At 45.7% G+C, this 72,089-nt stretch overlaps 1 protein-coding gene across 1 annotated transcript; it reads left to right on the top strand.

The window, feature by feature from the left end:
- The first annotated feature begins 18,276 nt into the window (after positions 1-18,276).
- LOC119392790 (probable cytochrome P450 49a1) lies at positions 18,277-67,414 on the top strand. The gene is made up of 5 exons (XM_037659774.1): positions 18,277-18,283; positions 21,330-21,422; positions 32,883-33,120; positions 35,691-35,881; positions 67,209-67,414. Exons 1-5 carry the CDS (start codon positions 18,277-18,279, stop codon positions 67,412-67,414), a joined length of 735 nt encoding a protein of 244 aa, XP_037515702.1.
- Positions 67,415-72,089: the final 4,675 nt, after the last annotated feature.

Raw genomic sequence — 72,089 nt, 5'->3', positions numbered from 1 at the left:
TTTACTTTACGGATTATGTGGCGTTTGGTTCAATAGCTGACTGCCTCATTTTTTGGTCGGTCATCAGAAATGGGGGGCGTCTGAGGGCAGTCTTCTAATGTGGGCTTGTGCTTAGTTAGGCTAGAGCGTTGAACAAGAGAACGAGCTTCGAAAAGTGAAGACAAAGCAGCGTCAAGCCGGTTTTGGTGCTGCGATCGGTGGCCTGGAATGTGTGATCATTTAGGAGCTGCGCGCAGCTCCACCGAAGTGGTGCAGACGTTGAATATCCGCTTGCCACTCAAACGACCCGAGTTCCAGTTGCAGCTAGATATGCTGTTTTGCATCGGAGCTGTTAAGCTTTTCATTGTGCCGTTAGTCGTCGACAGAAAACTCATCATGAACCATCCCGCGCTGTCTTCGTACACTTCATCGTCGTCTTGATGTTCTGCTTCGCTCCCAGGCGCATGCGCCGATTTGTCCGGCGTGGGAGGCAATTACTCTGATGGACGAGTGAACGAGTACAGAGAGAGGGAGAGAAAGAATTTTTTTGCAAAAAAAAAAACCTAGTGAGCGAGTTGGTAGGTAATCATGTTAAAAATACAGGGCTTGCAAACACGGACACAAGAGAGACGTCAAGACGCCACAAACGCCGACTAATAACTGAAAAGGGGCAGATCGGCCGAGAAGAAGGTAAAGAAAAATTTACGTGCGCATGACGAGAAAATAGGCGATACTTATCAATCCAGCACTCGTGGTGTTTCTACGTGAGAGATAACTGTTCAGGTACTTGATTTCTTCTTTATGCAAGTTAATCGACGGTCGGCTCACGCATGCGACATCACTATCATTGGTATGCCAAGCCTCAATCATTACATGCGTCCCTTCATCCCTGCACCTGTAAAAAACTGCGCATTCATCGAATTTCGGCGCGCACTTACACATCTTCACAATTTAAAGGTGGAATAGATGGTGAGCCTCCAGTTAGCGATCTCTTCTGTTCCAATAATATCTGGTTAACTCAGCGACTCAAGTGGCCGCAGCTAAATGAAAACATACACCACACTCGTACGGCAATCAGTAAATTTGTTAGTATGTTTTACTAAACAAATGTCAGCCCACTTCTTGTCTATTACTTGTTCATCCTTTCTCTGTACGGCGGCGCTCACTTTAGCTCATTGGCAGTCGTAAAAACAACATTAACGCCGTATCTACCCCCCACTTTCTTGAACATGTGAGATACGCAATAAATCAAAACCTTTCTATTCTTGTTACACCTTGTCAGGTTCACAATTTAACCGCGGTGAGCATTTTAAACACCTTGGTGTCTACTTGTCTGCCGATTTATCTTCGAATAAGCGTATTGGTTGTGTAACTGGTAAAGCCAGTGATGTATCAAATTTCATTGGACGAAACTTCGTCAGCTCCAAAAAGTGTCAAAGAAGCTTTGTATGTCACAAATGTACGACCTATCCTTGAATATGCACGTATAGTATGTGATCATCACGGTCAAACTCTAATCTATAAATATGAACGCATACAGAACCGCGCTGCGCTGTCATTGGCATTTACAACTTTAATTCTAGTATTAACCGCATTAATTAAGAGCGACTTAGGTTGGGAACTTCTTCAGCAGCAAAGAAAATTCTTGCGATTAAAGTTTTTTTATTCCATTTCTTGTGATAAAACTCGTATTAACAAATGTTTATACATTATGAGCCCATACAACGTATCACATAGAATTATCGTTCGAAAATATTCGTGAAATGAGCTGCCGCACGGTCGTTTTGCTCATTCCTTTTTCCTTTTACTATTTGTGAATGGAATAATTTAGATGCTTGTGTTGGTAAGATTGACAAGATGAAGAGAGGTAAGATGAACTTTTTTTGTTCTTTGCAACATGTGTGCTTTGGGTACATGTGCAGGCACAGCTGCGCGAACGTACAGCCGTCACTTTTATGAAAGGGAACACGCGAGCGCGAGGCATATAGCCTCGTACCCCACATGTGGCGCGGCGCAGTGGCGTAATGTGAAAATAAAAGGAGAGAGTGGTGTCGTTCCTTCTACTGTGTATACTCCCGTCATGAATGTGTTTTATTTTATGCCTTCTTCTTAATATCTATATATGTTATGTTGGGACGTTTCACACTTGCTCGGACATATCAACATGTTGGGCTATCACAGCTTGGGAACATTTGGAAGAACATAAAAGCTTAACAAATTTTTTGCACAGATCAGACTTGCTTTTACTATTCCACGTGTTTTGATACAAGCACAAGTCACATAATACGAGCGAGCCTTATCCGACGCGAAGCTAACTTTGCTTAGTAGATAAGCATGGCGGCGAGGGGCGTGGCATCCCCGCAACAGGGAGGCATATAAAAAGAATGTTGCGCTGTTTTCTTCCGTATTTTCCTTCGCTGACATTTAGTCTGACGCTCCGCTTCTCGATCTTTCGTCTGCGTTGAACTACACCACCTCTTGCCAGATTAACAGTGAAACATAATGGCCAGAGTTCCTTATGATGAGAGGATGAAAATAGTTAAACTTTCATTGAAGGGTTACAGCCAGAGAAGAATTGCAGTTGAAGTGCGACGTCCACTCAAGACTGTCAATAGGATCATTCAAGCCTATCGAGATGAAGGCCGCATCAAAGATACTGCTCACAGAAGGCGACCCCGGGCAACATCGGCAAGTGAGGATTTATTGATCGTAGCGGTTGCTAACATCGAACCCTCCATGAGTGCAAAGAGAGTGCGAGGTACCATTGGTTTGAATGTAAGCGATTCTACGGTCCGAGCAAGGCTTCACGATGCTGGTCTGCACAGTCGAGTCGCCGCTAAAAAGCTGCTCCTGTCAGGACAAAACAAGATAGCTCGCCTGCGGTTTGCGAATGACCATCGAAGCTGGAGTGTCTGCGACTGGAAGTCGGTAGTCTTTTCCGACGAGTCAACATTTTCAACTAGATGGGACCAGCAGCAGAAGGTGTGGCGACTTCAGGGCACACGGTTCACCCAGGAGAATTTGAAGCACGTGGCAGGAAGCGGTCGCACCGCTGTGAATGTGTGGGGCGCAATTTCATTTCAAGGCCTCGGGCCTCTCGTAAGGATAGAGGGGAAGTTTAACAGCGCTGCATATTGTGACATCCTCGAATACGTATTAATTCCGTACGTATTAGATGGACCGTGGCCCGATGGCTTCTATCATTATCAGCACGACCTCTCTCCTATCCACACAGCCAGGCGAGTGCGACAACTTCTGGATGCTCGAGGAGTCAGCTGCCTTGAATGGCCGCCAAAGGGAGCTGATATTAACATAATAGAGAATGTTTGGGGACTCATGAAGTTTAATCTGTCAAAGCGGTTGCTCAATACCGTGAATGCCGATGAACTCTGGGAAGCAATCCAGGAAGAATGGATGCGTCTACAGCAAGACAATGCATTCGTTGAAGCTTTGTATAGTTCTCTGCCTTCCAGGATGGAGTGCATCATACAGTCCAGGGGAGGCATGACGCGTTACTAGGACAAAACTACAACAAGTAGTTGACGTCGGGTGATCTTTTGTTAGGTATATTGGTGCTTGCGAAGAACTATGATAGTGGTGACCATTAAGCGCTCTCTTTTTGAGTAGCAAAGAAATGCTGAAGTTATTTTATTATTTGACCCGTGGTTGTTCATTTTCAAGAGCATGAGAACCTGTCTTTTTTTTTCAGGAGTAATCTGTGGTCAAATTGCACAATAAATTGATCCTTTTATATTTATTCATAAGATTGTCATCGCACTCATTTCTATAAAGCACAAAACTTTGATTATTCGATGAGCTGCTATCCCATCAAGTGACTGGGTGTCGGTGAGTTCGTGACTTTATTTGAGGTCTTAGAAGCTTAATTTTTGCAATGAAACAGTGGAAAAATACCTTTTTATTCGGCCATAGGGGCAGCTTTAAGCCGCAACAAGATAGTAAGCTATATTGGTATTTTTTGTCATATAACAATTCAGCCTTCTTTAAATCTCAAGCGCTGCTTTATTGAAGAACTATGACCATTATCTGATTCTGCAATCCATCTTTACATATCGCTCACGCGATGTTGCTTTACATCCGCACAAAACCCAGCATACAGTTGACTAATCTACGCAGGTTCAGCTATCATCACAGTTTTCATAGATCATTCCGGAAGATGCGATGACATGATCATCCTATCAGTTATGAACAAAACGCTCTTATCCGGTCGTCTGCCACAAGAACATACAGTGATAAAAAAAGAAGGAAAAATGCAAGAAGGGGTGCAGGCAATAAACGGAAGGGCACCACTCTCTCCCTTTATTTTCAGATTTCGCCACTGCGCCGCGCCACGTGTGCACAACGAGGCTATTTTCCACGCGCTTGCGTGTTCCCTTTCATAAAAATGACGGCTGTACGTCATTGTTTCGGTTGTACAACTGTTTGATTTTTTTCAACCGCGCTACAATATTATCCACTTGGGCGATGCAGGCCACATAAATAAATAAATAAATAAATAAATAAATAAATAAATAAATAAATAAATAAATAAATAAATAAATAAATAAATAAATGTAAGGTATACCTACGACACGCTTGTTACTACTGCTTTCTGTAACCGTGCTCGGACTTATCGAAATGGACTTCTTCAAACATTCAGCTGCAGTAGCCACTGCCACGCGAGCATAACCTACATCTAAAAGACACGTAGCCCCGCCACGGTGGTCTAGCGGTTATGGCGCTCGACTGCTGACCCGAAGGTCGCGGGATGGAATCCCGGCAACAGCGGCTGCATTTTCGATGGAGGCGAAATAGTTTGAGGCCCGTGTACTTAGATTTAGGTGCACGTTAAAGAATCCCAGGTGGTCGAAATTTCTGGAGCCCTCCACTACGGCGTCTCTCATATCATATCGTGGTTTTCGGACGTTAAACCCCAGATATTAATTATTTAAATGAAAAGACGCGTAACTTGTGCGTTAAAGCAGGCATTAATTAAACAGCGGGGAGGCCTCTGCCTAATATTGCTAATATCGCGAGCTCGCAGCTCATCACCACGGCGAATCATCGGTGTGCGAACATCCGGGCAGGCGACGACAATGGCGGCCAATATCCAGGCGGTCACAAAGCACAGGCGAGCTCACGCCCAAGCCGGCCCTCGCGGTACATTTCGTGCGCGCGATATACAACACGATCGAGTCCGTTACCGATAATCGCGATCAGTTTCGCGCACGCGATAGGTACGGCAGAATAAAGAGCGATCACTTACTTGTGAAAGAATCCAGCGCCGATTTGTGCCCCGAGTCAGATTGAAGTCATGGATCTGATAGGCCTACTGTCTTCTCGGTCGCCATTCCTAGACGGTGGCGACGCAGTGCCGTGACTACGCCGCTAATACAACGCGAAAGGCAAAGCACGTAACTGAATCGTCACCGAGTTAAATCAGCGCGTATAGGCTTCCCAAGCAACGCTTAGCGGCGCTGCTGCTCTTGACAGGCAGCGCCATCTCTGGCAGAAAAAGAAAAACTGGGGTGTAAGCAGCGCGCGTTTTCCCTTCTCTCCACCGCGTTGCCACACACTGTAAAAAATAGTTGTAAATTTACAGATAAAATACATGAAATTTCTGTACCGCGAAAGAAACTTTCTGTGAATGTGCCATGAAGGAAATCTGTTAAAAAGAGAAACCGAAATTTCCTGTTATTCGTGACCTTCAGCAAAACAAACGACTCAAAATTGAACTTCTACAGTTTTAAATACTTCAAAGGTTACAAATGTCCATGAAATAACATTTCATGTTTTTCTGGTTATTCCCACAATGCTATTTTGATTTATTAATAATCAGAGCCTTTTCTGCGGTTCTGCGTTCATGCCTCGCGGGCCCCTACATTTACAAGATGGCTACCGCTCACGTCGAAGCGCGGCTATGCATGGCTGCAGTGTAAAGCGCGGCTACGGCACCGTCCAGCTTCTGCTTTTCGTGCGTCTGTCATTGAAAGGTGAGTGGTTTGCTTCTAACTAGAGTTCCTTACAACAAGAACTCGTTGATATGCCTGCCCGCTTTCGAAATTCGCTCTCGCGTAGTTTCTAATTCTGCTTTGCGTCGGCAGCGCGCGCGACCACAACGTTGTGCGAGAGCCGGAATTCCTTCCATGCTTTGGTAGAAATACTGAAGAGGCCTTGTAAGTGGGTGCTTGAGGGAACGCCTGCTGTTGTACCCCGTTTATTTCTTTGCTGGTAGCGGCAGCGTACGTCAAGGTATGCGAGTTTGTACGTGGACGGTTGCAGAGCGCATACTACAGCGTTCGCAGCGCACTTCATGTGCGTTCTCTGCGGGCAGCCATTAACGAGGTTTCGCTGTACAGAATAATGAGAGGTATTTGTTCACCTTACCCGATTTTTTTTCTTTATTACATGAAACCTGTGTATTCTGTGTTTCTGCACCTATTTTTTTCTTGATGCTTGGACCGACTTCCTTTAAAAACTAATGAAGTGCGTATAACTCAACTCAGCTAACCGAGCGATGTTACAGAGCATATAATACTTTCTTTTTTTATGAAAGTGCAAACGTTTCCTTTTTTTGTGTGTGTTTATCTACGTGTAATAGGTAGCTTTCTCCTGCATAGTGAACATGGCCCTGAGCAATGATGTTGTGGCTTGGTGTACGGCGTTTAGTGTTTTGTAGTGGTCATTGCATGATAAGTTCTGCTTGGTTGTATAATGCTGTGTATCTTGAACATTGCTGGCGGGAATGTGCGAACGCTTAGCTTCTTGGCGTAGTATCATTGGATGACCTTCCTTACGAAGCTTTAATTTCCTGGCGGAAGATAGATAACCTAGGTAAACCTAGTTTACCGAATGGACGTGTGGGGCACATCCACTCGGTAAACTGATACCTCGATTGACTAGTCAATGGGGCATGGGCTTGACGTGTACACGCGCTACCTTGCGTCATCGCATTCCGCCTGCGTTGCGGTGGAGCACGTCTTCTCCTCGGTAGGAGAAACTCGGCGCGTTTCGGATTGGCGTGTTCCCTGCTGAAGCTCATGTTAGATACGCGGTTGTTATCCGTGGTTTACACACAACGGCGTGAAGCCGTGAACACCTCTGGAAAGTGGGCTCAAGTGCGCTCGTAGTACAGGCGGTGAATCGTGGCACATGTCACATGTGACTCTCAGTGAGCACCAACGCCGACGCCGCTGTTCTAGCCGTGCGTGAAGGCTTATTGTGGACATCGATCGTGACTACCTTTAAAGAATCCCGGTTTTCGGAGAGGCGGACTTTGTTTTTAGTGGCGTATTGAATGGCGAATGAATCTTAGGTTGGCTCTCGCCCGTTTTGTTCACCAGTGCTTGGCGGCAGTAGTTATTAGACTTCCATCGTCGAACAAAAGTACCGACACAAATTTTGAATGACGCAACCAAGTGTGTTCGAGATGTGTGTACGAGATGTGTTCGCCGCTGAACGCAAAATTTTTTAGCTCTTTGAGGCGCACGTTCTGTCGCGCGTGAGGTTTAGGGCGTTTGAAAAAAAAAAAAAACATGCGCACGTTTTGGTCGACAGCTTTAGAAGGACATCCGTTCTATACCTCCGCCCTATCGACATGTAGGCCACAAAAAGAGCAGCTTGGCAGATGACAGCGGCTCCCGAACTGCTCAGACGACTGGCATATGACGGAATGGTCTGTGTGTTTTGCGAGCCATGCTACCGCGACAGATGGGCTTTGTTATTTGACGGTGTTGTTTCCTGCCAAATGACGCCATGCGAAACTAACTGTACTTACGCTAATATTACCACTGAAAAAATAACAACTACTTCTTTAAGCGCATCACTCCTTGAATGAAGCGAATTGCTAATTAGAAATGTTCGGCGATTTGTAAACATTCACAATATTCTATAGATTTGGAACATATATATTGTGTTGCTCTTTTGCGGAGAAGCAAATTTCATGCTATGTATAGTTTACAGCACGTAATAGGCAGGAATTGGCGTACCAGGGTGGGGGTTCAACCCCCCCCCCAAATAATTGTTATATTTAGCATGTGTAAATATGCACACACGAACATACTACATAAACAGCGGTTGAACCACTCCCCGAAGAGAATTTCTGGCTACGGCCCTGTAGGCAGTGCAACTCGTCTTCTGGCCCAATGGCTTAGCCCAACTCGAAGGAGTTTTTCAGTACAAATATAAACCAATTGACCCTCTGCTTTTCATAAAACGAAGGACAGTTTGCTCCATCTCAGGTGGCAAGTTTTCCCAGATTGATACAGATCATTGGACAAATTTCCCCACCACGTGCCCTCCATAAATGGATTCCTGGTAACGAAAAAAGTGTGACAGAAATCGCAACTTGGTGGCTCGCTAGCCCAAATAATGAAATAGTCGACGCGAAGCAACCGTCATTGCGAACGTCATTGCGCATGCATTGTTAATTCCTTGCGTAAACACTTTCTGCAATGGAGGTTCACTGAGCGCGCCCACGTGCTCTGGTGTTATTCGTCTGCATGCTTAGCCTCACGTCCGTGCAAATGCGCATGCCTTTAAAGGCTTTTTGAAAGCATTAGGAATATGTTTCAATTAGGTATAGCATTTAATGTTAAAGATTCATTCTCTCTGAATTGGCAAAAATGTCTGTTACAGTCAGGCATTAGCCTCCTTTCGTTTCTCTTTAGAGCTTTACAGAAGTGCTTACCGTTATAACAGACTTTTCTATTTCTTTCGGTAATTGCAGTTTTTTATTTATTTCAGCGATGTATGTCTGCAGTCTCTCTGGCACCACCAAGACGACTGTGCCACGTTTCATGAAGTATGCCGCACTGCACAAAAACATGAATCTATTCTGCATGAAGTGCCCATTGGAACAGCACAGAAAAGTGTTCCGAGAGTTCCTTCTCTGAGCTAGTGCTACGAGATACCAAGGACGAAAATAGGACTGTAGAGAAAACGAAGAGTCCAAAAGGATTTATATGGTTTTGTGTCATGGAAGCCCTAAGGTGTCATAGTGCCCTAAGGTGGTGCTGCATCTCGAGCTACCAGAAGGTAAGAGAATAATTTGACAGTGGCCTGCTCCTCAAATTGTTCGCTGCTTTAATTTACCTTCTATTATTGAGAGAATTTATTTATTTATTTTTATTTTATATCACATCTACAATGTCTGTAGTTCAATAAAAATATTGTCTAACTTTTTAATTGTCTTCGTATGCTTGTTTGAACTCCAGGGTACAGGAGTTTTAATGACTACTTATCGCATAATTAACTTCATAACTTTTATTATTGCAGGCAAGTACAAGTGAAGATAACGTCGGAGACGTGCCGTGCTCCCCTTTCATCATTGCCAAAGGTATTGTTATGGATATTTGCAATATATTGCTGAATATTTCTAAACAGGAAATATTTTGTTCCAGGAGAGAACTTTCTGACTGCCGGGGTATTTACCATCTGTATTGATACCCATGCTGTGGTCGAATCCACCACACGGTGCCAGGCATTCAAGTTGATGCTCTTTACACACTTCGCCTTTACTATTGAATACCGCAAGGAGGTCAGCCTAACCCTGGTGTTCACACAAAGGTAAAACTTAATATGATTTTTCTGACTTTTTCAACAAGATTCATGCAACTAACTTAGATAAAGCCACATTAGATAGTACAAAAGTAGACAAGTACTGGGGAATTTCCAATATCTGATACTACACTCCCATTTGGCTAAGTCAATGAGGGTTCTGATGGAGGGTATGACTAAATGGAAATGTTCAGCTTAAGTGTAAAACTGTCTACGGGAATCCTGAGCGGTCATGAAAGATTTAAGTAATAACGTTAGTATATGGAACGGTTGACGTGTGAAGTATTTTTAATCACTGTTTAATGAGGATTTCGAAGGGGCACCAAGTAACACGACAATTTTCATTATATTAAATAAGAGCTAGCACTTTTTTATGCAGTTCTGCTGCCGGAGCAAGGTGTGTGTCCGGGCTAGTTGGTATACCATAATTGTGAGCACAACGCAGAAAGAGAGACACAATAAACAAAGGACCGACGAGGATTGGTGCAATCAAGCGAGAATTCCCTGTAAGCAAAATGGGCACAGATTGCATCAGCAACACGTCTACAAGTTTATTTGGCATCTATAGCTACACACGACTTTTTCATATCTCTTATTGTTTGCAATGGAGAACATGTGCACGCATGCGCTTCAGGATGAGTATGTTCTTTTCCTGATTGTCTGGGGCAATGCCATAAAATCCGTGGTGAAAATTGTGCCCGTGGTGTCCCATCATCCACTTTGTCCGGGTCTATCGCGCTACAATGGTTTCAGTGCAATTTTTAGCAGATCTAAATTGTGAAACCCATAGTGCCTACCATGCAATCATGCGTGTGCACTTAAAAAATCGGATAGTTCGGCGGTGTTCTCTGGTCCCAGCAAGCACATGCATTGTTTAATAACACCTTTGTTTTGTTTAATAGCATGGTAGCTTTGTTTCGACTTTGGGCTATGCGCGCACAATGTCACAAAGCTCATACATGGTGGAAGCTTTTGAAGGTGAGGACCTTCAGCGGCACTCCGCAAGTTCACATAAAACTCGCTTGTTACATTCCGACGGACAAACGATCAGTTGCCGACCAATTTTTCGGCGACAAAATGATCATCACGTGGGCGTGGTGGTGTTGCTCGCGGAGGTACGTAATAAGGGATGGGTTGAGAAAACGTTTCGGCTTAATACACGGGGTCTTGGGCCGCGGTCTCATTGTGAACGATGAACCTAATGACAGAAATTGTGGCTTTTACTCTTGTGCAAAACAGGTACTGGATTTGCGCATTCATCAAGAAAAAGAAAATGCATTGATATAATAGTCATTTGTTTATTTTTTTCTTGATACTCTCGATAATTGGGCATTCGGTTAATTCAGACGTTTTTTCCGGACCCGTGAAATGCGAATTAATGAGCTTTTATTGTATTTGGGTGAGTGTTTAAAAGCACGTGAACCTTGCTCTGTGAGGAGCATTATTTCCTTTAAAGTCCTTACACTGCAATAAATGACATTGTATGAGCCATAATGCAATTTTATAGAAATGAATCTCCATCTGGATCATGAGGTTATTTTTTAACTGATTCCACACACACCTTAAAGTGGCAATGCGAGGGTTTCTTGAGCGCTCTACCAACATAATCAATGTTGTTCTCAGTGTGGTCCATTATGTTCAGCATAGTCATGCAACAGCCTGGTGCACCTAAAAATATCATTATTCGTTTTTAGGGCAGCCGCAGCAGTCAACCCTGACAGAGGGAGCAAGGTCGAGAAGTCAAGGAAGCAGCGCCGCCTCACACCACAAATGACCAACTTAATCAAAGCTCTGCGAGACTATGAATGCTAAGTGTTACAACGAAAAATTTGCAGTGTCATTATGAATATACCGTATTTACTCGAATCTAAGCCGATGTTTTTTTTTTCGAAAAAACGATGTGCGAAAGTGTGTGTGTGTGGGGGGGGGGGGGGGGTCGGCTTAGATTCGAGTACAATGATTAAGTTTTTTTTTTTCTGGCCTTGCGAATTTCGCGGGTCGGCTTATAATCAGGTACGGCCTAGATTCGAGTAAATACGGTATATCTACACAATTTCCAAACCAGTTTGAATCTACGGTGACAACATGTACGCAGTTTTCATTATTTTGAAGCTGTTTACATGCAGCATTTCCTGTGCTTAAATAAAGATTCGTTTCTTTTATCATGAAAGGAGAATCTACTGAAACGTGCCTGTTTTTATTGCGTTATTTACTAGAGTGCTGGAGGCAACACCTCGCGGGTGTAGCTCCAAGAAGTTCACAATGTCCGCTCGGTGCTCGGCTGCTTACCCGAAAGTCGCGGGTGCGACCCCGGCCGCGGCGGTCGCATTTCGACGGAGGCGAAATGGTAGAGGCCCATGTACTGTGCGATGTCAGTGCACGTTAGAAACACCAGATTGTCGAAATTTCCGAAGCTCTCCACTACGATGCGCCTCATAATCATATCGTGGTTTTGGCTTGTAAAACCCCAGATATTATTTTAAAAAATTGGAATATATTTGGATTATGCAAACGCAATATATTGGTATTTTTGCCATTGCATTTGGCTAAACAAAATATTTTTGCGTATCGCTTGTACAAGTGACATAACTACTTTTTAGTACTGAGGAATGCTTTTCTAAGAAAATATATATAAGTTCATCTTTATGCATAAAAATATGTTCCAGAATTAAAATGCAGTAATGAAATAGGCAGGAGGGCAAGTAACAGAAAACACAACCTTTGTGACTCGATATCCGAACTTGTACTTATAGATAACGTTTCTGTAAACGATAACAGACACTATTAGCGAAATAACAGATAAATGAGAACAGAAAACAGTTTTTTTTCAGTGTCTGAAAACTGAAACGTGTTTTTAAACATAAAATTTCTGTACTGTAAAAGTGAAAGTAACAGTGAAATAACAGAAAGAAGACAAACAGAAAACCAACTTTTTCTGTAACACAAGACTGAACATTGTGTTTATGCAGAAAAAGTCTGTAAAGTAGAACGGAAAAAATCTGTTAAAACACAGAGAACTTCAAAATAGAAAACATAGCTTTACAGAAATTTTGTGGCAAGAGAGCTGCCAGACAATTTCTGTTTTTTTCACAAAATATTTTTTACAGTGCACGCTTCTGTGCACGTGCAGAGCTCTCGCGGTGCACTTGCGGCTAGAGCACTGCACGGGCCCGGCCCGACCCGAAAGCCCGGGACCGGGCTGGGCCGTCCGAAGCGTTTTCCGGCGGGCCCGGGCTGGGCTCGGGCTTGAAAGTGCGGGCCCGGGCATGAAGCCGCGGGCCTGGGCCAGTCCCGGGTTTGAGGCTGCGGGCCGGGCCGGACTCGGACCCACTCATTAAAAGGCGTAAGTCGGGCGTTCGAGCATACGCGAATGTTATGAATTCCATGGTCTAAGGTATACTGTGCCAAGCTGAAGTGACACGTATATTATATATATATATATATATATATATATATATATATATTAACAGCACTAACAATGGGCCAGATCACGGTTGTTCCCATGGGAGGCATAAAGATTTTGGTCTTTTATTCGAGGTTGACACATACGATACATTTCATTTATATTCCTTATTGGTATTGCGTGCCAAAACCATGATATGATTACGAGGCACGCCGTAGTGGCACCGGATCAATTTCGACCACCTCGAGTTCTCTAACGTGCACCTAAAGATAAGTATATACACGGATGTTCTTGCATTCCGCCCCCACCAAATTGCGGCCGCTGTGGCAGCGAGAATCGCACCCGCGTCCTAGGACTTAACAGCGAAACAGCTTAATCGCTGAGCTACCACCGTGGGCAAAGCAACATTTCGATGCATGTACACACCGGATTTTCCGTCCGATCGCCCGCTACAAAGCGCACGGCATCATTAATAATCATCATCAACAACTACTATCCTCTAGCGGGCCCGGGTCGGGCCTGGTCATGAACAAGCGCGCCCTGGATTAGTTTAGTAATGAACGCCCGGGCCCGGGCTTGGAACCACGGGCTCGGGCTGGGTACTGTCAAGTACGCCCGGGCCGGGCTGGGTTCGGTCATGTACGCCCGGGCCCGGGCCGGGCCCGCGCTTGGAACCACGGGCCCGGGCCGGGCTCGGGCTTTGTAAAGCGGGCCCGGGCCGTAAAATCCGGCCCGTGCAGTGCTCTGCTTGCGGCGCCTCACAATGTACCGCTTGCAGTGCGGCTTCAGAAGGATTTTCAAGCTTGACTGCCACTTCCGAAAAGCTAACTTGATAAAATGAGAAAGGCTCGTCAATCACGTTAACGGTGAAGAGCAGACGATCGGCGACAACGACGCCCGACTCAAAGCGAAATGCATTTCCCAAGTCGCGATTACACCGTGTAGGACGTATACCTCGAGGTAAGTCTCATTCTGTCATGTTAAAGATGAATAATGGTCCACATGCACTCCGAAATGGAGCCGTACGCGCTATCGATGTTCTGCGGCGTGGACTACGAATCATATGATTTTTGTTTTGATATGGCATGCTTACAGTAGCAGCCGTGTACTTTCGTGAACAAACGTTTGCGGCGTGCGAAAAAAAGATTATACGGCCATGGCACTGCTTCCTGAGAAGGTTAGAGTCAAGTCCTCCGTGCCGCTGGAGAATCACCCGCCGATTAAGACGCGAGGCAGCTAGCTGAGCTTTAACCACTGTGAAGCAAGATGAACTGCTCGCCTCGTTTTTTCGGCTCTCGCGCCATGCTTGCAGTCTCTTTTTATGATATCGACTTGACAGGCGTATAAAACCTTCTGCGTGAACGCGGCTAGAAAATCGCACAAGGTCAGAAGGTGGTTAATTCAAGGTTGCAATTGCAAAGCATGTATTAAGTGCCAGTTATATTTAGCGGCTTAAATATATATCACCCTAATGAAGTGACAAAAACAAAGCAAACCTGCAGAACGATGTCAAAGCTTGCTGAAAATGCACAGACGTCCGTTCCGGCGTGATGAAGCAGCCTTCCCGACGCGTGAAATGCAGGCGCCGAACTTCTGACAATGTGCCGAGTTCAGTTGAATTCAACCAACCGCGCAACGCTAACGGTATAACGCGAATGTGAACGTTCAACAACGACGGGTAGGTCTCACGAACACGGAGAATCAAAACACAAAGTTGCTTCACCTACAACCGTAACTGGACTTTAACAACAGACAGCGAGTAATCATTACTGTAGTCGCTGCGTGCATGCGCCGCGTTACTTACCGATTCAGGTAGTCGAAACGAACGAAAGCGATGAACTCCGACGGCCAAAATAGAAGGCGAGACAGCGCTGTCAGCTATCCACGCTTGCCGCCTTTATTTCTCGTGCGACACGCCCGGGAACCGATACAGTTTAACACGTGAATCGTGTGCCTTGGTGTTGTCTGCACTGTTGTGGCTGGCCACTAAACCGCAATACTTCGGACCACGCTTGCGCTTCCGCGGGGTCGCTTCTGCCATCGCGGAAATGCGCAGCTTCGCACAGCAAGCCTCTCGGTTCAACGTAGCCAGCTGACGGCCCCGAACGCGTGCGCACGTGCGCTACCGCCGCTGCCGTTAAAGGGGCTGAGTCGGCCGCGCATAAAGTTCAGAGCTTTCCGACAGAGCCGCAGCGCGGCTGGCACGGCGCTGTCGTCGCGCCGCAAACTTGAGCTTGGGTTCCCTTGTCGCAATTGCAGCCTCCGCGATCAACTTCAGAAACATATTCCGAGCTAATTGCGGAGGCTGCGCTCCGCTGTGCTGAGTAGGGCGAAAGCCACCTAGGTGGCGTTGGTAGTGCGTCTTGATTAGAGTCACCGTGCATATATATATATACACCGTGCATGCAGCGTGCATGTGTTAGGACACCGTGCATGCGTTAGGAGCCGCCACAGTCGGCTTCATCCGTTAGGAGCCGCCACAGTCGCGCGCTGCCTCCAGCGCCAAAATGGCCACGGCAGCAGATTTGGCGGGATAAGGGAGCAGACGACGCAGGCGGCGGCAAGCCACTGCGCCGTGTTTTGTTGCTTCGCTTGAAGCGTTTTCTTGCCCGTTTGCTTCCAAAAAAACGTCAAATTGTTAGCAGGTGTCGGAGAAAGTAGCGTTATCGCGTGTGCTTCTTTTCGCCAGACCTCGTGTATCCTCAGGCGAACGCGGCAACATAAAATGCATGAGCTGGGGGAAGACAACGGAGGTGACGAGCCCGTTGAGCGAAACTGCGCACGTGTAACGCGGGCCGCCTTGCTCACTAAACAATCACAGCTTATCGCCTTCGGGCTAACGCGGCAGCGAACTCAGCGGCCGCTTGAAACTGGAGATACCAGCAATTGCAATGTCACCGCCGCTGAATGAAAAAAAAAAAAAACGCTTTCCGTCGAACGGCCATGGCACTGCATTTGCTGTGCCGACTTCTCTAAATGGAAACCGGTAAAAACACGTGCCCGGAGAATTCCTGTAGGTATTATTGCGCCCAACAACACAGCAATTATTCCTGGAGTTCAGCGTTCCTACGAACAGCGAAACTGACACAAAACGAACTACCCGCGAAAATACCTCGCGCCGTCACAGCGGGAGCGTGGAGCCAGCAGGGGTGCAATCGCGGAGCGATGCTTTATGGCTTATGCTATATTGTTCTTATCGTCCACCACCTGCGGCTGACTGATCGCGTTGATAACGCGGACGGACCGTCGCTCTGGTCACTGGCCAAGCGCGAAAAGCACGAAAGGTATAGTCATCGTAAAAGGCACAGTTCCTCGATTTCACCCTATGCGAGCGCGTCAAAGCATCCCACCAAATCTGCGCTTCTTGCCGCTAGGGACGCCTTCGCTCGGGCAGCGGAGTTACGTCTGCACGGCGCCTATACTAAAGCTCGCTTTCCGCAACGAATGTTTATGGTACGCTAACGCTATGCCCTTAACCCCCGCTATCACGCTAACGCTAAACTATAGCTGTCTATTCTCACGTAGTCGTGACATTGAAGAAGGCAGCAGTCAGGGTGTTCAAGACGAAACCCTTTATTCGGGCGAACTTGTGCCCAGGAAATGAAAAGTTAAAGTACAAGCAATGCACGCTGTACAGCCGCCCTTTTTTTTTTTTTTTTAACCTGAACGCGCGAGCGACCACCGCCGAGTCGATAAGCGCCTTATAACGGAGAGCAGCGGCGAAATGAACGAGAATACGCGCATGCGTGCATGCGCGCATACGCGCGTATTCTTGTTCGAGAATACGCATGCGCGTTATCTCGTTCATTTCGCCGCCAGTCCAGTGCAGCTTTCGTCTGCCAGGCGGTTATGCGAAACGTACCCAACCCCGCCTGTTTTTTGTCCTTGCTTTTTTGTTCTGCTTTTGGCTTGCCGTGGCAGATACCTTTCTTGCATCAGGAAAGTGCTGCGTGAACCACAAGAAAAACAAAAAAAAAACAGTGCTGATACGCACGTATAATCAGCGGGTCTATATCAGATCCCATCCATCTGAAGCACCACCACTTGACCTTTTCTTTATAACTTGATGGCGGTGTTCAGAAAAGAAAAAAGGATGACGGCAACGGTGCTCAAAAAGAGCGGGGGTGGTGTCCGGTTCTCGGAACAGCCTAGCAGAAGACAGCTGCACAGGACCGCTCATCGCGCGCCCGCGCGTATTCTCGTTCATTTCGCCGCTGCGCTCCGTTGTACGGCGCTTATCGATTCGTCGGTCAACGGTAGCACGGTCAGGTAAAATAGACGGCTGTACGCTGATAGCAGCAAGCCTGTTGTCGGTCGTCGGTAATCTGATCTGCGGTAAGGCTCGACGGCATTTATTCATGTCGAATAGAAGATACCAGCCTTACTGTTGGTGGCCGCGTGAGCTTCAGAATAAACTCTACTTTTCGCGTTGTGCGCTCAAGCTTATCAGAAGATTCTAAAATAATTAGGAGCGTTACCTGACATTCGGGCACGGTTTGCGCGAGGCAGTGATTACACGTGTAACGGACAGGTTACATAAAATTAGAAAAAGTAGCACGCCTGGCAATATGTATGAAATGTTTTTCTCAGTAAAGATAGTTGCGAGATAGCGCGTGTCCTGTGCTATGTGCGTTCTTTCATGTCCCAAACCGAATTTGCGCTCTGCAGTTTAGCTATAGAGTGTTCGAATTGTCCATCATGGTCGCCGCCTGGAACTTACTGAGAGCAGCCATGGTCGTCAGCGAGTATTGTTTTGAATAAGGCGAGCTTGAGATATCCTGGCACGTTCAATTACTCATGCGAACTATTCATCTCCCATTCGAAAATATCTGAGGCCCGTGTACTTAGATTGAGGTGCACGTTAAAGAACCCCAGGTGGTCGAACTTTCCGGAGCCCCCTACTACGGCGTCTCTCATAATCATATCGTGGTTTTGGGACGTTAAACCCTAGATATTAATTATTCATCGTCCATTGCCCAGCACGCTCTTTCATTACTGACACTATGCAATGTCGTTGTCGTAAGTCTGAAAGCAAGCTACGGGAACATATATATACAGCACAGAATGCCGAGACAACGGTTGCTTGAAAGACGCGGAAATTACCGCGTTCATAATAATAATTGATGGGGTTTAACGTCCAAAACCACGATATAATTATGAGAGACGCCGCAGTGGAGGGCTACAGAAGTTTCGACCACCTGGGGTTCTTTAACGTGCGCCTAAATCTAAGTACACGGGTCTCGAGCATTTTTGCCTCCACCGAAAATGCGGCCGCCGCGGCCGGTACTCGATCCCGCGACCTGCGGATCAGCAGTCGAGCACCATACCACTAGACCACCATGGCAGGTGCGCACCGCGTTCACCCTCGGAATTCTTGAAAAGTGCGTCAGGAACAAGGCAAGTTAAATACAGGTCTCCATTTGTGCATTTGTTTTATTTATTTCAAAAAAACCCAAGGGCCCTCATGACGAGGGCATTACATGGGGGGGGGGGGGGGGGGGACAGGCATCGGCTACAGGTTATTCAAGCCAAAAGTTGAAAAAAATGAAAGTATAAAATAAATCGAGTGATGCATAGTGGACAAAATTCGCCTTCAAAGAGATAACAAAAGAACAGCATCAGAAATCAACCGAAAAAAAAAAATGCGAAGGACAAGAAAAAGAAAATTAAAATACTTCATTTGGAGGCAAGTTGTGCGTGTCAACAGCATCTTGAAATTTAGTAATGTTGTGTTCTGTGGCAATGTCTGATGGCAATACGTTCCATTCGGTTATTGTGCGCGGCAAAAAGTCAATGTGCATAATGGGAAGACTGTAGTTTATGAGCGCCGGCGAAGCAGTTGTTACACCTTCGCCTGGTCACGTGGTAGCGCAGTTGCGACACCTCTCCGCAGCGGATCACGTGGCGTGGCGTCACGCCTGCCACCTTCGCGCTTCCGCGGATCCCGCTTCGACGGCTCAAGGTTTTGCGATGCGATGAATGACCTTGGGAGACAGCCTAATACAGTGAAACTTCGGTGATACGATCACAGCTCATACGAATTTCGGGGTGATAAGAATTTTTCGTTGGTCCCGGCCAAGGCCCATTGGCCTGCAATGTAATGGAGTACGGATGTTGCGAACCTATTTTCACCCAGCAACGTTTGATACGAACGTTCGCTACCACACATGTACGAAGAGGTGCTGTCCGCGCTGTCACGGAAGACTCGCCAAGCACGTGCGAGCGCGGGAACGCAAGCGTGGGCATGCGCGCCGCACCGCCAGATCGTCAGAATCACGGTGTCAGAAAAACACTTTCCTTACGGTTTTTTCTTACCTACAGAGACGCGTCGCGGCCTGTGAGTGTCGCGGGTCACAACGCACCTGGTCCATTAATTAAATACGCGCGTACAGGCCGTATATTTACGAGTGCTGGTATGATTGCCGACATCTAAAAACTTAGCTGGCAATCATTCAGGGTTCTTCCTGACGCTGCCGCAGCCCTGACAAACAAGAAATGAAAATGTACGCCAGCTTTCTTTTTTCGCATGCTAATTTTCCATGCTTTCTGGTGATACGAATTTCGGGTAATACGAATATTTTTGGTGGTCCCGTGAGATTCGTATCACCGAGGTTTCACTGTAGTGCTTTCCCTCTAAGAAAATATTTGTGCAAGGCGTTGGCTAAGCAACGCCGTTGGTTACATCATCGTGTCGCTTGGTCTTTGTTTGCAAATTACGTTGTCCTGTATTAGCTGGAACACGCTCTCTGTATATCTATTTTATTTTTATTTTTCGTTCTTGAAGGTAGGCTCAACTTACCAAAGTGTTATAATGTATACGGCGAAATAGTAATTGATTTCAGTGGCACGAAAATCAGGAATATTTTACTCCTCGAGGTTCTCCTCGAGGAGTAAAAGGAGTTTACTCATCGACGCAAATTCCAGCAATGTAGCTGTAGAGAGCAGGCGGCGGGTGGACTGACTGCGACACTGGATGTCCGTGCGGTGTACTTCTTTATCCTCCGTCTGCTGAGCTGCGGCGGCCACGAAGCGCGGGCAGCCGCTGTGAGAGTGGAGAGGAAGAAAGAGCAGAAGGAAAGCGCACACGGGAGATTGTTTTACGCATACACAGTAGTACAGTGCAAAAATAATACACAAAAACAAAATTCACGGCGTAGAGTTCGGTAACGTGCTGATGCGGAGGCGTGAGAATCTAAACAGACTTGGGCTTGCGAATTCCGACGCTCGTCACATAGCAAATACTATCTTCTTGAGCATCAGAATCTCTAACTTACTTGCACTGATTTATTAGGTGTATTTCATAAAGTCTCTTGTTTGTTATAAAGCATTACTTGTACTAGAATAGTGTGCTGTTGAATTCTGCTGTCTAATTTTTAACACTGGACCGCAAGTATAGCCTTCCCTCGCTATCGGTTCAGATGTCGTGTATCCATGATTATAAAGAGAAAAAAGACTTTCATTCATTCATTCATTCATTCATTCATTCATTCATTCATTCATTCATTCATTCATTCATTACCTGACATATGCCAGCGTTCGTCCGTAGAAACAGTGTGTACATGCCGCTGAGGAGGAGTATCTCGCTACAATGCAGTCGTACCTGATGACTTGCGCGCATTGCTGCATAGTGACCCAGGCGTGTCACTGTTTCCGTAATGATTCTCAAATAGGTTTGCATGATATCGCTAGAACAGATCTGCAGTGAACTGAGAGACAACGCTTTCATCACAATTTGGAAACTTTCAAAACGCTTATGAATTACCAGGTACAGCAAGAAAAGGCTCAACTCAGGCAAAAGTACGAACAGTGTAGAAGAAGTCGCAATGCAGCATGTTACGCTTAGCCTTTACACTACCAACCTACAGAATTGTAAGTGTTTACCTCAAATAATTTGCGTCATAACAACCTCACATAAGCTCGTTAATGACACAGACGTCCTTGATGGAAAAGGCGACAACTGGTATAGCCTTTCTATGCTGCAAAGCGTATTTGGAAGCGCTTATCAACACTACCAGAAAAACATGCCTCATATAAAAACCGCTCAACTACCAACAAAAAATAAGCAGACAGTTGGTGCGCTCATAACCGGCGCAGGTCAATAAACAGCTCTTCCGTTCTTGCACTGCGAGAGCATATCAGGCGCGATAATACAACTGCTGGCATCAGCCTGATTAGCTTGCTCTAAAAGAACACGTTTTTGTACTTATCGGGCAAATTCAAAGCTGTGTAGCGATATTTATTAACCTCGCACTGTGAACGTGCACGAACAGAGGTAGCACCCTCAGAATTGAGAAGTTCTCTCTCAGTCCTAGCGCAATGAGCTGCCAAATACGAGCATCTGCTTGTCGACGTGCTGCCTCAAAATTAGGATGCCGTACTGTGACTACTTCAGGGTTTCCTCGGAACGCCAAACCATTTCGAGAGATACCTAAAGTGCCATCTTTGCCAGTGATTGGCAGTTCTTGGATTTATTCACGTCTCCTAGGTAAGTTCCACCTCTTTGTGCAATATTTTCGGTTGTGGCATTCACGAACAGGCGCCCCCCCTACCGGCTCAGATTTCTCAGACCTCCCCCCTACCAGCTCAGATTTCTGCATCGCCCCTCGCGGACAGGAAGGTGGCCCTGCGGCAAAAAAAATATATATATGGCGACCTGTATTCTTGAAAAGTATTTTTTGCGAGATCTATTTGTCGTAGCAGCCATGTCGTTGGCTCGCAAACTTAGGTATTTTCCGTAGGCGGTTGGTATTAAGAAGTTGTCGTAGCTATATTTTCTCATGACCGCCTAATACCTCCCGGGGTCGGCCGGGCATTACTCGTCCCGTGGGCGGAGACGGGCGAACGAGTGGATGCCCCTTTTGTCAAGTACGCCAACGTCCGCGCTGGCCCCTTCGCACCTGATTAACTTACTTCCCTCTCTCTCGGGGTCTTAACGTTGCCTGGAAAAGCCAGGGGTGCAGCGCCCCCGAGCCAGTGGTGCAAGCCCGGGTTGCGGCGCAATTGCGTTCACACCTGAGAAATAATCTAAGAAAGCGGAGAGGCGTCCACAGAAGCAACGCGAATACTGACAGCGAAATCGGGACCGTGTGAAAACGGAGAATGCTCGGGAAGATCACGAGTCCGAGAAAGGACGTCACCGTCTGCAGTCGCTCACGCCGGAGAAACGAGTGGACCGGCGTCTAAGCAGAAACGCGAGTGCAGCTTCGCTGGTAATCTGTGCCCATGTGAATGTTGCGGCCCCACGAACTTTCTTTTACTTGAACTATGGTCGTGAAGAGAGCTTGGTGGATGCGGGGTAAGAGAATAAAAGACAGGTTCGCCGAGTTCAGGGTGCGCAGGGCGGGACCAAGCACACCACGCCGTCTTTGAGCTTTATGCTGTTTCCTGTCACAATGCCCCATTGTACAGTCTAATCTTGATCAACCTAAAGACCAAATAAATTAAACTTAATATCCACCCTGTCCTTCGGAGTTCGTCGGTCTGCCGTTCAATGTCGCGTAGCTACTACCCGGAATTTGGCGTTGCGTTGTCACAGAGAATGATATCGACATTTTATTTATTTATTTATTTATTTATTTATTTATTTATTTATTTATTTATTCATTCATTCATTCATTCATTCATTCATTCATTCATTCATTTAAAGGTACTGCGACTGGTATTACATCATCGCAGAGTGGGCATACATAGAAACATCCAAGCATGTAAGCACATACAAACAACGGCAATTGCAGGTATTCTTCAAACAGTAGTAAAGAAGTCTCTAAACATTGGTAGAGAACACATAAATATATACAGGGCGTCCCAACTATCACGCAGCACGATTTAAAAAAAGAGGAACGGCGTTACGCAAATCAAACCTAGTTTACATGGTTCCTAGTACACTGGAGCAGCCACCAGGAGTGTATGCAGAAATGTTTTTCGTGGCGGGGGCGGGGGGGGGGGGGGCTCCTTGATCTGGAGTGGGGGCCGGGAAGGCAGATGTGGTCGCGTATCATTTTGCGCTCCGTATGCCGTACCAAAAAAAATAAAAAATTCGGGAAGAGGCCCGGGCCCGGTGTGCCACTCCTTGGCTACGCCGCTGGCAACCACTACTATTTTTGCGTTAATGAGGTTTAATTATTAGTCGTAAATATATTTGTACCTCGACAAGTACTCAACTAATTATCAAAGTGTCAATGAGGCATACGCAGGCACGTTCCAATGACATCTAACTGCTCTATTTACAACAACGTATTAATTGCGCGCTCATTTTTTTCCGGTTAATAAAGAAAGCCCGAGCAATCTTAAAAGTGACACGTGACTAGACTGTGGCGCGCATCAGTCAGCTGCGCCCTCAAAGAGGCTCACTGTGAGGTAGCCAGTAAAAAGGAGAAAAAATGTGGACCGCTCTATCTGCCATTCCCCGGCCGAACAAACGCGCCGCTTTGTTGTTACAGAGTCAGGCTTTAATCAGAACAGCGCTACGGCCCCGTTATCAATAAGAACAGTCGGCCGTGAGATCTGGATAATGATAGTGGCGTGCAATTGAGTGGAATAAATCCCTGCAAGATAGCGACGCATGTTGGCGCCCGACATGTAACCTTGCCACAGTGCGAAACGCTGTCTTTGACAACGGACAGGAGGCAAAGCGGTTGCTTGCAGTAAGCCTATTTGAGGGCGCTGGGTTTTTTGCGGGTGGGAGAGCGAATTCACGTGTTATTTTTCATATTTCGCGGGCTTTCTTTATCAGGCGGAAAAAATGAGCACGCATTAGTACGTTGTTGAAAATAGCGCAGTTATATGTCATTTGAACATGCCTACATACGCCTCACTGGCATTTTGATAATTAGTTGAGTACTTGTGCAGTTATCAGTATAATTATTGCTAATAAATTCAACTTCATTAACGAAAAAATTAGTGGTGTATACTACAGTCTACTGGGAACAATATGTACTAGGTTTGCTTCACGTAATGCCGTTCCTTTTTTTTTTAGATCATACTGCGTGACGTCATGTATAACTCCAGACAAGTTCATAACATTTTCAGGTATTTTTCAAATTTTCCTAAGTATTTCTGGATAACAATTGCTGTATTATGGTCATTCCACTATGTTATTGTCCTAAGAAAAAAAGAATACTTGAAAAATTTATTCCGCACGATTCGTCTTCTTTGATAACCTGATGAGTAAGTGAAACAATTGGAAGTGTTGACGTTGTAACGACCATTCACGAGCTGAAAGGCTAACTTTAATCGGCAAACATGGTTGCGTGCAGTCACTGGGGGTATTCCACTGCTTCTTATGGGCTCATTCACAGATGTACGGCCGTAGGAATTGAACATTAACCTAAAAATATTATGCGGTATACGTGCGAGTTTTCTGTAACGATGGTTAAAGTGAATGGGTCCGAAATAATCAGAGCATATTATAACAACGGTCGAATATAATAACTGTATGTTAATAAACTAACACTGGACGTCAATGACTCAAGTAATTTACAATAATAATATCCATGTGCTTTGCCCAAAAAAAGACTATTATTTATCCACAGGCCCAAATATGTGTATTCTGTTACCTCTAACAGAGATATATTATGAACACCATATTCAAAGTGAAGAGTTAGTTTTTTGTGTGTAATTTTCATAAAATTACTTTTCTTTTTCAAAATTATTCGACCTTTGCGATTTTTTGCGCCACGCAACGATCGTTGTCAGGTGATAATTTAGACGCACCTGATCATCAACTGAAGCCTTTTCGTACAAAATACGGTCCTCTGCATGAAGTTTCTGAAAGTTCTGCTACATTGTCGTTGTCACGCGCTTTGTAAAATCGTGTGACATATGTCAAAGAACAGTACCGAAGCACCTTGTAGGTCACGTTCCTTTTGGAAATATGCCCACTATCGGAACACCATTCCACCGAGTTGCGGTCGATATTATCGGTCCTCTGCCGTCAACATCCTAAAAGGAAATAAATAGATATGTTAACGATGATAGACTTTCCCACGCGCTACCCAGATGCGGTAGCTTTTCCGAGTATTGAAACGGAGCGGGTAGCGGAAGCGCTACTAGAAATGTCCGCTCGCGTTGGGGTCCCGCGGCAAATAGTGAGAGACCGTGGCAAGTCTTTCACATTCAGCCTCATGCAAGAACTGGGATGACTACTGTCATTTTGGACAACTGCCCACAACGCCGTACCAGCCCATGTTCAACGGGCTTGTTGAAAAGTAGGGACACTCAAGCAAATGATTACCCGAATTTGTTAGGAATGCCCAAACAATGGGACAGGTGTTTGACCCCATTATTGTTTGCCTACCGCGAGGTCCAACAAGCGAGCCTTGGATTTTTGCCACTTGACCTCCTGTACCTACAATTCGTACGTGGAGTGATGTAGACAGGAATTGTGGAATTAAGGAATTGTGCACAGGCCATAACCTCGATGCTGAGACCAAGACCGATGCGGACGCCAGAAAATGGTAATGACAAAGTGGTTCGGCACGTGTGCGGGTGCGTGTTCAGTGGAAGGAGCGACAAAAGACGCACGAGCAGGCTTGAGAGATCATTTAACGTGACAAAGAACACCAGTGAAGTACACGAAATACAAACATGCAGCAGAGCTAAATACACTTAAATGTACGCGAAGTTTAACGGTGGACTGCTCGAGAATGAGCAAGACATCTCACAAGTTCGTCGACGATGACGTCTTCAGGAGGCGGCGATCTTCAGGCATCGCGACGACTCTCGCCGTAGGCGAGCCAAGGCACTGGTGCTGCGTGTGGCCTCGGCACAATTGCAAGGTCTCCGTTAGGCCTCGTCCCGAACACGGCCTTACGCCGTCCCAGGTGGCGGCGTCGATCAGGAAACGGTAGTCCTTGCCCCGCACGCCGTCAGAGCAGGAGCACCCAGTGTCTGCAGCAACGGGCAGGCACCTCGCTCCGAGACCTCGCCGGGAACCGTCAGGAGGAGCACCAGAGAGAACGCACTGGTTCCTCATGTCCTAGTAGGAGCTACCCCCAGCGTCTGCACCACCAGGCAGGCACCTCGGCTCCAGGGCCTCGCCAAGAATCGTCAGCAGGAGTTATAGGGACAGCGCACTCAGTCTGCGTGTCCTACGTACAGCTTGACCAACTTCTCTGCGCGTTCCATACGCGCTTCTCTCTTCCGTGTCTTCTTTTCTTCTGTGCTTTAAGGTGAAAGCCTCAGATGCCTCAGCAAATGCGGCGTAGGGGACGAATAAGGCAAAAAATAAATTCACACGTGATGACGTCGCTATATGACGTCATCGTGACGTCATAGATGACCAAAATTTGCGACGTCATTATGACGTAGTAGTTGCGTCAGTGTGACGTCACGTGATGTGACGTCACACGACGACGTCATCTCATTGCATCGTAGCTTGGTCCAAGGTGGTCCCATCACGGGGGCAATTCAAAACCAGGTGAGGTGCCTCCGATTTTGGAGGTAGTGTAAAACCATGTTAAGTGCAGAAAGCTTTCGAAGGGAGGCGGGGCAGGATAAATACATCGACTGAGAAGAAAAAGACAATGGCTTTCGCCTTGGAGTCGTCTGAAGTGACTACGTAAGGCACTCTGTGAGTTTTTGTTTGTTTTTCTTGTGCCGCTGCCGCACGTGCCACTTCCAGCTGGCTCACCTTCTTCTATCTTCGTTTTCTTCATTCTTCGTCAAGCCTGTACAAAAGTCCTCAAAATTCCCCAGAAAGTTCACATACACGCGAATTACCCTGATAAATTTCATCCGTTCACTGCAGTCATTAATAAGTATTAGAAATAAGAGTAGTTCGAAAACAGATCCCTAGGGGACGTTAGGCACAAACTCGGTATCCTTAGAATTATTGTTGAAGGTGACGAATTAGCGTCTGTTAGAAAGCTAGGCTGTAGTCCAAGCAAGTACCTGGTCATTTTTATAATACCCTAATTTATGACTTCATTTGTTTACGGCACCTTGTCAAATGGATTGCTTAAATCTAGAAATATAGCGCCGGTTTGCTTCCCTTCATTGACAGCCTGTGCGAAAGCGTGCACAGACTCAACTAATTGAGTACGAGTAGAAAATTCAATCCTGAAACCCTTTTGACGTCTTCTCCTGTGTCCAAGCATTCGTGTAAAGACACTGAAGCCAGCAAACGTAAACATGCGTACGAAAATCTATTGTAAGTACGCTTTTTTTTTTACAAATTTTAGAACGAAAGCTCTACTACGTCATGTCTCCCAAGGTCATTAATGCATCGCAATGACCTTCAGACGCTGGAGCACAAGTGTGGGATGCGCGACGTCAGGCCACGTGATCCGCTGAGGCGTCGCAGCTGCGTTTCCCCGAGCCTTGCCGCTGCGGTACCACGTCACAAGGAATCACAATAAAAGGCAAAGTTGCCTACTGAAACACTGGAGAAAACGGTGGCTATATTAGCACGTTATAGAGAAGCCTAAGTTGGCGCCATTGCTAGATATTTCACGGACCATAAGGCTATTTAACAAACTCAAAGAGACAAACCACCACATTTTCAATAAGCTCTGACATTAACGAAAGACTTTGTGCACAGTCTTTAGAAAACCAAGCCAAACACACCTTTCGTGCGTGATAACTAGGTTTACAAATCTGGTGGTGATCTTCATGCTTGGAAACAGGTTGTCGTCGGCAGACATGTATTGGCCGCTGAGTTCGCAAAATAACAGTAGCTGGTGAACTGTAACTTATAAGTTAGAATAGGATGCATCATTTGCATAATTAAACGCTAACATAGACAAGATGTAACCAGCTGGTGAACTGGAACTTATAACTTAGAAGAATAGGATGCATCATTTGCATAATTAAACGCTAACATAGACAACATGTAACCGCGGTTCTTTTGCCTAAAGATCGAATCCCCTGACTATGATTCGTGGAGACGCATTGCTTTCGTGCATTCTTTTGAGTGCTGAGAACATCAGTTGCCAATAGCCAACTTTGCTCTAAGCAAAACCCGATTTACGCAGTCTTTTCCAACAAAACCTTCGAAATGTTGCGTAGTTCACCTAGTTGCGCTGTCTGTGGCTTATGTAAAACTTTTCATTTTTGTCATGTTTCTATTCTAAAGCAGGCCCTTCTGTTCCATCGAGCGCAACACAGTTGTCTTCAGACTAGGGTACCTTTTAAATACACATTTCATATAATTGTTATGGTTGGGCTAATGACGACGTCAGCATGTCCTAAAAGCGCGTCAGGATTTCAGTTATAACAGTTTTCTTATGCGTATGTCTTCGCTCAACGTTATGCTTTTTACGACGGAATTGTGACTTGCATGCCTCGTTGGTTTTGCGGCGGCCGTCCGCGTCCGTCCTCGAACTGAAAACCCACGTGACTTCCTCTGAGCGAGCGATGACTTCACATAATGAGGTCATAATGTGACATCCTAATGACGTCACAGATCACTAAATTTTGGGACGTTTCATTGATATCGTCGATAGGTCAAAAATTGGCCGATCACGGAGGCAGTTCGAAACCACATGAGCTGCGGAAAGCTTAAGTTGAGGGGCCTTGCGTACGTATACCGCCATGTTATTCGCATCTGGGTACTGCGTTGGTGCGGTCGTGTACGGCAAGTATGGGTCGACCGCGCATTGTAGGAACGCCCGAGGAGCAGCGCGCTGATGGAGAACGCCGACTAGAGCAGGGACGAGGGTTGCCCTTCAGCTCCACCGGTCACTCACCTTCAGTTGCGTATCACCTTGTATATATATATATATATATATATATATATATATATATATATATATATATATATATATATATATATATATATATATATATATATTGTCAAGGTGTTTATTTGACGGCACTCGGCGCCGATGCGCAACGGCGACAGTCAAGGCAGAGCACGGACTCCCAGAACCAGCAGCGTTCTTTCAGCAAGAAGCCGAAGATCGCGACGCACTAGAAGGAGCTGACAAGGAATACCCTGTAGCGCCTCGGCATGCGACGCCATCAACGACGAAGTTTACTTTCGGCCACGCGGCGGGTGCACCGCGATAATAAAAAAACAGTTCAAAAACTCAACGCTGTCAAAGCTGTATCTTTCTCGTATTAGCTCCGACAGTTAATGGTGACCCGATAAAAAACACGCAGCCCTAATCATCCCGTATGGATCCCGCCGGTTCTTCCACCCTGCTGCCAGTCCTGAAACCCGAGAAGACGCCAGACCTAGCGGTGCTGCTGTGGCTGCGTTCCAACATGTCAACCTACCACCATTTTGGCCCAACAGTCCCAGGACAAGGCGCACTTCTGTCTACGGCAAATCACCAGCCAACAGAACACATACTTGCATCTGGGGTCCTCCTTACCTTCGGACGTAGCCGAAGACTTAGCGGGTGTTACAGCCTCGCCGCACCCGAGCCATCCCTTCGTCACGTTGAAGGCAGCTATCATTTCCCGGCAAGTCTTGGTCAGAACATAGCAAACTCCGGCAGCTCCTGACAGCTATAGAGCTCGGTGACCGTCGCCCTTCACAGCTCCTGCGACGCATGCGCCAGCTCCTTGGCGGGCCCTTTGTTGTATCGCCATCATGTAGCTCATAATCGCTCGATGAGTGTGGGGAGATGGCGTGAAGGAGCCAGGGCTGCGCATACCACGCACCGATGTATCTCGGGCGTGGTATGTGAACTTGCTGTCACCTATGGTGTTCAGTGAGTGTGGGCCTGGGGACACATTGCGCAAAAGTTAGTATAAACAACTTTGAACTGCATCCACGCAGCCAGGAATCGCTGAGAGCCTGAGAGGAGGAGAGAGAGAGCCAGGATGAGAAAGATTGCCAAAACGCCTGTCTAAACTGTAAAAAACACTGCTGTCGAGATTAGGTGCAGCCCAGTAAGGAGTGGCTTGGTTGAGTGGTAAACGGACTGGCTAAGAGAATGTTGAGGAGGACCAGCAGTGGTCACCTCCCATTTTCTTTGTTTACCGCAACGTATTTAAGTCTGTATAGAATTCGCTTTCATTCAGTCTACGCTGTAATCACTTAACGTATCGACCAGTAAGACTCAATACCATGCAGTTTTTGTCTGGGCCGTAGCCACTCTGTGGTCGAACAGCGAAACTAAACTCTGTTCGTCGTATGTGTAACAGTGTTCTAGGCCCTAACTTAAGAAAAGTTAAGTAGGAGAGTAAGACGCTGTTTACGTCTATGTTATCACGAGTGTGCTTCGGCAAGCTGTACATATAACTCTGTAAAAAAATTCGGCAGATCCCGCGTACCGTGGGAGTCGATGTTATGCGAAGCATGCGGCGGGAAGGTGACTGTGGCGTAATATTTTTTTTCTGCGCGAAACGTTACAAAATGACGCTAAATATTTGTATAAATTTTATACGCACACATATGTGTTCGAGAGTCGCATATGTGTTATATAACCAGTTGTCAACAGTTGGGTAACGCTGCCAACGGCAACGGGGGTATTACCAACACCAGAAGCGGTAAGCTGAAGTGCTTATACTTGTCCCTCATGATGGAGAACGCACGCACGTTTCACGAACCCGTGTGTATGTGTGGAAGAGGTTCTTGAAAGTTCTTGAACAAGGTCATCATCACCGTGATCAGTGAGCATCAGCAGCTCGTCCCGACTTGTTATCGGATACGGTCCTGATCGCGGTGACGAGGGGTTTATATGTAATCAAGTATGAGGTATAGTACAGCTGTTAGAAATCGTGGATGCCTCGGTCATTTCGTCTACAAATTGTCTGTCGATAAAGTCGGCGACACGTCGGAACCTGAAGTTACCCTTCGCGTTGGTGAGGTATAGTCCGTCGAGGCTGATAGGCCTGGATAGTGCTACGTAGGCCAACATCAGTGGATGGCGCTTGTCGTATTCGTAGACTACCTGGGCGTATTGTGCCTGCACTACGTACCCTAGTCTACAAAGGGCTGTCAATCAATCTGGCATCATCCTCGGTCAGCATGAGGCCATCGCCCAGCCTCGTAAGAAATGAGGAGGACACTGCGTCGTTCTGGCGGACTAAGTGCACTTTACGATGCGATGATGTGAATATCATGTGTAACTTTCGTTAATGTATTCCTCCGGGGTCGAGAAATGCTTCAATATAGCTTACTGAATTATCTGAATGCAAATCTAATGTTTATTAGACTGCTATAAAAGCGGCACTGGAACCACAGTGCCAGCACTGGAACCACAGACGTTAATCTGATATGACGCCTGCATCGTAGGAGTACATATGTAGTTTTTATTGCTTTCTTGGAAAACTAGATAGCCACCACAACAACCACAATTGACGTTGCACTGACATTACGCCTGCACAGGCTGTTTTTCCAAACCAGTTTATAGACGTGGCATGGCTCTGTGGTAGAATACCTGATTGCCACGCAAGAATGCTTGGGTTGGATTTCTGCTGGGATCCTAATTTTCCTTCTTTCCATTCGTCGGGTCAACGCTGCTGATGTCGGTTTTTCTTAACGCTCTCGCATTTAAGTTACCAATGTCTGTTCTTGCCGTTCCTGGGTAGATATAAGCTGTCAATCACCTATGGCGCATACCCGTACACCGCGGCCCGTGGTAAACGGGTATGTGCCACACGTGTCTGGTGGAAAGAGTTTCACGACGTACGCGGCAAGATTTTCATGTTATTCATGTCATGGCCAGGCAGTCATATTCTTCAAATCCTCTTACCCTCCCATGCCAATTTTGGTCTACACCAAGTTAAGGAGGCGATCTGGAGAGCACGCAGACGTAGGCGGCTAGATAGATAGATAGATAGATAGATAGATAGATAGATAGATAGATAGATAGATAGATAGATAGATAGATAGATAGATAGATAGATAGATAGATAGATAGATAGATAGCAGGGGCGTAGCCAAGGGGGGGGTTGGGGGGGTTCAAACCACCCCCCCCCGAAATTTTTCAATTTTGCTTGCGTATATAGGCACGCACACATACAAAGGCACGCACGAACATACATAAAGTATGGTTGAACCCTCCCGAAAAAAAATTTCTGGCTACGCCCCTGATAGATAGATAGATAGATAGATAGATAGATAGATAGATAGATAGATAGATAGATAGATAGATAGATAGATAGATAGATAGATAGATAGATAGATAGATAGATAGATAGATAGATAGATAGATAGATAGATAGATAGATAGATAGATAGATAGATAGATAGATAGATGCGCTCAAAGTGCCAAAGGTTCGCTAAGAAATGCTTCGCATACAATATTTCGCTGCAATATACCTTAAAGTTTTTATTACCTCCAACCTGCCTCCTGCTTCACCAACGTCGATAATCTCCTTGACGGAACTTCGATCCACTTCAGGGACAACGAACTAGAAGAAAAACGTAACTCGCGCCATCTGTATTTTTGAATAAGAAAGAGCTCCGGTTTCTTGAAAATGATTCTAGCATGTAGTGGTAGGGTGCCTTTCAATGTGATTGCTGTTGTTGCCGCGCATGCTCATATCGGTTTGTTGTACGCGTTTTCCAGTTGATAGTCCAGCATCCTTCCTTCCTGCTCTCTCTGTATTCTTGTATCGGTTTCCCCCGTTTTCTTTTGGTGCTCCTGGCATTCCCTTACCTATAACTGTGCAAACTGTGCTACGTGTTTTCTATTTCTGTTGTGTGCTTATGTGCCTGTGTTTAACATTCATTAACATATATTTATATATATTAGCTACATTGCTGACGTGTTCTCATACGTGTTTTCCAGGACCGACCACTAGCCAATATAGGCTATCGGTTCAGATAATCTGTAAATATTTCTCACACCTTATGAATTATATCTCATGATGATGGTAATGACGACAACAAATGTTTACACGGGTGCTATCAGTGCCCTGTCTATCGTTCTATGACCATCCCGTATCTAGCACTCTTTGTTCCTTTCATAAACGGGTACGAATGCAATAATTAAATTTAACCTTTCATTGACTCTGCTTGCAACGCGTATTTCCATTGCTCGTGCAGGAAACGGCCACCCGGATGAGAGGCACAAGGTATCTATGGAACTGCACAGAAAGTATGGGCCTATCTTCGTGGAGAAGCTACCGGGCCGTTACTCCGTAGTGCATCTCTCCAGAGCCGCAGACATAAAGAATCTGTATCAAGAGGAAGGCAAAGAGCCCGTCAGGATTGGAGCTACACCCTTCAAACGCTACCGCGAGTCCAGGCCGCAGTACTATAGCGACGCTGGCCTGCTCAATCTGTAAGAACATAGCCAAGAAAATATTCATACACGCAGAAAACAAATAGGATAAGGGCAATTGTTCGGTCGTGGTTGGGTATATTTAGAAACCTCACAAGTTTTACAGCCCTTTGCCCTGTGCCCGATAAAGAAAGAGAGTATAGAGAAATATTCAACTCATCGCGACCTTTTTAGGGAATTACTATGAAGCAATCAGACTGGGTGTTTGAGGTCGCACTTTCGAAAATTCCCAAACATGCCGTTTCTGCGGGAAAAATGGTTAAAAGTTCATTGCCTGGTGCAACGTACATGTATAAATGTTAAAATTATTCTAATTATTTATCATGTGCTAATAAATGCTAATTATTCGTATATTTAATACATTCCTGCACGCATTTCAATTGACCGATTCCAAGTAATGAGTTAGCGAAGCAGATACACTTTCTATGAAGTCTGTGCATTGTGCTTATTAAGGCGGACGCCTTAAGTGAGTAATCAGGCGCTGGCTTTAAAAAGCGCGGCGTCCGACACAAAAACCCACGTGATCAAAAAAAAAATTATGGCGGCTTCGCACCAGTGATGCCAAGCCTGAAGGAAGAGCGTAGCTGGGCGGCCTTCCTTGTTTTTCTTTCTCTTTCTCGGTGTTTCTTGTATCTCTTTCTTTCTACTTTTTTGTCTTTCTCTTTCTGTATCTTTCTTTATTTATCTCTATTTATCTCTTTCCTTCTCTTTCTGTCTTGCTCTCTCTTTTTCCTATCTCTCTTTTGTGAGTGTTTTTATCTTTTTCTCTCTCTATATGTCTAAAATTTTCTGCCTTTCTATCTTTTTAAGTGTTTATTCCCTTTATTTCTCTCTATTTTTATCTTTCTTTCTATGGCTTCCTCTCTCTCTTTCTCACTCTATTTTTCTCTTCATCTCTTTCTTTCTCTTTCTCTTCCACGTGTTCGTTTTTATTTAACGCTCGCACCTGCTGTACTCGCTAGTGAGGCTTGCCCAATTTCTGTAGCGCATACCCGCCCGAGGTTTTCTGTTCGCGTTGGACAGAATACGGCCGGCTTAAACAGCTCCGCTGTTCAAACAATGTTCAAGCCGGAATCAAACCCGGGTATTCTGCGTGGCAGTCGAGTATTTTACCACACAGCCGCGACAGTGCTTGCAACCGCTTTCGATAAAGACCATACAGTCATCACGTCATTCATGGACTCGCGTTAACAAACGTCATATTGCGTGACAGAAGCCTAGACTTGCACCAGGCGTCATTCCAAGTGAGACGCGTAACGAGTGTGTAGTTGAAATGTGCCAACCCCTTAAAAAGGGCTCAACGAGAATCCACCATCGTCATCGTCAGCCACAGTACCAACAAAGTGTGCAGATAATCATGTGACCTCTCAAGCTCCGATCATGATGATGATGATGATCAAATAGCCACATTGGTTGGATTACGCCTTCGAGTCTTTTTGTGAATGCACCAGGTACCCTGTGTGGTTTTTTCAATACTTTCGCCGTCAAACTTGCAGTACAAATGCACTTTATTCCATATAAATTTGCGCTTCTATGTACGAAAAGCCGTTTTGTTACTATGCTGCACTAGTAGACTGTAAGTTATACTAGTTGCACAGTTGAGGAGGAAACGAGATAGCAGTCGTTTCCAAAGTGATTCGGCAATGTATGCACTCCACTTCTCAAGCTACCTCAAGCCTTCAAAGCTCGCATTTTTTTTTACTTTTTACTAAGAACTTTCAAGCAGCCTCTGTGTACACGTTTATGCAAAAGTAGTGTTCACGTAAAAGCGAGAATGTGTTACTCTGCATTCTCACACGGTCATTTACTTTGTTGTAACCACTCATCTGCATGAGAAGAACTTGTTCTTCGCCTACTTGGTGAGAGTATTAAGGCATACTTTGCCGCTAAAAAGGCGCACGCAGAACAGGACGAGGCGTAGTCCTCGTTTTCTTATGTGTGCGTCTTTTTTAGCGGCAAATTACACTCATCTGCAGTCTCGTGTCAAACTGTTCCTCACCAGTGGTAAATTTCAGCATGTTATAGTACCGCTAACCACTGCAAGGTATATTATATTGCAATCTATACCCGTTCATATTAAGTAAGGGGGGAAGAGGTAGAGTCGAAGATATAATCTCTAGCACTAAAAACCATGCAAAACCACTGCAAGTGAATTTGTATATTAAGTTTGGTAGTAAAAGCTTCTTTTTTTTTTTCAAATAAAGCTTTTTGGTACTGGCGAGCGTTTCGCCCGCCTTAACACAAAAATGACAGCGCCATAGGGAAACGACGATTGCAACATAGGCGAAATAGCGAACACAAAGAGAAAATGCAAAATCAGTAAACCATATTAATAAGTGTAAACGTAAACGTATTTTTTCTATAGAAAACGGAGGGGGCTTGTACTTAGTAGATGTTTCTGCGAAAAACTAACTTTTGACTTGGCTGCTTCATTTACTTTATGAAAATGAGTAGATTTGAGGCCTCCAATTCCATTAACCATCGCGGGTTAGAGATCCTAAATACTAGCACGAGCTCAGTGGACATTTACACTCTGCGTTTCTCTCTCTCTCTCTCTCTCTCTCGTGAAGCCAGGGAAATGAATGGCAGAAAGTCCGCTCGACGACGCAGCCTTACGCGCTGAAGATCAACACTACGAGGTCGTATGTGCCGATCATGAACAGGGTTTGCGAAGAAGCTCTGGACCTTATCGAGCAAGTAAAGGACGATCAAGGTGAAGTGAAGGACTGTTTTTCTGTGCTTCGGCGCTGGGCGCTAGAAAGTAAGTAGAAAGAAACTAATTAGAAGCTAAGTATAATGTAGAAAGAAACTAATTTTGACAGAGATATTGAAAACGCGTGTAAATGAGCGTAACAAGGGCAATGGAAGGTAAGTCTGTTTGCATAGCCTGCCCGGATTGAGCGAGTAGAATGTGAAGAAGATCAGAAAGCCGGAAAAACAGTGTAACACTCCAGCAACCAACATCATCACAGTTTATTGGGTTACCTCCTAGACGTAGATAACAAGTACAGCGCCGGCATCGAATTTAGCGCTGTGTTTCTTAAGAACAACTGCCCTACATTTCACTTATAGAAGAGCGATCGACTGGCCAAACTACCGAGCATTTTGCCCGTCATTTTTCTCTCCAATAAAGCGAGCACAGACACATGAAAGTGTGTGAAGATGTCACCATAGCTTCACATGCTCCAAGCTGGTTTGGCAGCCATCCTGATGAGCGAGGAATAATTATTGGTAACTGGGACACCGAGCCGCAAGTAGGAACCGTCAGTCGGTAAAACGTCAGTCGGTAAAACCTTTCGTTCATTTTCTATTCTGAGTTGGTTGCTTGCGCTCCACCATTAGCTGAATTCTTTTTGGTCATGCTCACAGAGCTCGTCTGTCATTTCACGCAAGAAAAACCATGAAAACGCCCGGTCTCGAAATTAAATATTTAGAAACTGCTTACGCATGACTTGGTTAAAGAAGTGGGAACAAATCATTTCCGATTCGGCGCCTCCGTCACCATTACCCCTTCAGAAATTTCGGACCATGCCAACATTACCTGTCTACCACGCAACGTCACAAAACCATGAAAAGTACGCATTTCAAGCTGATGCCTACGCACTTAACAGCTAATTAATATGCCGAAGAAAGCTAAAAAAAATTAAGTTTTTTTTTTTTGTACTCGCGAGCGTTTCGGCCGCCTTAAAGGGGCCCTCCAACACTTTTGAAGCAGCTTTTTTTTATTCGTCGTTTCCGTAGACTCATGTCTGGCGTTAATTCGAGCATAAGTCTAAGCACCGATATCAAATGATTTAGTACATTAATCACGCAGTAAAGTCACTACATCGCTGCCGACCGCATCAGCGCGTACTGCTGCAAACGGAAATAACGGCTAAGAGCGTGAGCCTATGATTGGATTAATGTAACGTCAAAAACGATCGCGGCGTGGCATCGAAACCGAGATTACTATACTATATTGGGTTTCGTTTTTTTTCTATGCTTTTTCATTGATCCCCAAATAGACGCCATCGCAAGAAATGAGATCACTACAACTACAAAGCACGACAGAGGGGCTGGCTGCCACTTCGTCTCTGGATTTTCTTGCTTGCATGGGTCGGATGTCCATGCGAAAGGCTTCTCTCTCTTATCTGTTCTTGCTTCTGTACGTTTGCGAGCTGCCTCTTTCCGGTTCGGAAGGGTGTACCGCTTAAGTACCGCTTGCGCGCCAATGTTTCTACCAAGCAGGCACAAACGGACAGAAGGTGGGCACTGGCGCTGTTATGTTATTATGTTATGTTATGGCGCTAACACGTCAGTGTCAACAGCAGTACGCGCGGCGAAATTGCACGTGTGTCTCCAAGGCTTGTAACGTTGTCTAGCGATGACCACGCTACGTGTCTCGGTCGGGCCTGCACCTTGTGCAAAGGTACACAGTATAACTTTCTACTGATCATTCACCGCTATACCGTCAGCGATAAAGAGTCAAAAATCTCCATTAGCTGTAAAAAGCAATTACGTGACAAAAAGGGCCAAAAGAATTTGCAATCCTAAGGTGAGATGTCGCGCCCAATCTTCACATTTACAACATACTCAGTGCAAAAAACAAGGGCTGTGCTGAAGTCGCACTACTGCTACCCTATTTGCTTCCAAGTTATATGCGATACTCCATGCAAAGCTGGACACGTAGTTAAAGTACAATATGTCTAACCTATGACAGGTACAATCCAAGTAATTTGAAGCCAGCAAATATCCTCTAAATTGGGGTAATCCACGAAGCAAGAAACAATAATTCGTGCACGCAATCTTGTACTGCTTCGACATACCGTACACCATCGCTGCTTCTCAGTATAAGGTTCGCATTCGTCCTCCTGGTAAACTCGTAAATGGTTATCGTGACACGTACGGTTCATGAACACCTCTTGTCACTATGGCGCCTGTTGAGTTTCTTACGGCTTGGTGAGGATAGTTTGCAAACCAATGATGTCTCTTTTGTCCATGTTTCTGAGAAGAAAAAACAATGGAGTCATGAAAAAGAGAAAGACAGAAATGGCGACACAAAAAATATTTCAATAAATAAAGTGTCCGCAACCATACCTTGCGAGGATTTTGGCCCATGAGTTTACTTTCAGTGACTACACATATGCTCTGTTGACTTTAGGTAGGTTCAGAGCTCGGTTGCCAGATTTGGCTACTTTGCGCCAATCCGCCTTTCGCATGTTCGGAGTGCGCATGCGCCCTATCCTAGCGGCCAGCGCCGGAAACGTTTTGTGTGGCGTAGGCGGTCCATGGAGCAGACGACGCACGGTTGGGGATGTGGGGATGGCCTGCAGCAAAGTCCGAGAAGTCTGCGGCATGCATGACACCGACGCCAACATTAGACCGACTTATCGCCAGGCCGTGTAACAGCTAGGGAACACGATGTCGGGGTTATGTTCGTGATTTCGTGCCGACAAAACCAGTCTCCCCGCAACGGTTGTCTGGTGGTTACGGTGCTCGACTCCTGACCCGAATCGCGGCATCGAATCCCGGCCGCGACAGCTGCATTTCGATGGAGGCGAAATTCTAGAGGCCAGTGTACGTAGATTTAGGTGCACGCTAAAGAGCACCAGGTGGTCGAAATTCCCGGAGCCCTCCACTACGGCGTCTCTCATAATCGTAACGTGGTTTTGGGACGTTAAAACACATCAATTATTATATTCCAAAACAAGTCTGGCAGACCGGTGGGGTTGGCCCCTGAGCGAAAACTTCACATTGAAAATGCGATGGCTGCAACAGCTGCGCTTGCATGAATACTTATTCGTGCTCACGCGTACTCTAAGCGTGTTTCCGAAATTGAAATGCACTATTTTCCAGCCCTTGCCATTACCCCACAAAGAGGTTGAGTAGGTGTAGATCATGTTCAGCCGACGATCGATCGAGTTCGTACACAACCGGCGAAGTAATTCTCACAAAGTAAAAGAAAGTAAGGTGTTCGCATAATTAATGCATGACCATGCCAACTACGAGAGACCAACTATTAGTTAATACGGTGCCACACACGTAATTAGAAGCGGCAATACGACCCTGATGCCACACCGCCACCATGATCGTAATGTCACCGTACCTTTTTTTCGAACGCGGCCGGTAGCACTCGCCGGAGATTCTAGGGATGAAATGCAAATAAGTAGTGGATGTGCGCGCACTTTTATGCAGACAAATTTCTTAGCGAGAAGCGCAACTTAACAAAGTAAATGTAACTGGTTCGGGAAGGTGTCTTGCAGTAATTAGGCGGGATAACTGGTCTCCTAATACATTTTCAAACTACACTAGAATATGTAGCCGTCATTTACGAGCAGAAGATTACTTATAATATAAGAAGCGGTGGCTCAAGAAGAATTCAGTAGCGTCCGTCTTTGCAGAGTACCCTTCACGTTTGCAGCCCAAGGTAACAACTGAACCAAGCATGGCAAGTATCAATAAGCGTGACCGTGCTGCGTCTTAACAGTCAACGAATGAATGTACAAGTAGCAACGCTGCCTCGCGATCGCCGCCATGTGTAACGCTGACATCAGGTCCCGAAGCTGAAGAATCGGAGCCCATGGACACCACATTCACTACCGGCGAAACAACCTACAATCATCATGTACAGTGTCACAATGAATGCGTGCAGAAGGCTGACCAGGCTGCCTCATGCGACAAAAGCGCCCAGATCGACAGCTATTCGGCCTCAACTTTGCTCACTACTGAAAAGGTCAAACCTAAAAGAAAAGAAACAGGACTGAGCAGCCAGGTACTGATGCTACAACAATCCGTCGACAAATACAAAGACGAGCTCAAGCAACTGACAACAGGCCTCATTTTTCACGCCTATCACATTGGCTCAAGTTGAGAGTCGGCACTACGACTTTAGACTTGAACAGCGCCTGTTCACACACATCGGTCAGTGTTGCAGGAAGCGCACCGCATATGCAGCTGTTTTTCTTTGTTTTTCGTACCACCACGATTCAATTGATTTAAGCTCTGAAATGGTGCAATCACCTCGCATAGTTCCTCATTCTCTGGCATCAGCTGTTGCTTTCTCTCGGCGGCACCAAATGTAATTCTCAAAAGCTTTACGAAGAGAACGGGTGATCACTAGAGACCGGATTTTTAGGCACTAAGAAAGCGCGTTTGAGGCGCGAAAAATATGCAGGCAAAACAACTCTTTAGGCCTCTAATATCGTAAATATAGGCAGAATAAAGTTTTACATAAATGCAAATAAGTTCAAAGGAAGACGTGCGCGACGCCTGTTTACGACAGAACAAGAAATGTTATTGTTTAAGGTGACACACAGGCATCAACAGTTGAACGTAGCCGTGCAATTGTCCTTTGTCACGCATGCTTTGCAGAACACGGTATCTCCGCTTATTCTATATCCAGGTGAATCAAGTGTCCACTGTTGAATCAGCACACATCTGTGCCTTTCTTTACGGCGTTACTGAGATGGCAGAGGAGGAGCAGACATCCAGATCATTAAAAGACCAGAAGGAGGGGATTATTCCTATTGGCCGGATCGAATCGCGTAGAACCAGTTTCTCCGCAGGCTGTGAACACCTTAACCCTTTGTCTACCGAGTTTTTTTACCAAAAACGATACAAAATACGATTTTTTTCTTCGCAGATTTTATTATGTATGCGTCCTAAAACAACTAAACAACTATTTAAAGGCGCTTTATTCGCACAATACCAGCAAAACATTCTTTTTAAATATGCAGAGGATTGGCTTCACTGCACTGCACCGCGGAAAGTGCTCTAACCTCTCCTGTCTTCGGTGCGGAAAGTGTCTCTGAAATTTAAAAAATAAGTGCAGGTACAAGGCAGCCCGTGAAAAAAAAAGCTTTCGACGCGTCGGTGGGGGTTTGTTTACACCTCTCGGCGTCTATGCCGAAACGTTGGGACGTGGTCTTCGTCCGAATCCGATGATTTAGAAAAAATATGCTGCTCTGTGCAGTGGCTGCTTCACTCGCAGGAGAACTGAAATTATTAATTCCACAAAACCTCAGCGAACAAGTGTTTTCTTCTTTTTTCGGAAAAAAGCTGCTGCTGGCACGCGCGGCCCAGAGGAAGACGCCATTTTCTAATTCCAGTTACCACAATTCAGTACTTTCATGCTTTTATAGGTTTTTAATGCCCCCATCAAATGCATGCTTTGATGGGGCTTTTAATTTTTTACTGCACCAGCTGTTCAAGCCAAAGAGAACACAGCAAAATGAATCCGGGTAGCTTAATTTCTCTGCCCGCAAACGCCTCTTTCAGCGTGGACGAGCTCAGCTCGTCTTCGGTAGCGAAAGGGTTGAAAAATAAACTATAAACTAAACAAAATCCGCGTGCACATCACATTTTTCTTTCTTCTTTTGCTCTTCACTCTTCCCTGATAGCTCTCCGCAATTTCGCATTCGCCAACCGCTCGCGCCATGTCAGCGCGGTGACGTATGCTCGCCGGTGCGTTCCATTTCACTGCTGCTAGCGGTTGTTTCCGGGAGTTGGTTGAACTATAGGAGTAGGTCGAACCCCATAGAGTTCCGAACAGTCATTGTTACGCAGTAAAATTAATAACTGGCTCAATCTGCACCCTGAAGGGAAACTTGAGGCTAAATATATTTCATATAGGCGCATATTTTGAGAATAGGCATTTATAGGCACTTATAGGCGTATAGGCACGAGCGCTAAAAACAGACATTTATAGGCATTATAAAAACACTATAAAAACCCTCCTTAACCTCTAATTCATGCTCATATATCAAAATGGCGCGATGGAAGCGTAAGGAACAAAATAGGCATTCGCCTAAAATCCGGTCTCTAGTGATCACGTATATCCCTGGAAGCAGTCTAGCGACGTTTCGTGTTATTTAGCGCATGAACTCCAGGCTTGCGTATAATGTGCTACACCAGTACATGGTAACGTATGCGCCGGGGAACTTCAAGCGGCCAAGCTTTCAGTATTAGCTCCTGGCAAATGCTGCTTTCAAAAATCGACTTTCAGACAGTCAAAAACCAACTCTCAGTCAAGCGAAAAAAACGATGACAAAACAATCTTCCGCGCATCACTGGCATACGCTCTCTGGTATCGGCCTAGTAGACGACGCGCGAGCTCCTCGATCGAATAGCCGCGAACGACACATGCCTTTGAAATGGGCTGGTTGCCCAGAACGACAAGTGCTCCATTATTTCCGTTAACAAGTTGTCATTATACTTTAAACAGCGCGAATACAGCCGAAACCTGAAACATATAGCAGCTTGGAATGAAGCCACGGCATTCGTTTCCGCGAGCGACGACGCGACGGCAGGTCTACTCCGGTGGCAGCGCCTGGCGGCTAACGGCTGGTTTCCATTGCGCTCCTCTTCTTCGCCCAGGCACAGAAAGACCGACCCGAACACGACTGCGCCGTGCCTTTCTTTATGTGCCTTTTAGATGCGAAGCAGCTCTTTGACTCACGTGTGTAACGCCGTACGTTACGTGCGTCCGTACGAATGCGCCGCAACGCGTTCCCCTCGCCGTAGGTGTTGGAGCGTTGCCAAGTAAGTCACGCCACAGCTGGGCGTTGACGTCACGCTCCCCTCGCACGCTTCCCTTGCAGGCGCGCTGACGTCACTCTCTCCCTCACCCTCAGCATGCTCGCCGCAGCGCCCGCAGCTGCCGCCTGCTCCTCCCGCTCGCAACACCTCTGAACGTGTCACTTCTCTCTCGCTTCACCCTCTCCACCGCCCGCAACGCTCGACCGCACGTCGAGTGGAAGCACTCTTTCGGCTCGTTTATCTGTGACGGAGAGGACGCCGGAAGACGCGGTAGCGTCACCCTCGACCGACGCTACACCGAGTTTCGCTTCAAACCGTTCTTCCAGCACCCGCGTCGACGCCCGTTTCAACCGAGTCAACGCCGTGCGCACCGCTGCTGCTTCGCATCCCATCAGGGTTCCTGTCGGGGAGATGGTCCATGTTTTTTCTTGCCTTCGAACCACTACAACCTATGCGACAGCAGGCTGGTGCGCCACACGCACCTGGCGCCATCTCTCGAAGAATGCGCAACTCGCTCATCGATACCGCTGCCTCTGCAGCACGCCGTTTACTTGCCCACCACTGGCGTGCAAAAAAACAAGTGTATGGGGCCCTATCTGCCTTTGGAACGTCCCTATTAGGCAGTTTTAGAATAACATACGCAAAGATAGCGTCCGTTGCGTACGCATGCGCAATGGCGACAAACGCTAGCTCAAAGCTTTGCGTACGCCATTCTAAAACTTCCTATTTTAACAGTCAAATAAGGGTTCAGCGTGCAAGAAAAAGCTGGGGCGAAGTCCGCGCCTTAAGCTGCATCCATCCATTCAGAGTGTCGTGGAACGCGAAGAGGAACGCTACGGGCGTCATGTCTTCCCTCTACCCTGGCCATTAATTCTCACAGGGCGAGCGGGGAACGCGGTCGACAGGCGCGCGAGAGGGGGGAGCGTAGGAGAGGAGAGAGAGGGGGAGAGGACGCGCATGCGCTGGCGCTCATCGCGGCGTTGCGCTGGAGAGAGTGAGACGCGCGAGAGGGAGGGAGCGTAGGAGGGCGCTCATCGCGGCGTTGCACAGGAGAGAATGAGGCACGGGAGAGGGGCGAGCGTAGTAGATAGGGGGAGGAGGTGGCGCATGCGCAGTGAGGGTAGTCACGCCGCACACCACCACCACAGGATTGAACTCCGCCATAAGCTGCTTCGCATCCAATTATAGCTTCAGTAGTAGCATGAAGAACTGTGAAGTAATATATTTTGTAACTGATTTGGACTGCCGCCAGCTGCTGTACCTGTTGCCATGAGGACGTACAAAGTGTGCGCCACCATCTTGAATTCCGCGCATCCGCAAGGCCCGTAAGAGAAAGGGCACTTGGCCCTGGCGTCTGATATAAGGCATATAACGGCAGCTACCAGGAGGTTCCCCCCACTCCATGGATTGCGTCTGAAGCCCATGCCAGCGCTTTCCTTCCATATATGGTATAGGTGGACAACCTGGCATAGGTCGGCAAAAAAACAGGAGCTCACTCAGACTCACTCAAGAAATACATTTTGCTATGAGGGCTCACTCGGACTCAGACTCACCAAGACTTTCCTAAACAGGACTCACTCGGACTCGGACTCACTACTTTTTCTCAACCGGACTCACTCAGACTCAAACTCACCAGTATCGTACTCAGCCGGACTCACTCAGACTCACGGCTTCACCTGAGTCTGAGTGAGCCTGAGTGAGTCGACTCATGAGTCCGTTGGTGTAAAATTAGCTTTCTCGATTTTGGTGTCAATCCTCTTTAACGCCACTATCTCAAATAATCGGTACTCTACGATACGCCTTTTCATCTTGTACCTTCAAGTACGAGTTACCATCATATATCATACATGTCATCCTTATCATATATGACTCCAGTAGGGACATTTTTATGAAATACGCGACTGACACGAGATATTTAAGAACTTCCCATGAAAGAGTTTGCGGGCGAAGGTCATGGCACCCCTCCTCCTAACTCACGCCTCTGATCAATAAATATTGAGGTGGCGCATGAATGCTAGTGTGCTGATATATGTGTGAATAGTCTTGAGTGTAAACATAAGCCGATATAAGGCTGATAGTAATGCTGAAGATGAGTGTATAGGACCATAATTCGGCAACAAAAGGTGGAGCTCACTCGGACTCACTCAAGATATTTTTTTGCGCTTAGGACTCACTCAGACTCAGACTCATCAATATTTTCCTCAACGGGACTCACTCGGACTCAGATTCACTAAGATTTTCTTCAAGCGGACTCACTCGGACTCAAACTCACCATAAACATTGGGGGACCCTTAAGCTTCGCCTTTAAGAGTTGAACGCGATAACGAAGTCCGGCCCCTAGTGCTCACTTCAACCACTAGGTGCATATCCACATGAAAATGAAGGCATACTTCCAGCTGGAAATGAACATTTCCAGCTACATATCCAGCGCGAAAACCAATATCCACCTAGATGAGGTGCATTCCAGCTGTAAATTTATGACTGTAGCTGGAAATGACATGTTCCAGCAAGAGCTGCATTTATTTCCAGCAGGATGGTGAAAATTCTAGCTGGCAACTTTTCCAGCTGAATCCAAGAAGTGCCTGTGACAGCTGGAAACTGCTATTTCCAGCTGAAGCTGGAAAGGGCTTGCACCAGCTGGAAGCAGCTATTTCCAGCTGCTTAATGCAGTACAGCGGGAACTTTAATGTCCGGCAGGAAAAATTTCAGCTTGAACCACTTTACCCTTGACCAAGCTAAGAAGATCTACGGAAATTTTGGTTTTTAACAAAAGCAGCGTGAACAATCTGGGCATCTCAGCGGAGCTTCAACTAGATTAAGTGACAATAGTCCGATTACACTAAGTGGACCTTTTCATTAATCACCATGTTCCACACGGCTGATGTAATGTGTATTTCAATATACAAATAACCTTGCTAAATACAGCAACAGACTGTAATAACTTTTCATTAAAAATGTTAAGGGAGGCTCAAATGGTAGAACACAAGCTATACAGAGTGCAGAGCGTTATTATTGTAAAGCTCCTTCATTATGCATCTGAATTTAGCACCAAAATTAGAGTTATGTGTATCATTTTTCCACCTGGCCTGAAGGAAGCTGTAAAAATATTTGATAGCTTGTGAATGCATTCGTCTCCGCATTTTGTACTATTTCAGAATTGATTCAAAGTATTCATCACGAGTATAATGCAATTTCAATCATGTGTACTTTGCATGACACCATACAAAAATAACTAAACTGAATTGTTCATGTAGCAAGTGGATTAATGATTTAGAATTCATATCCGAGACCTACAACCATGATTAATTTATGAACAAAGTAGCATCCACAATCTCAAACTCTGACTTTAATACTTCCTTGAAACACCCGGTACATATACCAGGATTCTGTGTCAAATTTCGCTGGTGTGATCATGCACTGAATACTTGCACCTATGTTATAAGCATGCAGGTAAATACAACACAGGGAATTTTGATCAAATGGGCTTTATTAATAAACTTCAGTATGTGTCCACGAAACACAAACACTAACATTTTCGTAAATGTGGGGCTGTCTCAGGAATACTGTATGCACGTGCCACAATGGCTCAGCAGCTCAGGCATTTGGTTGGTGAGTGCAAGTTAGCAGCTTGAACCCTGATCCAGTAGCTGGATTTTGAAGAAACCAAAATGTGAAAATGTCTATCATATATTTAGGTGAAAAAAAACTTGGACGGCTAGCGTTACTGAACAGCCTTGTATTGCAGAATTTTGCCTATTCTAGGAGCAGATTGAAAACAGCACAAATAAAGTTTGGCAAACAGCTACAATTATTCGACGAGATCTGCAATGCTTCAACAGAAACAAGCTTTAAAATGGAAATAGACAATGGAACCAAGATACAGAGCGCAAATTAGTGTTCATACAATATAGTCATCAAAGACAGTTACTGAGGCATAAAGTGCACTAGATAGATGAACAACTAGTAATAATCTCAACATTTATGGCTTTCCATTTATTTCAGTTACTACTACAGTTAAAAACGACAAATAATGTTCCCTATGCCTTCTGTGGCTTCATTAGGTTGTCTCTAACCAACAAATGAGCACTTCAATCCACTCCCTTCTTTCGTTTTTAATCAAAAGTAATTATTAAAACACTCATTGTTTGCAATTACTTTTCAAGTGATCATCAGATGTGCGAAATGCTGAAAAAAAATTGAAACACAGAACATTGCCAATTGACTTGTTTATAGACAATATCGCGTAGTACGAGTGCAGTTAATAACGCAATATAAAGATACATGCATAACATCAGCAATGAAAGTTTTAAGTCTCAAGACAGAGCCGCAATCTAGTGAACGTTCCAGCATGCCATGCTTAACAGAAGTTGTGCACAGTGGTGGTAGAGTCACAGTGCTCGGCTGCTGATTGAAATGTTGCGAGTTTGATCTATCTATGGTGCAACAGTTGGAGGCAAAATGAGGCAAAATGCTAGGTAACAGATGGAGACAAAATGCTAGGGGACTGTGTACTGTGCAATGTCAGTGCATGCTGAAGAACACCAGAGGGTCAAAATTTCTGGAACCCTCCTGGATGGTGTGGCTCACAGCCATATCATGGTTAAGACACTCCAAGTATTATTATTATGATCTTAACAGAAGTTCTGAGTTCACTCTATGTGGACCACTGGGCATCATCCAAACAGGAAGCACAAATGTGACAGTAACAAGACTTCCCCAAAACATCTTTTCGACAAAAAAATCGCATTACAAACACTGGAGATATTTAGCAGTACTACACTACGGATTATATACAACTCCAACAAGCACATAACCGAAATACCCAATTTTTTCTGTACATCCCTTTGAGCAAAACATTGTATCAGAAATGTAGTACACAATAAGTATTCTTCATAACTACAAAAAAAAAATCTGGCAAACATTTTCTTCAAGCACATTACTGAACAAAATATCTTTGGAATGTAACCTACACAAAATTATGTGGAATGATGACATATTTCCTTTGTTCAATGTTCACACTAAATGTTCTACTTATACTATGACGTGCTGCCGTGGTTACAAAGATAGGCTGACCAGAAAGTCACAGGTTTGATCTCGACCATGGCGGCACATTTTGATAGAGGCGAAATGCTAGAGGCCTGGGTACTTAGATTAACGTGCACGTTAAAGGGGCACTAAAGGCAAATAACAATTTATGTCAGAGTGAAAGCTCAATGTATGACAACGTCTAAAACGGCAATATTATCAACAGCAGTGCCCTACTTACCGAGAAATTAAGCTAAATGTATACCGCGACGTGCGCCACGAGTGGGACATTTTGGAAATGATCCCGATGCCGTGAGAGCGTCCGACTACAATTAATCACTAGTAAAAACTAGCTGCAATAAAAAAATAACCTTCCGTGCATCAAGAGATGTAATAAAATGCTGCTTGTTCGTTTCTGTTCGATTCATGGAGGAAAAAAACCGCCTGGCGTTACTATGGGGAACGGCACGAGTGGTTCAATATTTCTGTTTTCGCCTGGTTAGGCTGGATAGGTGGCACCATCTAGCGGAATCCAGTTGAACCAAGCGAGCAAAAAACTGTTCAACGACCGCTGCTGCTGCTGTGGCTCTCGCTACTTTTGCTTCGCTGCTGCTAGTGTCGGTGGCCGCGCAGTAAAGGCGGGTAACGTTGGGGAACGGCAACAGTGACGCCAGAAAGACTGATTTCAGGCGGGTGATTTGAAGTTCGTTAACGCGATGCGGGCCACTAAAACGGGATTTCAAAAGAAGCACTTCCTTGGCACAAAAGTAGCACTACGAGGTTTCTGAACTGATGTTTCAACAATCAACGTCGACTTAATATTTGCCTTTAGTGTCCCTTTAACGAAACCATGGTGGTGATCGAAAGTTCTGGAGAGCACCACTACGGCTTGCCTTATAGACATATTGCCATTTTGACAAATAAAACCACAGATGTTATTATTATCACACCCTATGGCCACTCATAAATTATTTACTAGATCACAAAAATACTCTTGGCTTCCAGAACAAAGGTGAATGCATGGACGAGCATGCTCACTAATCCGAAAACAGCTTCTGTGTACATTTCCTGGCAGCTTTTAAGTGATCGCATGGTGTGACAGGCTCCGTAACATAATCAAAAGACAAAGCATACGCTTGCTCATGGCCTGTCTGATCTGTGGCACAAATTAACCCTTGGGCTTTTAAGTAGCTCCCACTGGACAGGCAAACTGCAGTGCAATCTATCCTTTTGTGCCTGAGGTACTTCTCTGAGGTAATAGTTGCACCATCTAGAAGTATTCTTTTTAGTTCAACTGCCCCTTCACAACTCCGCAATTCTGCATATCCCTCAAGAAAGCTTCGCTCAAGTTCTTCACATTTTCCAAGAGGAATTATACCACCAACGCGACCTTAGGGAGGTTTTTCTAAACAAAGCTCCAAAGCCTTGTCATTGACCACTGCTTTCAAGGCAGACAAGTTGTTTTGGAGAAGAAGGCGTGTGGCAATTCGCAGGGCCACACCATTCGACGAAGTCACCAGTTTCATTAACCTGCCTGAATTTGTTTCAAAAGTGAAGCAAGAATGAGCCCACAAAGGGCCAAAGAGCACCACTGACTTTGGTACATGAAGTAGCTGGTGGACATTGTACGTCATGTTACTTGGCCCATAAATAAACTGAACACGAACTACAAACTCCGTCAATAGCTCCGTGCTTTCATCTATCTCCTGCTGTGAGACAGAGTCCTTCAGCAGAAGGAATACACCAGCTACAAGTAATGCCCAATGATCCAGGTAGGCTGAGCCTAGAACTCCTGTTAGGCACGGCACGCTGTAGTAGAGTAGCCAGCACTACCACTCGGATGCCTTCCAGTATTTTCCAAGCTTAAATGATCTTGGCCGACGATTGATGCGGCCTAGCACCTTCACGGAGCACCACCTGTCGTTCAAGACCGCCATAGATGAATGCCTACCGCAACAGAAATCTGCTCCCACTTCAGAGAACCAAAGCTCTGTTATTTGCCGAGTGACTCCTAAAAGTACGCAGTGCATATAATCAGGGCACCATGCCCAAACAGAACTAAAACCAGGCAGATTCATTAAAGGGGATGGGCCCTTAACACCCCGTGCAATAGTGCCAGTTCGGACAGCTTTCTTCATGTCCAGCAAAGCTTCTTCGTCGCTGCGGTCTTGAAACGGCTGGCTCATAGTATACTTGACGGTACCTAGAACAAATGCACCCAAAAGACATGTGAGGCATGTCTGTTACACAAGTTGATGTCACTTGTTAGGGTGAAGTTCAACAAAATTTCAACAATTTCAAAATGTTGACAAGTGAGGAATGAAGTAAAGCACTAGTACTTTAGATATGGCAATCAGGCATAAACTCCTGCACATATCTTGATAAAGTGAGACGTAATTTTAAAACCTTCGAAGGTTCTAGTAAACATCAAGCCATATTTTAACTTATGCCAATGAACCCTGCCATGGAACAAGTAGCTGGCCAGAATGCCATGCATTCGCCTGAACTAGGCATAAGCTCAGAACAAAATGGAGGAAGATGTGTAAAATACTTGAACAGGTGAGGTCGCTAGAGCCAACGCTTCAACAAAAGGTATTTTCTTCAAGGGTTAGTGAAATTAATTTTAAAAGCTGACGTTACACCGTCATACCAATCTCCTGCATATTGAGGCCACTCTGAGCAAGGGTGAAGCTCAGTGAATGCTAAGATATATTATTTTGACACTGAAATCAATTATCGCATGACAAACCTACTGATGTCAACACAAGCATGACATCAGGCTGCAGCGTCAGTTCTGGCGACTTCACGCGCCAGTATAAGGCTAGTTGTGATGACTTTGGGTACCGAAACATACAATACGGCCGCTTGCACATCACCAAAAACATTCCAAATGTGCGCTTGCGTGTCACCAATGGAGCCACGTAGTGGAGCAGCCGTGGAAATATCATATTTTGCGCAAGCACGTGACAAAAATCATACCATGTAGTGACGTCAGGGTGCAGTAGGAACCGGAACTAGCTTTTAAAAACGTCGTAATAAATTATTCAGGGTGCAGTCATGCTTAATAGAACATTGTCTAATCTCTTGAGTACTTGGCCTTTCATTTGACAAAAAAGAAATGACAAATATTTTTGTATTTGTAACCCTTTCAAGGCAGCAACTCTCTAAGGCTGTTGCTGCTTTGAATAGAAGACTACTTGTTGAAACGGTGACTCTAGCGACACCACCTGTTCAAGGATTTTTCATCTTAGTTCATGCCTTTGACTGAACATTATGAAATTTTCGGACAATAGCCTGCCACTTCACTGAGGTTAAATGACCTTTTCAATAAAGTAATTATTAAGATTTAACATTCGGTGAGACTTACCATTGACATTTTCTCCTGGGTGGTAGCACCAACTGCAGCCATAGTATCCATTAAATTGGATAACGTGCTGCATTGCAGCCCTTGCTGGAGCATCCGCGCAACAACACAAACAGTACACCTGAAAATGTTAATATGTTGAAAATCTTGCTCATTGACCAAGAAATGCATTTGTGCACAGTGCGCAATCCAAATCAGCATAGTTGAGGAAAAGTACTTGCATTTGAGTTAATCAGCCTGTCCCCACAAGACCAGGTGATGCCACTGATATTCAGTTTCTCAAGCTGATCCACAAATGCTTAGAGCAACAGAGTCATGTTGGGGTGCTCCTTCCCGTACCATAATGATGGCGCCACAACATTTTTCCATCTGAGCAATGAAGGCAACTCGTTGGTGATCGCTTGAACAGGCCAAATACTGTACTTTGAGGACTCGAAGATTGGGCTTCCGTCTGAGTTGAGCGTAAGCGTCAAGTCATGCTCGGCCATTCCCACTTCACTGCGTGTCGCATGATAATGCTGGCCGTCAATGATGTCACGCATACTGTCGCCAGGAGCCCGTTCCAAAGTGTCCAGAACCGCATTGCTAGTCGACTTGCTTGATAGGACGGGCGACAGCTGCTTCTCTAAAGGAAGACTCACGAAGAAGCTGCCGCTGCGCACAAGGTGGCGACCCATGTATTCTTTCTTGCACAGAGAGCACATCACTTTCAGTTGTTTGCGTTCTTCTGGAGTTGTTGTCTTGGCCAGCAGTGCCATACAGTCTGCGCAGTAGAAATGAAACACAATATCCTTCATGTCCAACCCACAAAATTTCTTAAATAGGTATTTGCTCTCAGGAAATGCTTCTTTTCTCACGAGGTTGTTGAACAACCTTTGGATGCTCTCAATCGTTGTCCACGACAGACCGTGCTTAATGGTCATGTCCAACAACAGCATGAACGCGTCACCACGCGTCAGAGTTACTCCTTCGATGAACAGTTCACCTAGGTAGTCAGCATCGAAATAGTCACTCATTTTGGCAGTCGCACTGCCTGAATGATTTTCGTGCGGATCACCACGAAGCGGTGATGCAGTGGGAGTCGCTGTTCCGTCTGGCACATTCAGCGAAGGCTGGCTTTGCTTATCATCGCAGTCTTCATCACAACTTGCTTCTGGTGAAGAAGATGCGTCTGAATATTCGTAATTGTGTTCAGGAGATGAAGACGCGGATGAACACGGGTCGTCACATGAAGAGTCTTGTGGAGCCGACGACGTTGTAGCTGTCACTGGAAGCCGGCTGAACGGAGTCTCCAAGCGCCATTTGGTTGCCTTCGGCACACGGGCGCTTGAGCCAGGGTCGAGATACACTTTCCGCCTTTTCGGCAGAGCCATCGCCGAAGTTTGTGCCAACTACGATTACGCTAAATCCACACAAATACCACGCGCTGACTACGCGGCGAGCGATCACGTGCGCTACAGTGGCTAAGCTCAGGCAGTGGCTCAGGCCATGGCTAAAGCCCAATGGCTATGTTATGGCTAGTTTGTTGGATACTTACGGCGCTCGCATGCCCTTAATAATAATTCTTATTATTATTCGGTGTAGTGATGTTGTATGCGGTGCCCAACAAATTAGGTAACATATGTGCTTAACCAAGACGGCAGTAATGTTTCCGGTGTATTCAGGCAGTGAAAGCACAGCCTTTGAGATTAACAACGTCCTCCGAGATTTAGCTGTCAAGGCGCGATTTCGGTCACCATTTATCTCTAATTTGATTGCTGAATTGTGTTATAAAACAGGTAGTTTTTTTTTTGTCTACTGGGTTTTTCAATTTAGTTTTTACAAGCCTCGTTTTTTTTACTTTCAATTTTTTTTTTCTGTGGGGATGGGTCAGTTGTGCTCATGGTTGTGCTCACCTGCCCTACTGTTGCAAGGGGCAAGTTTAATCGCCATCAACACCGCATATGTTATTGTTATGCTTCTGTCACATGTTCTGTCATAAGCACGTGCGGGTCTGCGGGTGGTTGCAATAATTTCTCAAGCCCGATACTTTGTCACATTTTGAGACCGGCTGCCTTAAATGATGTTTGTGCTGGTGCGCTTCGTCAATGAAATTGACAAGACGAAAAGATATGTAATATCCGTCGAAGATATTCATGAATAAAAGCCACTCCACGTGCTGGACTTCGACAACAAACTTACATATAACGCTAACTGGAGCGATCCGGACGTCGAGGAGGAGAGCGGCGAGTACGTTGTACAAATTCTCAAGTTGGCAGGTAAGAATGTTTGCCTAGCGTTTTAGTAATTATATTCATGAGATTGCTAGCTATTTCCTGAACGTTGATAATTAAGGCGGTCTAGGAATCGCGAATGGCCGGCTCAGTGACTTAAATGAGCGATGATTTACCATGTATATGCGCTGCCCAATAGATGATGTATACATTACATTTCATCTTGGCATGGGGGATGGAAAAACTACCTTTCTCCATGCATCTCGTGGCGTTGCGCTAGACTGGACCACGCGTTTAACCGCAGTATGCGTGAATGCACCGCTTAGGGCAAAGAACTCGCGTTATTATGTCTGTCTCCAGAATAAGCTATTAAGCTTTGTAAACAATTTGCGTTTTGGGACAGTGTAATACTCATGTAACAATGCCGCGAGGGTAAAATCTGTTCTGTACATTAGATGTCTAAACAACAAATTCGCTAGTTAGTGAGGGTTTTCTTTGTATCGAAAAATGCTGCTTGTTTAATATCGAAGCTGATGCACTGCTGAATGCACCTTTTGCAGAAAAAAAAGAATTGAAACATACAGACAAAAGAACACCTGTCCCGCCAATTCATACATCTGATTTGGAGGATGTAGGCAGAGAGGATCCTGATCTCCGGACGAGCAGAAAAACTGCCACGCAGGTAAACTTCTGAGAAGAGCTTTTACCTGTGTCAACTGCTGTCGTAAATGGGGCTGCATGACATAAACATGGTGCTTATGTCAGTTATAAATGGTGAGATGCAATAGAATGAAACGCACCTCAGAACCTTTCATATTGAATAACTAAATGCCTCCTATATACTGATATTGTACATGCATGTGTATCATTGGCAGCTATAGATACTTAAAGTTTGAAGTTGATGTATGTACGATATGCTCTATGAAAATAGTTAAGCAGAATATAGAAAAACTGTGTTTCTTTGGATGCATCCAAGCCACCTCTGGTAGACCGCATAACTAGGTTTTGCATTCATGTTGTATCTTGCAGGAAACAAAAAGAAAACAGCAAAATCAAGTGCGGGCCAAAAGGCAACAACTAACAGAAGTGCTTGAGCGGCACACCAAGCATGCACTGCTAAACAACGCTACGGCTGCTGCTAAAACTGTTACGGCTGCAAAAAAGGTAACGGCAATGTGCAGAATGGCTTTAGGTGCTTCATGTTGAGTCAGGCCTCATTTGACTATAGTGAATGGCGAGATGACCTGCGTTTACATGATAAAAAAATGCTCCCTTAAACGTTCGTTCAGGCACTTTTTACCGCAAGACAAGGGGATCAAGTAAGCAACGCCCATCAGTACTGACTGATGTCATTATTCAAATAGCGTTGCCCTTACTGTAGGTTGTCATAAATACAACACCTTGCCATCATCTGCAAGTACTAAAATAAGCGTCCAAACTAGCTTGAACTACAGCTGCATCATGCGTGTGCTGTTAATCGGGACCGTAGTAATTGGATAGAGAAATTTGTTGAAAGACACCTGCGTGTGTGAATTTGGAGCAGCTGCTATCTTTAAGGCTAGAAAAGCTAATTTTGCAGCAATAAATCAAAATTGTCCTTATTTAGTGACTAGCTGTGCGCACCTAATTTGTTTAACTTTATTTTCCACTTGTTTACACAGGAAAAGAGGGTAAGCCTACGGAGAAAGAAGAAAATCCTGACTCAAGTGATGAGGACAGCCTCATCCAGATGTCGGAACTTAAAAATTCTGAAAAGGAGGCAAAGTTTTGGAAAAGTCGATACAAGTCTCAGTGCGAACATTCAGCATTCTTGAAAAGGCAGGTTGAATTCCTTGAGAAGAACATCCAGCAACAGTCGACTGTGTGTGAGTTGAATTTCCCAATATCATATATAAAGCATTTCTTAGCAAAACAAAGGCACTTGCAGTTCATAACATGAATAGCACAGCTTTCATATCGCATACGTTATGGAGGGCTTTCCACCACTGACATGTAGCACATACCCGCATGCCGCTGCCCGTGGTGTGCTGGTATTCGCTACAGATGACTCACAGTCTTCAAGTCATAATTGGCGCTGGTGTGATACGACAATTGTCATGTCACACCTAGCTACACCAGTTGTGGCTGTGGGATGGCTATTTGTTTTAAACAATATAGTGAACATTACTTATGTAAACATATGATTTCGCCATAGCCATATAGTTAAGTACTGCTCGAATATGCTGACAACCACCTCCTATGATATGCACATCGTCACGCCATAACGCTCACTTCGTTTTGATAAAACTCTCGTCCCTCCTCTACCATGAGTGCCTGCACTACTTTGTACCAGGAGCTGCATTTTACATGCCTGTGTAATTGGTGGGCCTTGCAAGTCCACAATATGGGCAGTACTCCTTAATTTACTTAAAGATATTGATCCACCTCGTAACACATGGCTTGGAAGAAAAAAATTCATCATAAGCTTCCTAGTGACTGCTTCACATGAAATTGATTCCACAATGCATAGAATCTGCCGTTTTTTTTGTTTTTTTAGGTGTTAATATATGTTAGCTGGGCTGACAAGTTACTTTTTTTACTTTTTCCAGTTTAGCAGACACTGGACAATTTAATCAGCCAGCCATGTCAGGGTGAAAATGGTAAGCTCAGAAATGTAACAGCCCACATTTTTAAGACTAGCTGTGAGCTTTGTGGTGGTGACTGCTAGGCTGTTTGTGTGAAAATTAATAGGCTGATGTTATTCATATCAAAAGAAAAAAATGAACCATGTAAAAAGTGAAGAAGTTCTCAGGTCACTGCTTTCTAACCATGTCCATGTTGAGCAAATTTCATGTATGTTGTGAGTATTTTTTTGTGTATTCTGACATTTTACTAGCCCTTGAACAATTTACGTTGTTTACTTTTTCCTTGGCATTTTGAACGTGGTTCAAACATCTGTCACACACACAATTAAATTTAAGGTCAGAAAGCTTGCTTCCATTTACACATAGTAAGACGTCTGAAGATCGGTTTATGTCCCTGGTCAGGAATGTAACTACAGCATGGTTCTCACATAAAGAGATAATGTGAAAATTTGAGCATGAATTAATTGGACTATTTCTTGCAGGTGCAATTTTGCTAAGGAGAATGGTAGCTGAGTTGCCGAAACCTGCAGCACAGTCAACACTAGAGAGTGTTAGGTGCCACGAGAAACCCTATGGTAACGAAACATATATTTACATTGCGTGTGTAGATGATCATTTTCTGTGTTGTCCTATCGTTCTCTCTAAAGCTATAGATTAGCGTTTTGCTAATATGAAAAACTCTGCAGGGGACACTGTACCTGCTGCACCTACACCACAAGCTACATCAGTGTCAATTGAAAGCGCCTGCACAGAGAAAGCGGTCGAGGAGGCTGTTTGTTGTAAGAACATCAGGATATGAATTTTCATTACGGTGACAGCATGAATGTATGCATTTCAGTGTACTAATATTTTGTTAATGATACCTTTCGTCATTACAGCTAACCAACCAGCTCAGCAGATGGCTGATTTTTCTCAGTGTGATGGTGGGCTGGTTAATGCTAAGGTCGTACTGTTTTTTATGAATTTCTTTTCATCCTTTGAGTGAAATAATTGAGCTTAACTTTATATGCACAGGCTCATTTATTGCTTAACAAGAGTGGCTTTCCTTGTTCATGCACTTCTTTCAGTTCCATCTTTCCAACAACATTATAATCACCCAAGACCAAGCAGCAAAGCTTTTTTAAAAACAAGAAAGGGACCATTTTGATAAGGGATGCTGCCCAAGTTGTGTGGGGGCGCGACACGCTTGCGCAGAGAAGTGTAAGCCGAAGACTGGCTCCCACCAAGGCCAACAGTGGGCAGGAGCCATCCAAACAGCTTACACCAGAGAAAGTAGAGGTTGTTTACGGTTAGTCTCCTTTTTCTGTCACAATACTGCACTTTAATTTAAATGAGTTTATTGTTTTTCAATTTTCTTTTGTTGCATTTTCCTGCAGGATGCCTTGCTCACTGGGGACAAGTCAACAATGTTGATACGACGCTGGCCCACCACACTGCAATGCGGACCTTGTGCGAAAAAATCCAAGAATGTAAAAAAAACTGCGAATGAAACATTGCTAAAGGGATTGTGCCTGAATAAACAGAGTGAAGCTAAGCTACATTTTGTTTATCATATACATAATACACTTTGCACCACAGTGTTCTTTATTTGCACAGGAGGTGCAGGTGAAAACCACATGCTGCAGTTTTTAATTAATATTTTCTAGCTTCCAGAAACTTGAAAGTAACTTTCGTCAGCTGTTCGTAATGAGTTTGGGTGACTACAGCATTAGAGCTGGCATCACTTTCTTTAGTGGCAAAAAATTCATATTTTCCAGTTGCAGCAACCAGTACTGTACGTACCACCCAAACTATGTGTATATCTAGATTCTTTTGGCTGGAATCTCTTCCAGCTGATTTCTAGCTGGAAGTTACTGCAGCTGGAAAACATTCCAGCTGGATTGTGGAACTTGAAATGTAATCCAGCTAGATTTTTCACAGCTGCAACCTTCCCGCTTTCCAGCTAGGTTATGGAACTGGAAATTAATCCAGCTGGATTTTTTCCCAGATGCAGCCTTCCTGCTTTCCAGCTGGATTTTTTACCCGCTCCTTCACGAGCTAGAAAAAGTTCCAGCTGGGCAAAATTTCCGGTTCCATAATCCAGCTGGAAGTAAAAACTTTTTCACGTGGGTACTCATTAATGTGTGTTGTTATACACACACGCACGCGCACACAGGCACACACGCACGCGCGCGACGTGGTCATGCCAGCAAAGCGGAGGTCAAACGCCAACAACGCCATGAAGATGCCTTGCTGAGAGCCAGGAAAGCTGAAATGAAGCGTCGTCGCCGTGATATGGATCCCCAACTACGAGAGCGGGAAGCCAATCACAGGCATCAACGACGCCAAAATGACGCACAACTTCGAGCTCGAGAAGCGGAGGCAAAGCCTCAGCTCCGCCAAGACAACCCTTAAAGTCCCTAAAAAATAGACAACCCTGACATGAGAGCGACTACTTGACATGAATGTCCCGCCGGCACTCATCGATGAGCAAGACTGTGCTGTAGTCGAGACGTTTTTCTCAATGTCTCACCGATGGCAGCACGTTATCTAATGTTTGCTGTTTGCTTGATATGTTTTCCGCTAGATCCATTTTTGGAGCTGTTTGTAAGTTGTGTTTTTAGCGGCGATGGGTGCACTCGATGCACTATACCGGCTTTTTCGAAGCATGGCGTCGCGCAAACAAACGTAATTTGATGGCCTCGCCAATGCGCCTACAAATCGCCGAATGGGCTCACTTTCGTCGTGACACCTGCCGAACAAAATAAAGAAGAATCCCTCAAGGCTGTGCTTAGTTTGCAAGGCACATGGCAAGAAGTCCGAGAGCCGATCGGAGTGCGAAAGATGTGAAGTTGTTCTTCGCATGCCTGTGTACTTCAAAGTTTTCACATACGAAAATCGCACTGAAACAGTTGATCCAGTTAAGCGTCGCCTTGCGCGATTTTGCGCTTCTGCCATGCAACATTAAATGCGTTGAGAAGAGTCCTTCCCCTAAATAGCATTTACGTATTCATTTTTTTCCGAAGCAGTTGCAACTAACATCGTGGCTTTGTGGTAGGACACCTGCTTGCCACCCGTGCTCGATCCTCAGTGGGACCGAAGATTTTTATTGTTTATTTTATTCGCATCTTTCTCGATTTTTCGGTCACGGACGATTTTTCGCTCACAACCAACGACGCCGATACCGGAATTTCTGTGACACGAGCGCTCTAACGCTATCGCGTGTAAAATCCCCTAACACCAGCTTGTTTTTCTATAGTCCTCTGGCAACCATGTAATCCGGAACTCTTACCACTGGCATTCTCATCGCAATAAACATCAGTCTTTCGATCGCATGTGGCGTCTCTTTCGTCTCCCAATAGTTCCTTTATTTTGATGCCGAAACCCAGGAGCTGAAGCCACCATCAGTTCAGCATTACAAAGAGGCCATCATGCGTCGGCATTCCGACGGACTTTACCGTTAACTCAACGATCCTTGGAGGTGCAACCGCCAAGGACTTCACGGTTCTAACAACGAGGCATAACGACGCCACAAGCCACGCCCTGTGAAACTGAAAACTAAAGCCAGCGGCGAAGAAAGACTCTGCTTACCTCGAGGTCAATCGTGGTGCTGAAAGCAACGCAACGACGGAGGTACGATGGGACGACTTAAGAAAAAACATGGCTGATCCCTCTGTCATAGGAATCGGTATAACACGAAAGTGAAACGTGTCTTCACAGACGTAGTTGAGCGTTTGCAGTGGATTCTTTCGCACCAAGCGCTAAGGAGTGAATGCTACAGCATCGAATTGTAATGTTACGCGAAGGACGGCAAGCCGGTCGAAACTTGCAATGCGCTGCTCAAGCAGAAAGGACGCGCGGAACGAACATACACAGGATGAGCGCGCACTGTGACAGTTGTAACTTATTTCTGTGTGAGCAGCGCGCTCCTTTCGCAAAAGCGGCCGCTGCAGTGAGCGAGGTGACCTTCGTGCTCTCAACGGAAACCTGCAGGCAGAGTGCAAGACGTACAAACCACCGAGATCACGAGATAAGCGCCCGCACGAGCGACCACGCCCTGTCGAGGCGCGCGCTAACGTGGGGGACGACTTTTAAAGCGCGCTCTTCTATGCTGTTCGAGCTCTTCGCGCCATCTCGCTAGTGGTAACGAAAACACGCTGTACCACCGATCTCTGAGTACCGCCACCGGCAAATGGTGTATATAAATAGCTCGCCGTTAGCACGACAAAGAACATGCCGTCTGTGGCGGAGTCGTTTCGCGTTGCGCGCTGGCGATCGAGAGGTCGTAAGTGCGACTCCCGGTGACGGAACTTTTTCTTATAGTTTTTTTCTTTGCCATATGTTAGTCTTTATATTTTACAACGTCATATTCGTGACGGAAACGCGTCAGTGCAGCCGTGGTGGACCCCGGCATAAAACACTTTCGTGTTAAAAACGAAGCGCTCTGAGAACCCAAGCGACGAAGTTGATATCCGAGGCAGATTCAGCGCTAGAAGCACAAGCAGATGAAGCGACACTGAACGTGCTGTCAGCAAGACTCGGCGCCCTCCTAACACACCTGAACGAGGTGGACGCTGCGGTTGAGCCGCTTGTGCCACACGAAGAAGCCGAGGAGAACTACGCACGTACAATCGCGTACAACGACAGAATGGTAACCTACGTCGCAAGCTCAGCCAACAAGCTGGAGCTCAACGAGCGAACGCCATCACAGCAACGGAGGCGTCACGGGCCCCTCGAAACGGGAACCTGAGAGCCAACGGTTCAAAGGTGAAGTTGCCGAAACTCGAGCTGCAGCGGTTTAGCGGCGCCGCCACGGAGTCGCAGCCCTTCTGGGAGCGGTACCAGCAAGCCATACATGACAACGACGCTCTTTCCGACGGAGAGAAGTTTTTGTAGTTGCAGTCGGCGCTTTCTGGGAGGGCAGCAGCGGCGGTGGCCGGTATACAAGCTACCGCAGCCAACTACAATACGGTCATCGAGCTTTTGAAGGAGCGTTTCGGACGCACGGATGTGCTCATCCAGGAGCATCTCACGCAGTTGCTAGACCTGCCAAATGTACGAAACGGGCAGGAGGTAAGAGACCTACGTCGCCTCTATGACCACATGCAGCGAAATACAGCCGCTCTCAAGGCACTTGGAGTTCAGACAGGCAGCTACGGAGCAATGCTCGCCTCCGCACTTCTGCGAATGCTGCCAGGTGAACTAGTGGTAGAATATCACAAATATTGGTCTGCAGAGAAAAAAAGAGGATAGCTTGTACATTGCGAGTTTGCAATGTTTTCTCAAAAACGAAGTGGAGAGCCGGGAAAAGGCGTTACAGGTTGGGCAGAGAGAAGGCAAAGGCAGTAGTACAAAACCACGTTTTGATAACGAAAGGTCCAGAGCTCCGAGGGCGTCAGCAGCTTCACTCTTAACGGCTAGTGATTCCAAACAGAAAGAGCCTTGTGCGTTTTGTGCCGCTAAGGATCATGTGACGAAGGAATGCCAGACGCCGCTTTCTCTCGAAGAAAGAAAAGGGGCACTCCTCAAAGCTGGCATATGCTTCCGCTGTTCTATTAAAGGGCACACATCGCGAGAATGTCGCAACAAAGGAGTAAAGTGCAAAATATGCAGTAAGAGCCACCTTACTCAAATGTGCAATCCTGCGTGGAAGCCTGCTGCTAACACAGCAACCGAATTGCACTCTGCAACAGGTAACAAAGATGACAAAACGACAACTGTACTGCTCCAGACAGCTCAAATATGGGCAAAGGGTACCCAGCGAAGACTGCTCACCCGTGCACTATTTGATGGCGGAAGTCGGAGAACATTTGTGACAGAAGAACTGCCACGTAAGCTGAATTTGGAAGTACTTGGTGAGGAAGACATTACCATTTTTCCCTTTGGAGGAGCAGACAGGGCCATTAAGACAAAGCGCAGGCGAGTACGGCTTTGGTTGAGGAGTCAGTATGACAGAAAAGAGCACTGTCTCGAGGCCTTGGAGATACCTGAGATCTGTTCTGACGAGCTTCTTGTGCCCGAGAAGGTGATAAAAGAGGTCCGAATGAAAGTGGCTGACCTAGCTGACGTTACCTTGCCGCCTGCACAATTACAGCAAAATGGATTGGTGCTGACTACTATTGGAGTCTAGTGACCGGCGAAGTGCAGAACCTTCAGGGTGGCCTAGTTGCAATTAAAACACACTTCGGGTGGACACTGCAGGGCACAGTGCCGTACCGCAACACCAGTGCAACGGTAGCTGTCCTTCGAGCCGTTGTAGCGGAAAACAAATGTGCACTGACGACTCAGCTCAAATCTTTCTGCGAGCTCAAAAGCATGGGTATTGTGGACCAAGTTCCACATCATCAGGAGCACGAAGAAGTTCATAAGGCTTTTAAGTCCTTCATTAGGTTCACCAATGGAAGATAAAGTAGCTCTTCCATAGAAGCCCATGGATTTTCGTCTTGCTGACAACGAGGGAGTTGCAAAGAAACGCTTGGCCAGCCTCACACAGAAATTGTTGAAAGATGAGGCAATGCTGACGAAGTACGACGAGGCCATACGTCAGTACCTTGAACAAGGATTCGCCGAGCGGCTTCCGAAAAACGCAGTAAGCATTGAGAACAGATTGTATAACATGCCCCACCGAGCTGTGTTGCGCCCTGCTAGCCTGTCAACTAGCGTCAGAGTGGTCTTTGATGCGTCGTCGAGCGATACTGGGTGCGTGTCACTGAATGAAGCACTGAATTCAGGACCGAACTTAAACCCCGATATCTTAAACGTCATGCTCAATTTCAGAACGCACCGCATCGGACTCAGTGCAGATTTCGAAAAGGCGTTTTTACAAATATCACTGAGAAAGGAAGAGAGAGATGCCGTACGCTTCCTCTGGTATGAAGTAGTACCCACTAAGAAAAAACCGAACCCGTCACTTGAAGTCTGGAGGATGACACGAGTTCCTTTCGGAGTGACCAGTAGCCCATTTCTGCTTGCTGCCACGATACGTCACCATCTCGGTATGGTGGACAACCGTTCGGGCACAGCACGAACACTGGCCGAGAGCTTCTACGTCGACGACCTCATTTCAGGTGCCGACACGGAAGAAGCAGCTGAAGAATTCTATCGAGAAGCACTGGGCATAATGAAAGGGGCAAGCATGTCCCTTCGAAAGTGGAACTCAAATTCCAAAACGTTCCAGGAGATATTTCAGAATGAAGGAACTGGATGTCCCACGAACACAGTGCAGTGCCCCACAAGCAGTACTACGCGTGTGTTAAGACTTGTATGGGATAAAGAAAAGGACCACCTTGCCTTTTCTGTAGAACCTATCTTAGATTTCCTTGACCGAAACTGCAACACCAAAAGATTCATTCTTCAAGCATCAGCGCGTATTTTCGATCCCTTAGGTCTGCCTTCTCCAGTCACTGTGACTGCCAAATTGACGTTCCAAGAACTCTGGGAACTAGGCGTTGGCTGGAATGCACCATTACCCGAAGAGGTGCAAGCAGTGTGGACACAATGGCACACTGCACTGCATCATTTAACTGCGGTAACCGTTCCAAGATGTTGTGTCAGTGCTGAATATGACAAAATAGAGATTCATATATTTACTGATGCAAGCCCCAAGGCATACTGCGCGGTTGCATACTTGCGGGTTTGTCGACTGGGCATTCCAAATGCAAATTTGATCTTGTCGAAATCGAGAGTAGCCCCACTAAAGAAGCTTTCCCTTCCAAGACTTGAATTGATGGGCATGCTAATGGGTGCCCGACTGAAAGACTACCTGGCCCGATCATTTCCACTACAAGTGGAAGAGTGGTTTCTGTGGACGGATTCAACCATCACACTTCACTGGGGGTGGGGCTCTGCGAGGCAGTGGAAACCCTTCGTGGCTAACCGAGTGATGTAGATGCAACGGCTCACAGATCCAGCACAATGGAACCACTGCCCAGGTGCAGAAAATGCAACTGACCTCTTAACACGAGGAGTTTTGCCTAAAGTGTTCAAAACAACTACGGTTTGGTGGCATGGACCTTCATGGCTGTCCCAGCCCTCTGCTGTTTGGGCACGCCGCGAAAGCGTCTGTGAAGACATAACTGCAGAAGATGAAAGAAAGCCAGTTCACGTTCACACTGTTGCGCAGTCGGTGGAAAAATCAGCCTTGCCTTTTAAGCAATTTAGTTCCTGGACTAAATTGATCAGAGTTGTCGCATGGATGCAGCAATTTGTGCACAACTCCAGGTATCCCCGCGAGAAAGAGCAGGGATTTCTGACCGCCGAACAAATAAACAAAGCTCAGATATATCTGATCAGAGAAGTGCAACGTGAGACTTTTCCCGAAGAACTTCAGTGCATTTTTCGCTCGGTAAGAATACCGAAGGGCTCACCATTACTTGATCTGCCTGTATTCCTAGACAGTCACGGAGTATTGAGAGTTGGGGGACGTCTAAGAAATGCCGAAATACCTTACGACACCAGGCATCCGATTGTGCTCCCGCCGAATCATCCTTATATTGACCTATTAATTGAAGGAACACACAGACGCCTTTTACATGCTGGGCCTCTTGAAACGCTTACAGAACTAAGAGAACAGTTCTGGATAATGAAGGGAAGGCAGGTAGTAAAAAAACGCCAGGCCTGCGCTGAAACCGCAGCACAGTCACAGCGAAAGCTGGAAGAGCGGCGTTTCAAGAGCCCGTTGTAAGCTCTCTTGGGGCTACAATACAAGTACACTAGAAAGGTACCCACTACGCCATAAATCAAATTTTCGTGAACTTGGGAAGCTCCTACTGAGCCATTATTCGTCATTCTGCGGAGAAGCGAGGCACCAGCTACACGTCTGTAAGGGATTATGTGCACTTTTGTTGACGCGACGACTGATGACGATGAAGAATTACGGCTCAGCCCTTTGTAATGGGTTGGAAGCTTTAAACGGCCCACCAGTTATGTAATTTGCACTGGGTGACGCCCGGTCGCTATTTCCCTCTGCCGTCATGCTGTATAACATACGCTGACGTGGGAGAGAGACGAGGCAGGGGTGCGAAGAACTTTACTGAGACCCCGAGGAAATGGATCATGCGCTTATGGGCTTCCTTCGCAACCAATACAAGTGCACTTGCGAGGAACCCACTACGCTATAAATCATTGTAATTTTTTAGAAGTAGGGCAGCAGGCACTGTGCCATTTTTCGTCATTCTACGCAGAGCCGTGCTATCTGCTAAACGCATGCAAGGCATTATGCGCACTTTGTTGATGCTGTGCCTGATGACGACGAAGAATTATGGCAGAGACCTTTGTAATGGGTTGGAAGCAATCAACAACCTACTCGTTGCGCAATTCGCATTGTGTGGCGCCTGGTTATAGAATTCGCGTTGTGCGACGCTTGGTGCTTATTTTACTCTTCTACCACGCTATATTGCATATGCTAATGTGGTTCGTTCCCGACACGAAGCCTGTATAGGACCTTTTTGCAAAGGAGTTTCAACCACCGGCATGGCTCAGAGGTTGAATACTGGGCTCACACGCAGAGGGCCCAGGTTCGAACATCGTTCCATCCTGGAATTTTTTCTTATTTCGTTTTTTTTTTTCTTATTTCGAGCGATACTGGTTACGGACACCGGCGGCGGCGGCGGCGGCGGCGGCGGACAACTACGGCGCCAAAAACGGCCGGTGAAATGATCTCATAACAGCTTTCGCTGTAAAAGGACACTGAAAATATGCGTGACCTGTGACCGCTTCAACGGCAGAGCTGCCACTGAAGTAGCGGCCCCTTTGCCTCCTGAGAGAGTAACAAAGGCGTTGCCTTTCGAGGTGACAGGCATAGATTTTGCTGGCCCGCTCTACACAAAAGATCAGGGCAGAAACAAGAAGTCTTACATTCTCCTCTTTACATGTGCGGTCACAAGAGCGATACACCTTGAATTGGTAACAGACATGTCAATCGACAGCTTTCTTAAAGCGTTCAGAAGATTTGTGACAAGAAGAGGAGTGTGTCGAGTTATTTTCTCAGACAACGCAAAAACCTTTCAACGAGCGTCACGTGACCTACGAAGGTTGCGGAAAACCATACGTGGGAAAGAACTCCAAAATTATTTTGCTGAGCATCGCATCCAGTGGAACTTCATCGCCGAAAGAGGCCCGTGGTGGGGCGGCTTTTGGGAAAGATTGGTACGATCTGTAAAGTCCTCTCTCAAGAAAGTTTTGGGAAACAGTTACTGCACTTTTGAGGAACTTGCGACGATCCTCACCGAAATTGAAGCAGTCATCAATTCTAGGCCTCTGACATATGTCTCTGCAGAGGCCACCGAAGTGGAACCTCTGACCCCTTCTCGTTTTCTTGTTGGCAAGCGTCTGACGTCACTGCCCACATCGACTTCCCAAGATCCTACGCCACGGCCGAACAATCTTGAAAGGAGTTGGAAATGCCGACAAAGAATAACAGGTCATTTCTGGCGAAGATGGCAGAAGGAATAACTGAACAGTTTGCGTAGCGCACATTTCTACGTACCGACCTCGTCGAACGCCATCAAAGAGGGCACGGTGGTGCTTGTCTACGAGCATCTATTGCCACGGCAACTATAGAAGATGGGAGTGGTCGCCAAGGTGTTAGTCGGACGTCACGGGCGGATCAGGGCCTGTATGGTGCGCCTACCAAGTGGGACTGTGATCCGAAGACCAGTGTGCAACTTTTGTATCCTCTGGAATCTTTATGTGAATGAGCTAAGGCTCATTGGGGGGGGGGGGGGGGGTAGTATGTAAAATCTCCTAACACCAGCGTGTTCTTATTTAGTCCTCTGGCAACAATGTAATCCGGAACTCTTATCACTGGCATTCTCATCGCAATAAACATCAGTCTTTCGAAAACGAACAACGATGGCAAGTGGCGTCTCTTTCGTCTCCCAATAGTTTCTTTATCGCGTTAAAATTATTCACGCGGACTCAGACTCAGACTCACGGCCCGATCTGAATCTGAGTGAGTCGACTCATGAGTGAGTTTGTCGACCTGTGCGTCCTGGCCACATGATGTAACGCAATCGGCAACTGGGTGACGGCTAGCTCTACTATGGCGCATTCTCGTAGTGAGTCGCCACCGTGGAACGTATGTCGTACAGCGCTCTGCTTCCTTAAAGACAGCTGAACGATTACCGAGTTAGGGTTTCTTCTAGCGATGTATTTAGGAAGCGCTATGCAGAATAGAGCTGCTGCACACGTTGCAGATGGAAGTTTACTGCATCATCCTGTGTGTGTGGCTTTGCGGAAGTTTACTCGCCTCAAGTGTTGCGCACAACTGTCCTAGACATCCTACTCTATAGGAAATTCGTGCTATATGTGATATCCATGCTTCGCATTGCAGTCAAAATTCATATCTCTTTTATTTGTTCTACGCAGGTATAGTGTTGTCATCAGTGGATGCGCGTCTGGGCGCATTGAAGCATCCACTTGATCCCACATCTGATGGTGCAGCGATATTAAACGACATGGAGACAATATTTGCCTGTATGCAAAAGTTTTGTTACCGGTTTCCATACTTTCACTACTTTCGAACGCCTACTTGGAGCCATTTCGAGCGCGCCATGGATAACTTTACGGTGTAAGTACTGCTTTTCCAGCCAGATCTTGTTTTACCCGTGCACTGCGTGATATCATTAGCTTTCTCCCTTTAATAATGAATGAAAATGAAAATGTGACGTGACTGATTTACGTCAAAATACCAGGTATTCTATTTTTTTAGCTGAATCCCCAGTTGAAAAAAAAAACAATTGGAACCATTTGGAAATATCAATGGGGCCAAATAGTAATAGTAATTTCCGATTGGGCCAAATAGTGTCCCAACAGGACCATTTGGAATTTTCAAATGGTTCAAGAGGATAAGCTCACTTCCAATTGGGCCAAATGGGATCTCTAACTGGACCATTTGTAACAACTGAAATTACCAAATGGTTCAAGTGGTAGCTCACTTGAACCATTTGGAAGCTCACAATTGGAAGCTCACTTCCAATTGGGCCAAATGGAATCCCCAACAGTTAGGGCCACTTGGATAAACTGGAATTGCCAAATGGAAACACTCGTTTTCAGTTGGGCCAGACAGTTCCATTGGAAATTTGCGTCCACAATTCGATCAAGGAATCTGGGTTATCAAATGCTTCGACTTCGTTTACTTGCGAAGTGTTGAAATAAGCGCTTATTTATATATACAATTCTTATGTCAAGCACCAGTTTGTTGCATTAATTTAAAAGGTGTGAAGAAAAGATGCACATTTACAGCCGTGATATAAAGTACCCCGTATGAATGTATTGCAAAAAATATCGCTGGAAGAAAGCGAACTTTTACTCGATGTTTCCCGTAGATATGCGCACGACCGACACGGAATCTACTAGCCGTTTCGTCATACTGAGCCGTTGCGCAACTAGCCAATGTTTAAAGAATAGCGGTTACTTCTCTACGAGAAGAGGGATTTTTTTATCAACATTCGTCATTATCTGCCACGATCGGAGCGCAGTGAACTTCGCGCCGGTGCGACGAACGCCGCATTGCCGGCATTTTTGTTGACAGCAGCAATAGTCGCATCTCAGTAGCAGTAGTCTCGTATCTTTTCTTGATGTTTGCCGATACAAATGCTAAATAATAACATACTTTATAATAGGAATATTACATCAAAAATCAAGCTGCATTTTTTTTTATTTACAAGTAAGAGCATTACAGGCGGTGGTCAAGTATTATTATGACCCCGTAGTTTTGGTAGTTTCGCACACAGCGGCTAGTCGTGGTGCTCTCCTTCCATGTGTGCGTGCGGCATGTTTCATAGTGCAGCGTGTTTGCTAGAGTAACCTTGTTGACATTAAGATGACACATTTATTTTTGGTCGCTTTTATCTGTGGAAAGTGTTACAAGTCAACATCAACACGTTCGAGCGGTTTTTGGTGTTGTATTGGTTGTACCATGCTGTGATCGCTTCGTCAGCGTCGATCGAGGGTCACCGATTTCGTCAGCTCTGATCCTTCCATGTAAGTATTGCACTTACATATTTGGAGTGTAAGCGAACGTTTGTCCTTAGTATTTGTGCTCTTTATTATAAGCATGGTGTCATTAATTGTACCTTGCTGCAGTATGAGATGAAATGCGCGAAGTACACTACATGCCGGTTGATGTAAACATCCTTTGTGTAATGCCTGTGCCTTTATGGCGCACATGTGTCTTTGTAGAAAGCGCTAGCGATTACGTGCACGTGAATTCATTTGACGTCTAGTCAGAGTAGTATTGAATGAAAAATAATCGGTTTCCGTAAGGATCGCATTTCGCCTTCATTGAAATGCGACCGCTGCGGGCAGGATCGAACCCGTTTCTTTCGGGCAGCTTGCCGAGCACTGTAAATGATGGACCGCCGCGACGGCGAACGTTAATAATCGTTACATAGTTTTCCTACAGCATATACTGCGAGTGCTTGTCAGACTGGGCTAATTAAGGGTCATTTTAACGTTGTACTGCTAAACGCGAATGGGCTCATGCCACGCATGTTATTTGGTAAAACTATACATTTGCTGTAATTCCGTACGTTTGATGAGTCATTATTGCCTCCATTTCTTTCAGGTGGTGTACAAGGATAAGCGCAAGCACACTGCTCATCTAAGGATAGTTTCCAATTATAAGAACACCTGCTGCAAGTGTTCAGATAAATTCTGAGTTTCCCCACCATGCTGCCTTGGCTGTGTGCAGTTGGCTGGACCAATAGGTCCTGAGCCAAGCAAAGTAGGCACCAACTAAGTGACATGCGATAGCAGCCAGCTGAGCGTACAAGTTCTGGCCAATTTGAATTCTACTTTGTGTTTATTCCTTGAATTTCACCTGGGCATGGCTCACCACCAAGGTGTCTAGCTTGAGCACTTTTACAGACGGATGTTTTCTGTGCTAACTGCGCCACGTGACCCAATTGGAGTACAACCAATTGGCCCAGATGGTTGTTGCTGACTGCACCATTTGACCCAATTGGAGTACAACCTATTGGCCCAATTCGAATACAGTCAATTGGCCCAATTGGTTATGTGCTACTGCACCATTTGACCCAATTGGCATACAACCAATTGGCCCAATTGGTCCAAATGGCCCAATTGTGTACTAATTCACAAATGGAACCAATTGGAAACAGGTGGAAATTTTCCATTTGGTTCCAATTGTTTTTTTTTAACTGGCATAGACCTGTAAAACTTATACTGATGATATTGTTACGATTCAATCTTCCAGATATGATTGCCCCGTCAAAAGCATTGCCTGTTTCAGTTCTTTTTCCGCATTGAGGACAGGAGCGGGGGCCGCTGGAATTAGCTGATCCTCCTTCGCCTCTGGCTCCCGTGTAATGTCATAAGCCATTCAACACGTGGGGGATGCCGTGGTGGGTGGGGCGCGATGTTCGCAGGAAGAGGGCGAAGAAATTTTGGTGCTCGAGTCAATCGTCTCGGGATTTTTGGTGCTCGCATGGGAGAAGTGCCCTGGCGGACTGTCCTCGGGAATGTGGCCGCGCTGGTGGCCGCGCGTTCTGTGAATGTGCCAAGGGAGAGATATGGAGGTCTTGCGTGGCAGGCGAAAGCAAGATGGCCCCAGCGGCCTCTTCTGCTGACCGGGTGGTCGTTCCCGGTGATGTGAACAGGGCCGGAGGGGCTGGGAATGCTGTCATAGGGTCCGACAAGCCTGCAATGGTCACCGCGGTAAGTGCGCGCTTGCGCAGCTACGTGGGGCTCGTCCTGACACTGCGCGGGCGGCGAGGTATTGGCGATGTGGCCTCGTCCCGGCGAAGGAGGTTATCGGCCTCCTTGAGTAAGAGCTCGAAGGATCGGGAACAGTTGCAGCTGGCGCTCATTGTGTACCTTGAAGGGAAATCTTGCGGAATGTAGTTATCTCGATAACGGGTGGGGAACCGCACAATAAAATAATTGTTGGAGTTTAACGTCCCAAAACCGCGCTATGATTATGAGGGACGCCGTAATGAGGGCTTCCCCAGTTAAAAAAAAAAATAATTGGAACCAATTGGGAAATTTCCACGGGGTTTCAATTGGTTCCTTTTGTGAATTAGTACACAATTGGCCAATTGGACCAATTGGTTCTATGCCTATTGGACCAAATGGTGTTATGCCAATTGGACCAACTGGTTGTATGCCAACTGGACCAATTGGTTGTGTACCAATTGGACCAACTAGCTGTATGCCAACTGGACCAGTTGGACTAATTGTTATATGCCATTTGGGTAAATGGCATAGTATGACATGACCAATTGGGCCTAATGGTGCAGTAGCGCTTAGCCAGTTGGGCCAACTGGTTTAAGTGGTACAGCACAACATGAAGAAGAACACATCTGCTAAAGTACAATATATGTGCCACTGAACAAAATGAGCAGCATTAAGAAAGAGCATATATATACTGTTCTTCCTGCTCTTTCAAGTCACATAGCACAACAACCAATGATCTATTCTGCATTCGGAATTGTTCATTAGCATGTTGATACATTCGACAAAGAAGCAATAATTGAACAACAAAAAACCTTTATTTAAAAAACATATAATGGGGTACTCCATCTTGCCATGGATGACCATGCAGTACCGTACCAGAGCCACAGTTTTCACTCACGCTGCAACCTTCACAAACAATAAATAGCATTTTTGTGCAGGTTAGTTTTTTTAATTGCATCAGAAGTGGCCCACAATGAAAAATGGATTTAACTGCACCTTTGGTTCAATACTCATTAAAATAGCACTCAGGTTTTCAAGTCAAAATTAATTTGTTTACTACTGAAGTTCAAAAAAATTGCAAAGAGTATTTATAACAACAAAATTGTGGTTGGTGTACCTCTTTGCCATCTTTTCAATGTCGGCAATTTTCTCCCCGACGTACTGGTTCATGTGCTTCATGAGCATCTGAACCACTCTCGGGGAATCCTTGTTTCTCCAAGCGACGCTTGTAGCAGGCTGCTAAAAGATGGGATTTAAACAAATAAAGATATACAGGTATAATTACTAACATAAAGCTATAAGAATCCATTTCAGAATAAAAAACGAGCTTTGGTTTTGGGCAGCTGCAAATGAAAATTTTACGTTGCATTTTCAGTGGCGGCGTCAAAATGGCTTCTCATAGCAGAAAAGATATCCTCAACAGTACACATTATAGCGTCTGTATCAGAGCACTTTGGATACGTAAATGACACAAAAACAACGCAGAATCTGGAGCTATTCAATCTATTCGTGAAGCTATTGTGAGAAAGTATTATAAAACAGCTTTTAAAT

The sequence above is a fragment of the Rhipicephalus sanguineus genome, chromosome 1 (assembly GCF_013339695.2).
Source record: "Rhipicephalus sanguineus isolate Rsan-2018 chromosome 1, BIME_Rsan_1.4, whole genome shotgun sequence".
Taxonomy (NCBI): Eukaryota; Metazoa; Arthropoda; class Arachnida; order Ixodida; family Ixodidae; genus Rhipicephalus; species Rhipicephalus sanguineus.
Note: the sequence above shows the minus strand (reverse complement) of the source record. Positions and strands in the feature narration are given on the sequence as shown.

Excerpts from the sequence above, each read along its gene's own strand:
- LOC119392790 (XM_037659774.1), top strand. Across the intron at positions 21,423-32,882 it reads GATTTATTCACGTCTCCTAG|GAAACGGCCACCCGGATGAG; the intron begins GTAAGTTCCACC and ends TTGCTCGTGCAG. Across the intron at positions 35,882-67,208 it reads TCGGCGCTGGGCGCTAGAAA|GTATAGTGTTGTCATCAGTG; the intron begins GTAAGTAGAAAG and ends TGTTCTACGCAG.